Raw genomic sequence first — 72,089 nt, forward strand, 5'->3', positions numbered from 1 at the left:
TCCAAGATATGTGGTCCCATCGCCCTGTCTCACGGACTTGCGGCAAGGGCTAAGAATGCCCGACTGCACCGCGTGGAAAACTTGCGGGTATCCTCCAAATCAACCCGACTTCACATCACTCGCGGGTACCCCTCGGGGCCGACCCGATGTCATCATGGCTCTGTGGTAAGTCAAAGTAACCATGTGTCTGAAATAGCAAGGGGGACTTGAGGAATCACCCTCGATGGATTCCCACTCGATGTAACCATCAAGGTGGACTTGGAGGAATCACCCTCGTTAGTCCACACATGAGGGGTTGCACGACAGAGTCATTATTGGAGTGGTCAAGGAGGAATCACCCTCGATGACCACGACTGAATAGCTACACTACAGGGTTAACATCAGAAGTGCTGATAATGTATCACCCTCGGCACTCGATAGTAACTCTGCAGAGTCGTACAACTAAGGGGGGGGTGATGTGCGGTGTCGGGGTCTAGACGTCGATCACGTTGATCGAGTCGAACATAAAGCGGGGCAACTGGGACAAGGTGGGGGTCACCGATGGATCTCTAACCAACCTATACTAAGCAGTTTAGAATAAACAGGTATATAACAATAGCAGGTACAAAAGCAGGCTATGCATCAGAATAGGAGCAATCAATTAAAGTAGCAAAATCTAATGCAAGCATGAGAGAATGGAATGGGCGATATCGGGATGATCAAAGGAGGGGCTTGCCTGGAAGCTCCGCTGAAAGGAAAGAAGGGTCATCGTCGACGTAGTCGATCACAGCGGCATCATCAGCGGTCTTGGGGTCTACCGGAGGAGAAGAGAGGGAAGAAACAATAAATACAAGGCACACAGATGCATGAGATGGCGATAAGCGGTCCTAGGGGTGTTCTAACATAGTGCTACACAAAACCGGCGAAGGGGGACATCCGGGAATGTTTTCCTGGGGTTAGGCATTTTCGGACAAATGAACTGGAGAGGAAAGGTTCAATGTTCGCTATGCTAGAGACGTGTGGCGGACGAACAGACTACGCAGTCGGATTCGTCTCATCGTTCTGAGTAACTTTCATGTAGAAAACATTTTCATCCGAGTTACGGATTATTTTCTATGATTTTTAAAAGTTTTAACGACTTTCTGGAATTTCTAAAAAATTTGTATTTAAATAAAGTCCGAATTGACCAAGTCAAAATTACTAGTCAAAAAGGGTAGGTGTGACCCACATGTCATTGGCACATAAACTAATTGATGGTTAAATTAAAAATGGGGGAAGTTAAATTAACGTGCACATGTCATCTATACATAGACTACTCCTTCCTACTAATCTAAACTAGCACTAACAGGGTTGGCCCTAACACACACGTACGCACACGCAGAGCGCACTCACACACACACACCACACACACACACACACACACACACACACACACACACACGCTCGACCCTGCCCACAGCCACAGCCGAGGCCAGCGCCGGAGCAGCGACGGCGGCGAGTTGTGGCAGCGGCGGACAGAGGCGCAGTAGCAAGTAGCAGCTAAGAGAAGCAGCTAATGACATCAGGAGTAGCGCAGGCGCAGCGAGCAGCGGTGACAACCAGCAGCGGCAGCGGCAGTGCAGGCGGGTGCGAGCAGCAGCGGGCGGACGGGCGCGCGCAGGGGTGGCCTCGGGGCAGCGAGGGCGCGGTAGGGAACGCAAGCGCTGCCGGAACCAGCGGCAGCAACGACGAGCAGCGGTGGACGCATGAGCGGCACGCAACAGAAGCAGCACGTACACGGGACTGCGGCGCATCCATGGCGACTAAGAGCGTGTTCGGCAGTCATCCAACTCCTCAAAATACGGGAGCCGACGGAGCGCCCTTTTGACGACTCCAGAAAAATAGGCTACGGCGTCGCTCCGCTCCGGTCGCTCCAGGAGCTAAGTCGTGGAACGGAGAGTTGCCGAACAGAGCCTAAGGCAAGCACGGGAGCGGTGGCTAACGGAGCGGATCGAGGGGGCAAAGCAGGGGGGTCGGAGGAGGAGCTCACAAGGGGGGTTCGTGGACATGGTCGAAAGGCGCGGAGGTGGCCGGACGCGTCCCGCTCGTCGACGAGATGCGGCGGCCGTGGCGGAGAAGACCGCGCGATGGCGAGGCAGCAGGTCGTCCGAGCTCGAACCGATAGGCGAGGGCGACAGAGACGACGATGGCGAAGCTCCTGGACGTCTTGACGCGACGAAGGGAGGCCGGTGGCCACGGGATCGACGATGATGACGACGACCGCGGGCTCGGCGTCTTCCAGGTCGTCGAATATGAGCGAGGGAGAGGGGGATTTGGGGACTAGGGTTATTGGGAGAGAGAGGGACAAGGAAGTCTCATTCTCCCTGCTAATAATAGACTGGCTGCTTACAATTTTGTTCTTGATAAATTTTTAAATAAACTTCCTTCTTACAAAGCAAACATGCTCTCTCATGCTGCTAGACTTGAACTAATTCGCTCAGTTTTCTCGGCCATTCCTGTTTATTACATGGCAAATATCTTGTTTTCTAAGAAATTCATTGCTAAACTCACGGCTGTTATAAGAAACTTCTGGTGGACAGGTGTTCGAGAGACTGACTCTAAAAAGAGTCTTTGCCTTAGGGCTTGGAAAGATATTTGTAATTCTAAAACAGAAGGTGGCTTAGGTATTAGGAATCATAAATTAATTAATGAAAGCCTCATTCTCTCAGCTGCTTGGAGGTTAGCTAAAGCCCCTTCTTCTCATCTATAGCTTGTGCTTAAGGCTAAATACTTCCCTGATACTTCAATTTGGAGAGCCACTACAACCCCTCCTAAATCTGCTTTTTGGGCCTCTATTTTGAAAATGTTGCCTAAGCTGACATGTCATGCTTTTTATCAACTCACGAGTGGTAATCTTTCTTTATGAAGCATGCCTTGGTGTAATTTGTGGCATACTATTTATGATTCTCTTATTCCCCAACAAGTTGGTTTTATTTACCCCTCTCTTGTTAGGGAGCTTTGGCTGCCTGGTCAAAAAAGTTGGAATCATGATCTCATATTTTCTCTTTTCCAGCAGCCTCTTGCGTCTCAAATTGTTAACACTGAAATTATTGATGATGATGGTCCGGATTTGCTGTGTTGGGATCTCACCCCAAATGGTATTTGCTGTTCTAAATCTGCTTACAAGCCTTGCCTCCAGGAGCTTCATAATAATCCTAGAAATGCCCCTATGGATATTCCTTTGGATTTGAAAGACTTTCTCAAGCTCATTTGGAAGCAAAAAAGTTTGCTCCCTCGTGTTCAAACTTTTGCTTGGAGACTTCTTCGTAGGGCTTTGCCTACGGGCATGAGAGCTGGCCGCTTCTCTGTTCACATCTCTCCGTCTTGTTGTAGATGCGGACAGCAGGAGGATGAATTTCACCTCTTCTTTCTCTGCGACTTTGCGAGAGCAGCTTGGTTTTCTTCGCCTTGGTTTATTCGAGCGGATGTTCTTACTCAAGGGCACTCTTCTATGCATTCCATTCTCATCTTTCTTATTAATATGAGTCACCCTCATGCTTCTATTCAGAATGTTCTTAATTTTTTATGGTGCCTGTGGAAAGCTCGAAATGATTTTCTTTTTGATAGGAAAAATCATCGTCCTCATCAGGTTAATATTGCTGCTACAACTTTGGACTTTGGGCATTTGTGTAATCTTCACAATCCTTCTTCTGAGCAGCCTCTTTCTACTACTCATCATTCTACTGATATTTTACCTAAGCAGGGCAAAACGCTTAAATCGGATTTGTTAATTTTTGGGACTAAAATTTTCTCTGATGCAGCATTTAGATCGTCCAAAATCCCAGGACTCGCTCGAGGACATGTGGGCACAGGTATAGGTGTTTATATTTCCATGCCTTCGGATCAAGGTGAGATTAGTATTCAGGTTCAAGCTTCGGCCTCTTCAACTTTAACTCCCCTTCAAGCCGAGGCAGTTGCCCTTTCTTGTGCAGCTCACCTTGCCGCTCAGCTTAATATTACTAATCCCACGTTTCTGATGGACTGTCTTTCTCTTGCTACTGCTTCTGCCTCAAGAAATATTTCAGATTCTTCTGCTCATTGGAACATTAGAAAAGAGTTGGCACTTTTCTCAAAGTTACGTCTAATTTAGCTGCTCAAGTGTTTCATGTTTCCAGGGAAATCAATGGTGTCACTCATAATCTGGCTTAGCAGGTTTTCCGATCTGTCAGAGAGACGCAAGTTGCTTGTTTTTCTCATGCTCACTCAAATTCTCCATGTCCAGTGGTGGCCCTTCTTTCAAACTTTCAACTTGCAGGTATTCAATTGCACACGGTGCATTGCTTCTAAGGCAGGTCAAGCATCTCTGGCACATAATGTTGTTGGCAGTTTTCTTGCCCAACGATTCATTCTTTGGGCTGCTTGTTTGGAGGAGATCAGAGTCTTCTTTGTTTTCTTTTTCTCAGATGTTTTCTCCTCTAGTTCTGATCATGTTGCTCATGGCATAGTGCTTCTGGCCACTTTGCCCTACTAGGATCCTTTCTTCAGCTCCCCCTCATAATTTCTGCATCTTTTCTTTCCATCATTGGCAGATCTATGTAACACACTTTGTACAATCTCTTTGAGCTATATGAAATATGTGGCACCTTTTGGTGCCTTTGCTTGTTCAAAAAAAAGGAAGGGCTGCCCTTATCTGCGAGGGGGAACCGCGGATGCTCGACAGTGCGCCATCCGGCCGATGGACGGCGTGCACGCCCTGGCCTCCTTGCCTCTCACGAGAGGTTAGGGAAAGGCCAGCACAAAGGGGCCAGGCCACCCTGTAGTCACTAGAGGCCCGGTGGTACAGTGGGTCAGATCCCCTTTTCCTTTTTCTTTCTCTGGCATTTCTTTCTCGGTTTTGCATTTCTCTTGATAGCAAATGATTTTGTAAAAATGTGAAACTTGCCACATAAATACATTGCAATATTTTGAGGGTGCACAAAAGTTCCAAATCATTTGGAATTGTTTAACTATTTTTTTAGAAAATGAAAAGGTCGGTTAAAATGGCTGCTGGCCACTATTTAATTTCTAGGGGCATTTTAACAACTTAAATAATGTTGGTTTCTTCATATAAAACAGTTAGTGAATATTTGCAATAATATGAACACTTTTGTTTATTTATTTGAATAATTTTTATTTTGACTTTATTTTAAATTTTGAATTTGAACTTGGTTTGGACCAAAGTGAGGTTTAGTAAATTAATAGCGATGACATGGCACCATTAGTGTGTGATTACTATAGATGATCTACTGGGGTGTTATAGTAAATTTGTCCACACACTCGAGGATGATATCTTCACCAATGCGCACATAGTCATTGACAACATCGGCCGAACATCCACATGCAAGCACCTGCACGACCATTGTAATCTTCAATACTGGAGTTTCATTGATTCTCCCACGAAATTCAGTTGAAACCAAGGATCATGCTTCTCCACAACTCTTGCAATGGTGTTGAAGAGATACGGGGCATCTGAAATCTTCACTTTAAGTACTTGGGGGGATATGTTGCATTGAGCGCTAAGTAATACTCCCTAGCGTACATCTCCACAACTGTTTCAATTGTGTTCGAGAGATACTAAAGTAGTGATCTAAAAGGTTGTACATTACTTTACATAGGGAGTACCGCACTACATCAGCATGACCCCTGATCCTATCTCCAAGAATCCCTATGCAACGAATCTAAGAACCATGCCTTAGTCTCCTAAAATCTTCCTCTTGAATGATAGGCCGCTAACTCGACATCATCATCTTCTTATTTTTCCTCCTCTGGCGAAAAATCAGTGAAGTACATCTCCCACGGCCTCTTCATCTACACACTAGATCATTTCACGATCAATTCGAGATCGTACTGGATGAGAAAGAATAAAAATGCAAATATATGGTTTGGGAAATTTATCAAACACCTTGTGGATGGCGGTGGCCGAAGCGACATTGGTCGGTGATAGAGGTTTGGCTAGGACCGAACAAAAAGTTAAGACACCATCGCCTGTGTGTAGTAGGCTACAAAGGTGGTTCTTGGGTATGGAGGTGACTCACGCAGCCAGGATGTATGGTCGACGACGGGGGCTGCGACAATAGTCAAATCGGTCAGTTCCAAAGCCGTCGACTATCGGGGGCTCACAAGTGAGCCTCGTACGCCATCTCTGAGGTCGGAAGGTTTGATTCCCGGAAAAATTGGACATCGACAGGGACAAGCTCCATGACGCGGCGAAAATGATGATTTTGGTGTCAGCAAGTGAGGAGAAGGTGCAGGAGAGGGCAGCAGCTCTACCGGTGGGGCATGGGCTAGTTCTACCATGGGGGCCAGTGGTGGTGGGGCGAGGTGGTCGATGCCAAGAGGGAGGTCGGCCGCTAGCCCAAATTTACTGAGATGTGGTGCTGCTAGAGCAAATATGGGTTAGGTGGCTGGGATATGGGGATTGAAAAGTTAAAGTTTGGGGGAATTGATGTTTTTGGGATGACTTATAATTAGCTTAATTCCCCTGAAATACAAAATTTTGGACTAAATTTGACTTATGGAGATGGGCTATAGATGTCCTAATGCTTCAACAAATCCTCTTTCCCCCAAAAAAATTGGTGATCACCAAAAAAACACCCAAAATTCCCTTTTATAAAGCGGGGGTGCATATTTTCTTATAACCCCATACATGTTGGCGGGAATGAACAAATACGAATCTCACCCCGTCTATGTCATTGATCACCGAGATGCCATGCCCCGCTTGCATCATTGATTGCCGCACCGCCTACGCGCCCCCTGCCCCACTTCAGTGCAAGCCGATCACGTTATACCGCTCGGAGCTCGGTCATTGTCTTTAGTGCACATGAGAGAGGGGGAGAGTAGCCACCGATATGTGGGGCTCATATGCCAAGCTAAGTACTAGTGATGGTATTTTTAGTGATCTGTAAAAGCAAAAAAACATGGAAACCCCAATAAATTTATTGGGGGAGCCCCTATAACCACTCGTAGTGTATGGGCATGGGATCGAGGGGTTGGGGTTCTTCCACATTATGTACCCGACGACTCGCCCCCCACCTCTTCCCTCCAGGCGGTGGTCACGGTGATTTATGATGTGGCTTCCCCCGAGATGATTGAGGCGTCGCTCAAACACCTGTACCATCGTCAGTGGGAGTGGGCGGTCACTCCTGTCTCTAGCACCGAGTTCTCTGTGGTCTTCCTTGACGCTCTCAGCCACGGCTACGCCACTCGCAGTGACCAGATCACCCTTGCCCTCAACAAGCTCGTCCTCGACATCTCTGAGCCGATCCTCGACCCGAAGGCAGTGGCCTTCCTCGACACAACATGGATCCTTATTGCCGGGCTCCCAGACATTGTGAGGTCTGAGCGAGTCATTCATCAGATGTCCCGGATCCCGGGCAAGGTGATCGTGGTTGATGAGCTCTCCCTTCGCACGGAGGAGGAGGTCCGGGTCAAGGTCAAATGCCTCGACTCCCCCAAGCTTCGTGCCACCGTTCGGCTCTTCTTCAACGACCAAGGGTTCGACCTCCGCATTGCCCCAGAGCCGCCCAACCATGCGGGGCGTCCCCGCTTCATCGACGACGGCCCCCTGGTGGCCACCCGGGTCCTTAGGACGACTACCACGGGCGCCACCACCCCCGCCCCGACCGCTTGGATGATGAGGACGGGTCGGAGGACAGCCCCTCCCGCTCTCCCTCGCCGCTCCCCCCGCCTTCTTCCTCGACCCAGAGCGGGTGGCAGGTCGGGCGATCCCTCGCTGTGCTGCCGAAGGGGCTGCTCCTGCCCCCTCCGTCGCCCCACCTGGGAGACTGAGGCGAGCGATACGTCCAGTGTGGGGCTCGTGGTCATCCTGGCTTCCTCTCTGCACTCGCCGGGCGCTCAGCTAGTGCCCTCCCCCTTTGTCCAGCCGGCCGCATCGCCTATCATGGACTCCCCCCTGTCCAGCCGGCCACGTCACTCCCTTGACTCCTCTGCGTCTCGTGACCCTCGCCGACTCCCGCGGCCCTCGACGCGCTGGCATCGTCGCCTCCGCCCATGACTCCCTTGGCGCATCTCGCCAAGGCCCTGTCCCTGCCACCATCCGACCCGCAGGCCACTCCTCTGCTTCATCAGGCGCCACTGGAACAGGCCACCCTGGACGAGGTGCTGGTGGGCGCATCCCCGCCAACCTTGCCCCGCCTTCCCGCCACCCCACCCCCTTGAGGCGGTCGGGTGTGTGGTGGCCACTGCCCTGGCGACTCCTCTTGCGGCCCCTCCCCACCCGCCATGGTCTACGGCCTACGCCAGGCGGGGCCGCTCGACATCGACTCCGGTGATGTCCTCACGGTGCAGCGCCCGCATCAACGCCTCTCGGCCTGCTGGCAGCCTCGCTCTGCCCATTTTCGAGCGGGCAGAGCTCCGGGCCGCGGCACGCAACGTCGAGCCAGGTATCCCGGTCATTCCAGCAAGTTCCTCTACATGTTCATTCTCTGCTTTGGAGTCGATATCATTTGGTCATTTAGCCAAAGTCGCGGCCGACTCCGATATAGGTTTTAGCGGGGAAGTGCCCCCCCCCTAGTATAGATTGCCGCTATCCAAGCGAGGGAAGTCCTTGATGGCCGTTTGGCCAAGGCACGTGTCCGCTTGGCCACACCCTCCTCTGAGGCCAGCGGCCCCCTCCCGACCGCCCATCCGACCCGTCAGGCCACGCTTGCTCCCCAGGAGATCCGTGGCCGAACCCGATCCGGCACCGCCGCTCTTCCCGCGCAAAGCGCCTCCCGTGTCCTGGGGTCAAGCAGACCCTCAATGGCAGCTTAATGCGGACCCTATTCTGGAACATCCGCGGGATCGGCCAGGATGGTCGGCGTCGCCAACTCATCGAGTACATGCGCGAGAAGCGAATAGACATTGTAGCAATCCAAGAGACCATGCGATCTGAGTTCACCTTGTCCAAGCTTGAGCGTCTAAGCACTCACTTGTTTGCCTGGCATTGGCTCCCTTCTAGTGGGATTGACGGGCACTCAGGTGGCATCCTGTTAGGTATCAAGGATGCCACCTTTGAGGTTGATGGTATGGATAGGGGTGAGTTCTTTGTGAGCATGGAGATTTTCGAGAGGGCTCTGAACTTCAAATGGGAGATCATCATAGTCTATGGCCCTGCCGACCACCGCCGATCGGTGGCCTTCCTTGAGGAGCTCAAGAATAAGGTGTCGGCGGCCCGCCCTCCAGTCGTTGTGGGTGGAGACTTCAGCCTCCTCCGGTTTGCGGAGGACAAGAACAACGATCTAGTCAACTTCCCGCGGATGCAGATGTTCAATGATTGCATTGCCGACCTCGGTCTGCGGGAATTAGATAGGATTGGTGCCAGGTTCACTTGGACCAACGCCAGGCTGACCCGACCCGCTCCGTGTTGGATCGAGTCTTGGTCTCTCCTGAGTGGGAGTTGCGGTGCCCCCTTGCTTCCCTCCGCACCATAACTCGTATTAGCTCGGACCACGTTCCCCTGCTTCTATCTTCTCAAGATGAACATCGCCCCACCGCCCCTAGATTCTGATTCGAGACGTTCTGGCTTAACCAGAACGGTTTCATGGAGGCCGTGCACGTACGGTGGCTGGAGGCCCGCCTCGCCCCTCACGGGTCCATATCTGCGGTGGACGATTGACACTTTTGCGCCAAGCGCTCCCGCCAGTTCATGAAGGGATGGGGTGCGAACCTTGGAAGGGATCTTCGGGACTGCAAGAAGGCCCTTCTGGCCTCCATCCAAGCACTGGACCTCCGGGCAGACTCGGTGGGCCTTTCTCCTGATGAGTGGATGCAGCGTTACGACCTTGAGGACCAGCTTATGGTCATCTACACAGACGAGGAGGCCTATTGGCGCCTTCGGGGAACCCAAAAGTGGGTTCTCAAGGGGGACACTAACACCGCCTACTTCCAGGAAATCGCCAATGGTTGTCGGTGGCGTAATACCATCTCCTTCCTGTGGGATGGGGAGACCCTGCTGCAGCGCCCGGACGAGATTTGCTCTCATGTTGACGGCTTCTATAAATCCCTTTTCTCCGCCCCCTTGTGGGGGCTTGGCTCTTGCACCCCACTTCTGGGTGGGCTCGCAGTGCATCTCAGACTCGGAGAATGCGACTCTCACGGCTCCGTTCACTGAGGAGGAAGTCTGGCTAACGATTAAGGGAATGAATCCATCATCCGCCCCGGGTCCTGATGGTTTGCCGGTTAAGTTCTTCCAGACCTTCTGGCCCGCAATAAAGCAAGAGTTCATGGCTCTCTTTGAGGAGTTCTGTGTGGGCTCCATTGACCTCTAGCACCTTAACTACGGGATCATCACTCTGATCCCAAGGTCCCGGGCGCCTCGGACATCCGCCAGTTTTGCCCCATTACGGTGATCAATGTGATCTTCCACATTCTCACAAACGGGTACACCAATAGGGTGGCCCCTTTGGCTGGCCGCATCACTCACCCGGACCAATTCGCCTTTATTCAGGGCCGATATATCTTAGATGGGGTCTTGGTCTTTCACGAAGTCATGCACGAGGTCCAGACCAAAAACATCAAAGCAGTATTCCTGAAGATTGACTTCCATAAGGCGTACAACACAGTTAGCTGGCCCTTCCTTCGGGAAGTGTTGCTCAGAAAAGGGTTTGACGATCGATGGGTCTCCTAGGTTATGCAGATGGTGTCGTTTGGGCGCACCGCGGTGAACATTAATGGGGAAATCAGACCCTATTTCCCCACTGTAAGGGCATATTTATCCCTAAGTGGTTTTGGTGATTGATGACAATGCTTTTGCATACTAATCGTGTGCTTTGAGCATTTCAGATATCAAATGTTTAGGCACAAGACGAGTCGTTGCCCCTCGGAGTCTAGTGAAGACGGAGTTTTCCCTACATTTATTTTCGGTGTATTTGAGTCGTAGGAAAGTCATACTATTAAGAGGGGGTCCGCGTTGGAAAGGTCTGGGTGGAATCATCACGTACACGTCTGTTCCTTTTGCACCGCCTTTCCTTTAGCTCTTTGGAGCAACCACCGTTTATCCATGTCTCTACAAAATGAAGGACTCCTAGTGTTGTTTTGAAAGCACAAGTGCTCCCTAGGTGGTTTTGATAATTGATGACAACATATCTCTTGTTGGACTAACACTTCTATCTAGCATGTTTCAGATAAGTTCAACAATGGAGTGGCATGGACTAAAGGTTGTGGGAACTCCTTCAAGATGCTAAGGACAAGGGATTGGCTAAAGCTTCAAGCTCAAGACTCTTCACTTTTACATTTTAGTGATCCAAGATCACATTGAGTCCATAGGAAAAGCCAATACTATCAAGGAGGGATGAGGTGTTGCTTAATGAGCCTCTTGCTTCATGTGCTCAATGATATGCTCCAAAATCCTCAACTACTTTCCCATATCCACATATGACCTAAACCCTAAGCCAAACTCGGTCCTACCGATTTTTCCTATCCGGTGCCACCGAGTTTCACCTGTCATAAGCCACTGCCAAACCCTAATCAGTTCGGTCTCACCGAGATGGGCTTGCAAACTCTCTGTTACCCATTGCAATATTCTCGGTCCCACCGAGATATGCAATCGGTCCCACCGAGTTTGCTTGACCAAATCTCAGTTTCACTTATTACCCAAATCGGTCCCACCGAGTTTGACTAATCGGTCAAACCGAGTTTTGGATTTACCCTAACCCTAGCACATCGGTCCCACCGAGTTGATCCAGTCGGTCCCACTGAAATCACTAACGGTCACTAGTTTTACATTTTCGGTCCGACCGAGTTTATGATTCGGTCCCACCGAGATTGGAAAATTGTGTAACGGTTGGATTTTGTGTGGAGGCTATATATACCCCTCCACCTCCTTCTCATTCGATGAGAGAGCCATCAGAACACACACATCATTCCAACTCATATGTTCTGAGAGAGAACCACCTACTCATGTGTTGAGACCAAGACATTCCATTCCTACCATATGAATCTTGATCTCTAGCCTTCCCAAGTTGCTTTCCACTCAAATCTTCTTTCCACCAAATCCAAATCCTATGAGAGAGAGTTGAGTGTTGGGGAGACTATCATTTGAAGCACAAGAGCAAGGAGTTCATTACCTACACACCATTTGTTACTTCTTGGAGAGTGGTGTCTCCTAGATTGGCTAGGTGTCACTTGGGAGCCTCCGACAAGATTGTGGAGTTGAACCAAGGAGTTTGTAAGGTCAAAGAGATCGCCTACTTTGTGAAGATCTACTGCTAGTGAGGCAAGTCCTTCGTGGGCGATGGCCATGGTGGGATAGACAAGGTTGCTTCTTCGTGGACCCTTTGTGGGTGGTTGCTTCTTTGTGGACCCTTCGTGGGTGGAGCCCTGTGTGGGCTCGCGCAACCGTTGCCCTTGGGTGGAGCCCTGTGTGGACTCGCGCAACCGTTACCCTTCGTGGGTTGAAGTCTCCATCAACGTGGATGTAGGATAGCACCACCTATCCGAACCACGGGAAAAACATCCGTGTCTCCAATTGCGTTTGATCTCTCCAAACCCTTCCCTTTACATTCTTGCAAGTTGCATGCTTTACATTCCGCTGCTCATATACTCTTTGCACGCTTGCTTGATATGTATTGTGTGTGTTAAAATTGTGCCTAAACTCCACTTAAACCGAAAAGGCTTAAAAATTGCAACTTTAGCACTAAGTGTCTAATCACCCCCCTCTAGACACATCTACTTCTAGATCCTACAAGTGGTATCAGAGCTTTGGTCTCCATTGCCTTGGTTTAATCACCATTGGAGGAAGATGGATGTGTCTACTCTAGGGAGTCTTAGACATAGAGTGCCTATTCTTGATGGAAAGTATTTTCATGAGTGGAAAAATGAGATGCTTGTAATCTTCAATCAATATCATTTGAACAAGTATATTGCTAGCCCTTGTGCACCTCATATTGATCCCTTGCATCCTACCCTAGATGAAGATATTGACATGATTCGCAATCTTAGAACTATTGAGCTCATCACTAGAGGATTGCCCAAAGATTTGATTGCTAGTTTGCCTACTCAAGATTGCGCCTATACTATATGGAAATTTCTTGAGGAATGGTTTCCCAATCATTCCTTGAAAACTTTGGATGAAATTCTCCATAAATCTATTGCCTTGAGTAAGATGAACTCTAGTGATCCTAGTTTTGGCAAATGCCTTCTTGAACTTGCCAATCTTAAGCATGCTAAAGGAGATGTTGGAATCATTAATGATATCATACTCAAAGCTATAAGAATTCATAAAAGTAACCACCTTGATCATTTATCTAATGAATTACCCTCTCTAGGAAATGATGAGTCACAAGATCATGATGGACATGAATATTATGATGATGATGATAGTGACTCTGATCTTGATGATGCAATGAGACATTTTGGTCTTATGGCAAATCTTCGGGGATATGAATCAGGAGGAAAGGAATGGGTTGTTGATAGTGGATGCACTGATCATATGACCGGAGATGAAGAGATGTTTCGTGAGCTTGCTGAAAACAACGGCCCTCGAAAATATGTCACCTTTGGTGATAATTCAAAGGGTAAAGTGGTTGGCCTTGGTAAGGTGGCCATCTCACATGATAGTTCTATTCAAAATGTCATGCTCGTTGAATCCCTTGGCTACAACTTACTTTCAGTATCTAGACTTGCTGATTTCGGTTTGAATGTCCTATTTACTGAGGTAGATTGCCAAGTATTTTGTTGAGACAATCATAAAATGGTCTTTACGGGTATGCGTAGAGGTGATCTTTACATTGTCGATTTCTGAAAAAGGGCACAACCTAAAACTTGCTTTGTTGCTAAATCATCAAAAGGCTGGTTGTGGCATAGACGACTAGGTCATGTTGGCATGAGAAACCTTGACAAGCTTATTAAAGGAAATCATATCCTTGGAGTTAACGATGTCATATTTGATAAGGATAGACTTTGCAGTGCTTGTAAAGCAGGTAAACAGGTTGGAGGAAGACATCCCGTGAAGAACATCATGACCACAAGGAGGCCACTCGAGCTGCTTCACATGGATCTCTTTGGTCCCAATGCCTACAAGAGTCTCGGTGGACATCCTTTTGGTCTAGTTAAAGTTGATGATTTTTCAAGATTTACGTGGGTGTTCTTTCTTAATGACAAGTCGCAGGTCCAGAAGATCTTCAGAAACTTCGCTAGGAAAGCCCAAAATCAGTTTGATGTGAAGATCAAGAAGGTTCGGAGTGACAATGGAACGGAGTTCAAGAACGCAAATGTGGACACCTTTCTTGACGAAGAGGGGATTTCACACGAGTTCTCGGCTACATACACACCTCAACAAAATGGAGTTGTTGAGAGGAAGAACCGGACGCTCATCGAAATGGCAAGAACGATGCTTGATGAATACAAGACGCCAAAGCACTTTTGGGCAGAAGCGGTTGAGACAGCTTGTCACGCAACAAATCGCTTATATCTTCACAAGCTACTCGGCAAGACGGCATACGAGCTCCTCACCGGTAACAAGCCTCAAGTTGGATACTTTCGAGTATTCGGCTCAAAATGCTGCATTCTTGATAAGCATCGTCGTTCAAAGTTTGCTCCTAAATCTCATGAAGGTTTTCTACTTGGTTATGGATCAAACTCTCACACTTACCGTGTCTACAACAATTTCACCCGAAAGGTTGAAGAGACGGTAGATGTGAAGTTTGATGAATCTAATGGCTCGCAAGTAGAGCAATTGCCAATTGATGTAGGAGACAAAGACCCTTCAGAAGCAATTCAAGACTTGTCCATTGGCAAAATTCGTCTAACAGAGGTGAAGGAGAGTACTTCATCCGTCCAAGTGGAAGCTTCTACTTCACAACAAGGTGAACCAAGAATCGACACGGAAGCATCCACAAGTGGGACACACCAAGATGAAGAAAACGAGGAAGTACGTCAAGATGAACATCAACAACCTCCTTCTCCACCACGACAAGAGAACGACGACGTCAACAATGAAGAAGGCCAAGAAGAAGAACAAGATGAAGAATATGTTCAACAAAGACCCAAGCAAAAGCTCTCACGAGTTCGAGCAAGAATTGACAAAGATCATCCCGTCGAGCAAATCCTCAATGATATACAAACCGGGAGAATCACTCGCTCAAAAACTCGTTTAGCTAACTTTTGTGAAAACTATTCATTCACCTCTAGCATTGAACCAATGAAGGTTGAAGAAGCATTAGAAGATCCAGATTGGATAAATGCTATGCATGAAGAGCTACATAATTTTGAGAGAAACCAAGTTTGGACATTGGTTGAGAAGCCTGACAACAACCACAACATCATTGGTACCAAATGGGTGTTTCGCAACTAGCAAGATGAAGATGGACAAGTGATCCGCAACAAAGCACGTCTCATCGCCCAAGGATACACACAAGTCGAAGGTATGGACTATGGTGAGACGTATGCTCCCGTTGCTAGACTTGAGTCCATTCGCATCTTACTTGCCTATGCTAATCACCATAATATCACCTTGTACCAAATGGACATTAAAAGTGCTTTTCTAAATGGAGAAATAGAGGAGGAAGTTTATGTCAAACAACCTCCCGGCTTTGTCAATCCTAAGAAACCAAATCATGTTTACAAACTTCACAAAGCTCTTTATGGTCTTAAACAAGCTCCTAGAGCATGGTATAAATGCTTGACCAAGTTCCTTACTACAAGTGGTTTTGAAATTGGTAAAATTGATTCTAATCTTTTTACTAAAAGGGTTAATGGAGAACTATTTGTATGCCAAATTTATGTTGATGACATCATATTTAGTTCAACTAACCCTCTCTTTAGTGAAAAGTTTGGAAAGCTAATGTCAGAGAAGTTTGAGATGTCTATGATGAGTGAACTCAAATTGTTTCTCGGGTTGCAAATCAAGCAAACTAAGGAAGGTACATTTGTCTCTCAAACAAAGTACACCAAGGACTTATTCAAGAAGTTCAATATGCAAGAATGCAAAGGTATGTCTACACCCATGCCTACTAGTGGACATAATGATTTGACCAAAGATGGTGAACCTGTTGATCAAAAGGTTTGTCGCTCTATGATTGGTTCATTGTTATACCTATGTGCTTCACGGCCCGATATTATGCTAAGTGTGTGCATGTGTGCACGATATCAAGCTGCTCCTAAAGATTGTCATCTTAAGGCTGTGAAAAGGATAGTGAGATATTTAATCCATACACCAAATTTTGGCATTTGGTATCCTAAGAGGTCTTCTTTTGATCTTGTTGGCTATTCCGACTCAGATTATGCCGGAGACAAGGTTGATAGAAAGTCCACTTCGGGTACTTGTCAATTTCTTGGTAGATCTCTTGTGTCTTGGTCTTCCAAGAAACAAAACTCGGTATCCTTATCCACCACCGAAGCGGAATACATTGCCGCTGGTTCATGTTGCGCTCAATTACTTTGGATGACCCAAACTCTTAAAGATTATGGGATTTATGTGAAACATGTTCCACTGCTTTGTGACAATGAAAGTGCTATCAAAATTGGTCATAATCCTATACAACATTCTCGAACTAAGCATATTGAAGTTCGTCATCATTTCATTCGAGATCATGTTGCTAAGGGTGACATCAATCTTAATCATGTTCGCACCGATAAGCAATTAGCAGATATATTCACTAAACCGCTTGATGAGAAAGTGTTTTGCAGGTTGAGAGGAGAATTGAACATCATTGATGCTTCGAACTTGGAATAGAAACTCCATTGGATACATGCAAGACATGAGCTTATAACTAATCCATGATGTATCTCTTATGATAACTATCTTATGTCTTGGATATATTTGCACCTTGCATGTTGTCTAACCCACGTAGGTGCTTGGTTGAATCTAATTCCATGAGATTGCGACTCACTCACATCTTGAGCAATCTCTACAAGACCAAGACTCTACACAATAGTGGTTGAAGACAAGGAAGCACAAAACCATTCAAACATATCCTTTGACAAATTCTATATTAAGCTTCATGATTGTCATTTTTGGATACACAAGTGATCTTCCTTGCAAGAACTAACCCATGTAGGTAGATGAACTCAAACTCCAAGTGGTGCTCCCAACTCTTGATGAACTACATCAACCCTGAGCACCCACACAAGTTCAACTACATGAGCAAGAACCACATCACCACCCAAGGTATGTCATTCCATCTTAGAGAAGCTTTACTCCAAGACATGAGTCAAAGCAACTCAACAAGATGTGAATACAACAAAATGCTTAAACGAAAAATGGTAACCCCATTTTGAGCTTAAACGATGAGTATGACCTATGATCAAGTGTCCTCACTTGACTCCTAAGTCAATATACTCTAACATAGGTGACTATGTCACCGCCCAATTCTAGATGAAGTTCTCTTGTGTCCTTTTCTGAGTTATTGCATTTGTTCCTTGCATATCTGTTTCCTTCTCTCTCACAAAAAAAACAAAAAAAAACTTCATCTAGAAACTTTCACTCTTTTCCTTTTTGTTCTTGTTCTGCATATTTCTGCATCAAATTCCTTGCAAATCCTTCAGCTAATTCATTGCAAATTTTTGTGAGACCTTACTTGACTAGTGAGCTGAGGTGACAAGTGTTTTTCTCTGTGTAAACTCGGTCTCACCGACTTGCAAATTTCGGTCCAACCGAATCTTTTCGGTACCACCGAAATATGCCACTCGGTGCCACCGACTTTGCAATCAGAAAAACAGTTTGCCACTTGTTCTACATTTCTTCTGATCCAGCTCCACTCAATGAATCTTGTTCTCCACAAGCATCACAATTTTATCCTCTGCTTTGTGCTGAATCTCAAGGACCAAACCTATTCGGCGGATTCCAGGAAAAACCTTCTTGGAAATTGATGTCAAAGGGGGAGAGAGAGATCACATCAAAGCTTGTAGGAGAGAGAGATCACATCAAGGGAGAGAAACAGTCTCAAGGACCAAACCTACAAGAGAGAAAATATTAAGGGAGAGAGAGACCTCAAGGGGGAGAGAAAGTCTCAAGGATCCCAGATGTTGTTAAGGGGAGAGATTTCCAGGGAGAGAAAATACTCAAGGATCTCAGATGCTTGATGTTCAAGAGGAGAGATGCCACATGTCTTTTTGGGGGAAAGACATGTTCATATGAACTCATTTGAATTTAGTTCTATTCATAACCTTCAGCTCTGATTTTCTGTTTCCTATCTTCTCCCAATAATCCCATGTAAGATTCAGGGGGAGCAAGACACCTAAGGGAAAAGAAATCAGCCAAATTAATTGCATATCTTTATTCTTGGGGACATGTTGAATCCAAATGTGGTACCTTGTACTCACTCTCTACATGTCATCCCAGTCTTGGTATTCTTGTGGTTTGTTTTGTTTGCTCTGGCTAGTGGACGTACCTGTGTTATCTAACCTTGTTTGTGCAGGTTCATCCATCCTAAGCCAACTCAAGACCACAAGGTAAGTATATGCATCAAAATCATGAGTATGAGGAGTTCTTGCTTATGTACATACTGTTTGCCAGAAGGACTCATGAGCATGAAGGTATTTTCCTTGATAATCTTTTGCTCTGATGCATATGGCCAAGATACATGTAACACATTGCCTACTTTGTCATGATTATGCTCTCACATGCCTCTATATTTCATATTTACATGAGTGCATACATGTAGGGGGAGCCTATGTTTGCTACATGTTCTTCCAAAGCTTTACTTGCTGTTTTGCATATCTTTATCTAAAGCTTTGATGTATGTTGCCATCAATTACCAAAAAGGGGGAGATTGAAAGCACAAGTGCTCCCTAGGTGGTTTTGATAATTGATGACAACATATCTCTTGTTGGACTAACACTTCTATCTAGCATGTTTCAGATAAGTTCAACAATGGAGTGGCATGGACTAAAGGTTGTGGGAACTCCTTCAAGATGCTAAGGACAAGGGATTGGCTAAAGCTTCGAGCTCAAGACTCTTCACTTTTACATTTTAGTGATCCAAGATCACATTGAGTCCATAGGAAAAGCCAATACTATCAAGGAGGGATGAGGTGTTGCTTAATGAGCCTCTTGCTTCATGTGCTCAATGATATGCTCCAAAATCCTCAACTACTTTCCCATATCCACATATGACCTAAACCCTAAGCCAAACTCGGTCCTACCGATTTTTCCTATCCGGCGCCACCGAGTTTCACCTGTCATAAGCCACTGCCAAACCCTAATCAGTTCGGTCTCACCGATGGGATCTCGGTCTCACCGAGATGGGCTTGCAAACTCTCTGTTACCCATTGCAATATTCTTGGTCCCATCGAGATATGCAATCGGTCCCACCGAGTTTGCTTGACCAAATCTCAGTTTCACTTATTACCCAAATCGGTCCCACCGAGTTTGAGTAATCGGTCAAACCGAGTTTTGGATTTACCCTAACCCTAGCACATCGGTCCCACCGAGTTGATCCAGTCGGTCCCACTGAAATCACTAACGGTCACTAGGTTTACATTTTCGGTCCGACCGAGTTTATGATTCGGTCCCACCGAGATTGGAAAATTGTGTAACGGTTGGATTTTGTGTGGAGGATATATATATACCCCTCCATCTCCTTCTCATTCGATGAGAGAGCCATCAGAACACACACATCATTCCAACTCATATGTTCTGAGGGAGAACCACCTACTCATGTGTTGAGACCAAGACATTCCATTCCTACCATATGAATCTTGATCTCTAGCCTTCCCAAGTTGCTTTCCACTCAAATCTTCTTTCCACCAAATCCAAATCCTATGAGAGAGAGTTGAGTGTTGGGGAGACTATCATTTGAAGCACAAGAGCAAGGAGTTCATTACCTACACACCATTTGTTACTTCTTGGAGAGTGGTGTCTCCTAGATTGGCTAGGTGTCACTTGGGAGCCTCCGACAAGATTGTGGAGTTGAACCAAGGAGTTTGTAAGGGCAAGGAGATCGCCTACTTCGTGAAGATCTACCGCTAGTGAGGCAAGTCCTTCGTGGGCGATGGCCATGGTGGGATAGACAAGGTTGCTTCTTCGTGGACCCTTTGTGGGTGGTTGCTTCTTCGTGGAACCTTCGTGGGTGGAGCCCTATGCGGGCTCGCGCAACCGTTGCCCTTGGGTGGAGCCCTGTGTGGACTCGCGCAACCGTTACCCTTCGTGGGTTGAAGTCTCCATCAATGTGGATGTAGGATAGCACCACCTATCCGAACCACAGGAAAAACATCCGTGTCTCCAATTGCGTTTGATCTCTCCAAACCCTTCCCTTTACATTCTTGCAAGTTGCATGCTTTACATTCCGCTGCTCATATACTCTTTGCACGCTTGCTTGATATGTATTGTGTGTGTTAAAATTGTGCCTAAACTCCACTTAAACCGAAAAGGCTTAAAAATTGCAACTTTAGCACTAAGTGTCTAATCACCCCCCTCTAGACACATCTACTTCTAGATCCTACATGTTTGTGTTGTGGCATGCGGTTGTACTGCTCATGGGAGCAGTAGTACCGCAAAGGCCCATGGTAGTACCGGCCAGGGACGTGGTAGTACCGTAGGCCCTTACGGTAGTACCGCTTCGCAGGCGTGGTAGTACCGTGGCCTTAGGCCGGGCACAGCAGCACGAGCGGAAGTAAGGGTGGATGTAATTTTTTACATCCACGCTCTACGCGGTAGTACCGCTCCGGGCTTGCGGTAGTACCGCGTCGGATTTTTGCACAGACCGATTCTCAGCGGAAGTAGCCACGGATGTGTTTTTATTCGTGTGTGTCTTCCCAGCCTAGACAAACCCTGCCTTGCGGTAGTACTGCAAGGGGTAGCGGTAGTACTGCTCCGGTGGTTCTACCACTCTTTGCTTCAACGCATCAGGGTTGGTCTAGCTCCTGCCGCGCATACGGTAGTATGCGGTGCCCCGCGGTAGTACCGCAGGCCCTTGCGGTAGTACCGCATGTCTGGTAAGGTAGTACCGCACGTCGCGGGTGAAGGAAATATGCCCTAGAGGCAATAATAAAGTTATTATTTATTTCCTTATATCATGATAAATGTTTATTATTCATGCTAGAATTGTATTAACCGGAAACATGATACATGTGTGAATACATAGACAAACAGAGTGTCACTAGTATGCCTCTACTTGACTAGCTCGTTTATCAAAGATGGTTATGTTTCCTAACCATAGACATGAGTTGTCATTTGATTAATGGGATAACATCATTAGGAGAATGATGTGATTGACTTGACCCATTCCTTTAGCTTAGCACTTGATCGTTTAGTATGTTGCTATTGCTTTCACTACAAAAAAATACACTTCCGTGATGATACGTGTTTGTCACAGTAGGTCGCTTTTTTGTCATGCATGTACACCCATGACAAATTTATGACAGAATCAAGATAGTCATACATGTGCTGTCGTATAAGTGTTCCATGACATTACCAAAATTATCATCACGGAAGTGTCCACTTCCATGACGATAAATCGCGCGTCACAGAAGTGCTTTCGTCAAGGGTGACCGACACGTGGCATCCACCGTAATGGAACGCCGTTAAGCTATCGGGTCGGGTTTTGGATCCGATAACCCGTTAACAGCCCTGACCAATGGGGATTTTCCACGTGTAAAATCATCATTGGCTAGAGGAAACACGTGTCGGCTCATCGTCAGGACAGATGTCATCCACTCACTGGACAGAAGGCGCCTATGATACGTCGACACGTGGCACGGCCCAACAAGTTTAAATGGGCCGGCCCAACTAAAGGCCCACAAGATTTTGTGGACCATAATGGTCCGGCCCAGCTAAAGGTCCACGAGATTTTGCGGACCATAATGGGCTGGCCCAGCTAAAGGCCCACAAGATTTCGCGGGCCATAATGGGCTGACCCAGGTACAGGCCCACAAGATTTTTGTGTGCCATAATAGGCTGGCCCAGGTAAAGGCCCACAATATTCTTGCGGATCATAATGGGCCGGCCCAGCTAAAGGCCCATGAGATTTCACCGACATTAATGGGCCGGCCCAGCTGTAGGCCCACAAGATTTTGAGGACCCTAGTAGGCAGACCGGTGTCATATTTGAATCGCTTGCCATTTCCAAACCGTAACTCCGATTCCGATGTTCTTTATATCATTTTCAAGAAATTTCATCTCATCTTTCCAGTGGCACACTTGGATTTCCAAGTTAAGGCCAGGTTCATGCATTTCCTGTCATATCTTGCATTTTGCATCCCGCATCGCATCCCGCATAGCATATCATCATTTCATCATATTGCTTGTTCTTGCACGTGGTTGATTGTATCCTTGTTGCTTGTTTGTCTTGTTTGGGTAGAGCCGGGAGACGAGTTCGCTAATGAGGAGACCATTGAGTTTGCTTTTGAGGATCCAGTCAACTCTGACAACTGTGCAGGCAAGATGATCATACCCTCGAAATCACTACTATCTTTGCTATGCTAGTTTGCTCGCTCTTTTGCTATGCCATTGCTACGATGCCTACCACTTTCTTGCAAGCCTCCAAAATTGCCATGTCAAACCTCTAACCCACCATTGTCCTAGCAAACCGTTGATTGGCTATGTTACCGCTTTGCTCAGCCCCTCTTATAGCGTTGCTAGTTGCAGGTGAAGATTGGAGGCCGTTCCTTGTTGGAACATCTTTTATTTACTTGTTGGGATATCACTATATTGCTATGTTATCTTAATGCATCTATATACTTGGTAAAGGGTGCAAGGATCGGCCTCTCGCCTAGTGTTTTGTTCCACTCTTGCCGCCCTAGTTTCCGTCATATCGGTGTTATGTTCCCGGATTTTTGCGTTCCTTATGCGGTTGGGTTATAATGGGAACCCCTTGATAGTTCGCCTTGATTAAAGCTTTTCCAGCAATGCCCAACATTGGTCTTACCATTTTCCACCTAGCCTTTTCTTTCCCTTGGGTTCTGCAGACTCAAGGGTCATCTTATTTTAACCCCCCCGGGCTAGTGCTCCTCTGAGTGTTGGTCCGACCGAGTAGACTGCGGGGTCACCTCGGGGCAACTTGAGGGTTGGTTTTACTCGTAGGATGTCTCATCTGAGTGTGCCCTGAGAAAGAGATATGTGCAGCTCCTATCGGGATTTGTCAGCACATTCGGGCGGTGTTGCTAGTCTTGTTTTAACCTGTCGAAGTGTCTTGAGTTACCGAGATACCGAGTCTGATCGGAACGTCTTGGGAGGAGGTATATTCCTTCGTTGACCGTGAGAGCTTGTCATGGGCTAAGTTGGGACTCCCCTGCAGGGACTGAACTTTCGAAAGCCGTGCCCGCGGTTATGGGCAGATGGGAATTTGTTAATGTCTGGTTGTAGATAACTTGAACCTTAATTAATTAAAATGAATCAACTGAGTGTGTTACCGTGATGGCCTCTTCTCGGCGGAGTCCGGGAAGTGGACACGGTGTTGGAGTAATGTTTGCGCAGGTTGTTCTGTAGTTTCTCGCTCGTGCTTTGCCTCCTCTTCTAGCTCTCTTTTGCGAATAGGTTAGCCACCATACTTGCTAGTCGCTTGCTGCAGCTCCACTCATATTTTACCTTGCCTTACCTATAAGCTCAAATAGTCTTGATCGCGAGGGTGCGAGATTGCTGAGTCCCTGTGGCTCACAGATTACTATTACACCAGATGCAGGGCCTGATGATTCCACTCCAGGAGACGCGTATGATCTCAAGTGGGAGTTCGACGAAGACTCTCAACGATACTATGTTTCCTTTCCCGATGATCAGTAGTGGTGCCCAGTTGGGGGTGATTGGGACCGTGTCGCATGTTGGGTTCTCTTTTATTTTGGCGCCGTAGTCGGGCCATGAGTGTTTGGTTGATGTAATGTTATTTATGTACTTGATTGACGTGGCGAGTGTAAGCCAACTATGTTATCTCCCCTTTTATTATTACATTACATGGGATGTTTGTGAAGATTGCCTAACTTGCGACATATGCCTTCAATGCGATTATGTCTCTAAGTCGTGCCTCGACACGTGGGAGCTATAGTCGCATCGAGGGTGTTACACCGGCCCAGCTGTAGGCCCACAAGATTTTGAGGACCCTAGTAGGCCAGCCCGTTAACTGGCTGCCATGTTTTGGGCCAAATGCCGGCCCATATTTGATACGGTCTATTAATGGCCTGCCATGCTCCGGGCCTAATAGTGGCCCATATGAGATCCGGCCCGTTAAAAGCCTACCATGTTCTGGGCCAAATTACGGTCCAGATCAGGTCCGGCCCTTTAAGAGGTTTTGGGCCTAATTATGGCCCATATCAGATTCGGCCCGTCAACTGGACACTATGCTTTTGGGCCCACTTGCTAAAGGCCCACTTAGTAATTCGGCCCGATATTAGTTTTGGCCTGTTAAGGGCCCGTTTAACATTTCAGCCCTATATTAATTTCAGCCTGTTAAAAGCCCGTCATATAGTTGGGCCTAACTACGGCCCGGTTTGCATCCGGCCTGCTCGCAGCCAATATCTGATTGGGCCAAACAAGGACCGAGACAATTTTTCGGCCTGTTAAAAGCCCGTGATTTGATTCGCACAATCATGGGCCGGGGTTCATTTCGGGCTGCTGCCGGCCCATGAGCTGATCGGCACATTTCAGGCCCAACCTACATCGTGATTGCATGACGGCCCGATTATGTACCGTAATTTTACGGTTTGGCCGGTTTACTGTGAAGACAGGATATATATACAGTAAAATAACTACAGCGTCGTGAATAAGAAAAAACCTATACTATACAATAAAGAAATTATGACATATTACATCCACTAGGCATCAAAGTTCGCCACTATGATAATAAAGCATAAGCAGACAGCAGATTACATACACTGGGCATCAAAGATCGCCACCAGTGCAAATAAACACGCCGACAAAATAATATACAAAACCGACAACACTTCAATGGAGTTCAAGAAAGGTTAGCCCTACTGGGGAGCTGCAGCGCAAGCAGCTGAGCAAGATGATGAGACTGCGCTTGTTCAACACTTATATCTTCCTCACTCTGAAAGATAAACAAGCAGACAGATGATAGGTTTTGCACATAAAAGTATCAATGCTGACAATTCATCACATTTCTTACTGACGAATAAAGTGACACAGTTTAAATTTGCATTAACACAATATGGTATTGTTCAGGTCAAGACATGGCAGGAAATGACATTGTGAAGGAGTTGGCAGCTTCACGACACCACTGGATTACAGATCAAGAACTCATAAGTATCAATGGTTAGTGTGCTGTCAATTTATACCATTTCAGATTGGCAAATAAAGAGATGGTTTAAATAATAGTAGAATGATATGACATTTTTCATAGTTAAGACATTGCAGAATATGACATTGTGCTGTAGTGGGTAGGTTCACCACACCACTGGATTACAGATGAAGAACAGAAGCATACATGCAGTGCAAAATAAGATCACTTGCTCTGTATAGTTTAATTTACATGGTATGAAGAAGGAACTTGGTTGTACAACTGAAAACTTAAATTGAGAAAGGACGAACTTTTGTTTATGAACTACATATAATAAACTTTAACAAGCAATTTAATGCAAACACCAAAAATAAACAGCTGTTGCAGTCATGCCTAACCAAATATATTCAACAAAGTTTGAAGGCTTGAGATGGACAAACTTACATTATTGGTGAAGATAGGCTCTATAAAGGCCTTGTCCATGCTGATGGGGGGCAATTCAAGAAGTTTACCACAGAATCTTCTTCAAAAGCATTGCCTTTATTCTAAATTTTGTTAAGAGTAAATATAGATGTGATAATATACGAAAAAATGGAGAATATTTAAGATAAGATGAAGAGTGATGCTACATAACCAAGTAGCTATAAATGTAAGTGCAGCGATACAGGCAAAAGGTACAGCCAAGAGCAATGCACAGCTAAATTTCTTCAGTACCAACCTTATGGTAAGAGTAAATATGGATCTGATGTGTAGAAAATGGAGGGCAAAGGAAAATAAGTTGCAGAGTGATGGTACATGAACAACTACCTGTCATTATAAGTACACTGATAAAGGATAGCATGTACTTACAAGAACAATGCAGAGCTAAAAACATTGGCATTGGATATATTCTACACTAATGTAACCATTCATACAGATCAGATAATTTGGAGAGAACAATTGATAAGCAAGCTATCATGCATACTGTTGTCACATAATGAACCAGGTATGTATGCAAGTACAGTGATATAGGACAACACATACTAACAAGAGCAAAGCAGCGGGCAGCATATTTGAGATATCCTGTCGTTCTTGTCAAACCGGAATTCTTCTTCGAGCAGATTTCCTGCAAAAAAGATCCGTAAGATATATGCGGAAAAGTAGAAGTTCAAATTGTCATGTGATTTCATAGACAATACCTCATCCTGGGAACGAGACCAGTGCATAACAAGGTTTTTCCATTCAATGTCTTCTAAATTTAGCACAGGAGACTTCACCAGAAATTCGTTTATAGACTTGCCATCAAAGTGTGATTTCCTCAGGTAACACCGATACTGCTGCAATGCTTCCTTGAAAAGCACAAGCAAGCTTTGCTCGTCATGACTATCCAGATTTCCCTCGCCTAGTTACAACAATGTAATGTAAATCATTGATGTGTTCAATCAGCAGAAAATAGGAAAATAATAGCCATGAATAATAGCACTTACACGTAAGTTGGACATGAAGATGTGAAAATGGTGTTTATCTTCACAATAATCTTCCCATGATGGGAATATATGCACGTAGTCCCTAACAACATTGAAAGCAGTGTATTTTAAACTGGGAATAAATGGAATGGGGTTCCAATCTGCAGGAATTGGCCGTCTCTGCAGTTGGGATAGGTCTTCGGCCGGTGGACTTGCTGTACTTTTTGCTGGAGTGGGATTTTTCTGTGGTACAGCTGGTGCTATGGCAAATGAAATTGGTATACATTTTGCTGGAGTGCAGGTCCTGTGTGGTGGGGCTAGTGGTGTGGCCAGTGAAGTATGGGTACAGTCTGCTGGAGTCGGTCCTACGTTTTGTGTCACTGGTTGTACAACCAATATAAGTGGGGTGCTGTCTGATTTCTCCGTCACCACCACGTTTTTCAAGGACTTTGCTGGTGCTCCTTCGGGTTCGGCAATCACCCTCTTTCTTTTTGATGTCCGATGCACAAGAACAACATTTGAGTGGAAAAACATGGTATGATGACAGATGGAATATGTATTGATAATGGATGGACATGGCATCTCGACATATATGATGAGTAAACTAAGCAGATGGCAGTGCAACAAAGTAGAAGAAATGCAAGACAACATATGCAAGATACCCGCAATCAATAAAACATTGCCAAATTAGAACAGGCACCTTGATGGGTGAACAGGATAGGCCATCTGCCTTTGACTCCTCGAGGTTAGAATAGTCATTAGGATGATATTCTGAACAAGAATCAACAGGTGGGGAGCTGAAAGTGCGTTATATCGACTAGAGGGGGTGAATAGGCGATTTTTATGAAAGTCTTCAAAACATAGAAGTTTCGAAGACAAACGATAGAAATAAACCTATTACCATGCAGCGGAAGGTAGACTACACTAGGCAAACCATAGTCAAGTATTTAATAAAGTGAAAGCACAATGACCTGTAGCAGCTAGGTAGTATGGATCAGGTAGGAAGATATTATGAAGCCAATCAGAACAAGCAGTCACTCAGTGAAGACAAAAGATAATGCAATCATACAATGACTTCACAAGGACCATCAGTAAGTAAAGGGAAGGGAAGGATGAAACCAGTGACTCGTTGAAGACAATGATTTGTTAGACCAGTTCCAGTTGCTGTGACAACTGTACGTCTGGTTAGGGCGGCTAGGTATTTAAACTTGAGGACACACAGTCCCGGACACCCAGTCCTGAACACGCAGCTCAGGACACCCAGTCCTCACCGTATTCCCCTTGAGCTAAGGTCACACAGACCTCGCCCAATCACTCTGGTAAGTCTTCAAGGTAGACTCCCAAACCTTCACAGACTTCGTTCACCGGCGATCCACAATGACTCTTGGATGCTCAAAACGCGACGCCTAACCGGCTGGAGGATTCACAGTCCTCAAGTGTAATAAGTCTTCAGATCACACAGACAGGAAGACTTAAGTGATGCCTAACACTCTTTGGCTCTGGGGTGGTTAGGGCTTTATCCTCCCAAGGAATTCTCTCTCAAAGGCTTCGAGGTGGGTTGCTCTCAAATGACAAAAGCCGTACTCTAACTCTGAGCAGCCAACCGTTTATGGTTATAGGGGGTGGGCTATTTATAGCCACTAGGCAACCCGACCTGATTTGTCCGAAATGACCCTGGGTCACTAAGGAACTGACACGTGTTTCAACGGTCAGATTTCAAACACACACGGCAACTTTACTTGGGCTACAAGCAAAGCTGACTTGTCCGACTCTGGACAAGATTCGCTCTCATAGTCTTCACTCGAAGACATAGGTTTTGGTTAAGCATCACTTCAGTCATTCTGACTGGTTCTCTTGGACCCCACTTAACAGTACGGTGGTTCCTATGACTCAACAAAGAAGAAAAAGAACTACGGAAGATCTAAGTCTTCGAGCTCCATAGGCTTCATGCGATGTCTTCTCTTGTCATAGTCTTCAATGTGAATATCTTCACATACCACCTTTGACTTCAATGTCTTCATATATTTTTAGGGTCATCTCTGGTAGGAAAACCAAATCAATGAGGGACTTCTACCTGTTTTATCCTGCAATTCTCACAAACACATTAGTCCCTCAACTAGGTTTGCCGTCGATACTCCAAAACCAACTAGGGGTGGCACTAGATGCACTTTCAGGAGCGTATGAGTTTCATTGCATCCAGAATGGCACTCAATGCCTTGGTGCCAATGTTGTAAGTCATTGCAGTGTTTAGCTTCAAGAGTGGACTGCTGCTAGTGCGACACAAAGCAGCTACACAGATCATAGTGTAGATGTAACGGGAAAACCTTAAGCATCCGAGTAAAATCAGCAAAGTGGAACTTGCTGGAATATATGTGCTAGTATTGCCGGTACGACTAGAAAGGCTTTGGATACCATCTCTCTTCAAGTGAAGGTGTGGTACTGTTAATATCAATGTAACTCTCAAAGGCGACACAGCTCCTCGCATTTCCTTACTATTCTTATAGGATTCAAGTGGGCCGGCCACTACAAATCCTATTGCTATGTTTACAAGATCCTACGAATCAAAGAGGCTCAAAGTGTCCATCACAACCGACCGTATAGACCTCTACACTGCAAATGTCCCTGCTCATCTTCAGTGCAAGGAACATACTGTACTACTATCATACTCCCTCCGTTCCAAAATATAAGTCTTGGTAGAGATTTCCACTATGGATCACATACAGATGCATCCAGGTACATTTTAGAGTGTAGATTCACTCATTTTGCTCCATGTGTAGTCCGTGGTGGAATCTATACAAAGATTTGTATTTAGGAACGGAGAGAGTACATATTAAAGAAGAATGGAAGAGGAACATGGTAAAGAAGAGCAAGCAGATTTTGGATAATAAAATGTTGGTTGCACAGTGCCCACACATGATGAACCAGAGCGCATTAAGGATGCAACTCCTAGTTGTCTCTCGACCATTTCAGGCGGTTGGATGAAGATCCTACTTCTCCTAACCCTTCTTCTTCCTCGTCTCTGATTCTTCCCATACAGAACACCGCACGGGCCACCGGCCGGACCACCGGCCCCCACCGCCTGTGTTCCTCCGCCACCCCCCCCCCACCCCCCCCCCGCGTCGAGTTTTCTTCGTTCGGCGAGGCCCCACAACCACCCAAGCCCCTTCGATCGCACCGCCGAACTCCGGCGAGCTCTAAAAAATCGACTGGCCCAATTTTGAAATTTAGTCTACTGTGATTTAACTAGTGTGGAATATAAAAGGGGAAAACCATAAGCATTGCGAGTATGGTGTTGAGCGTGCCATGGAGGATCTGAAGGTGCAAACCGGATAAAGGCAACTTCGCAACCAAGACAAGAAATCAGAGTAAAGCAGTGGTGATCTATTTTCTTGCTGCGATAAATAAGTTGAGCAGATACGAAAGAGTACCGCCTCTGGTGCGGCGCCGTGTAGGCATCTGCTGAGAATTTGACGGTGCTGCGGTAGCGATGGCTATCGGTGGCGTGGAAGCAGATCTAGGAGGGTAGACAGTGGCGGCGGGGCACGGTGGACGAGACGGTCGTAGGAGCGACGCTGGCAAGGTGGACGACGGTCGGGATGAAGCGAGAGGACGGGATGCAAGGATCCCGGTCCGAAGCCGTGGATGAGAGAGGTCGATCTCTTGTAATGGACGGCGGCGTCGGGGTATCAGTTCCGGCATGGTGGAGGAGGACGGTGGTGGATGGGGTGGCGGACGGAGGAGGGTGGGGTGGAGAGGGTGTTTTGGCGCCCACGGAGTACGAATGGGGAAAAGGGAGGTAGAGAGGAAGGGGGAACCATGTATTCAGGGCGCGCTTGTCTCAAATACGAGGAAATTTACAAACTTAGCCCCCATTTCAAATTTCTACTACATCACAGCAACACTAGTCGGTTGGGGATAGGACGGCAATCTCGCATACACGGAATATTTGCCGATGAGAGTTTGTTTTTGGCGCCCACCGTGTATGAATATGAATCGGGGAGGGAGTCGATTTCGGCCGAGGACACACTGTGTTTTGACGCCCACCGTGTATGAATCCAGGTGAGAGGCGGTTATGTCACGTTTGGGTGAAATTACAAACCTACCCCTATCGAAACCTATAGAATCCAGCATATAGGCTTTGCGTGGCAGGGATAGGCAGTAGTGATTTCCATCTCGCAGATTTTGGTTTCGGGCGGTTACTGCGACTTTCCCCGCTTCGTTCAAATTTTGCAGAGTGCACGTTTACCGTGCCAACTCAATTCGAATCCCGTTTGTATTCAAATTTTTTTCCAGGCGGGATCCATTTTCAATTGGAATTACATTCTATATACATCATTTTTTATATATATACTTTCAAAATCACAACAAAGAATTCTACTCCTTTATATGTATAATATGATTTACGAATACAACAATCTCGAAATCTTAAGGTTGATTCGAAAAAAATTAACCAAATTATGTTCTACTAAAATGTATGGATCAGTAATATCTACATATTAAATAACATAGATGTGCATGAATTCATATGAGTATGCTTATTTGATAGATCAATTTTGGTTCGAGTATGGATTACATGTATCATCATTCTCTCTCGAATTCAAATATTTGAATCCCTTTTTTGTTCACTCCTTTCACGCCCATCTCTCTCGCATGCATGCTCCTTCAGGTAGCTATCACTCTCTTTTCTCCAGCTCACCCGCATGCTCACTTCATGTTGCTCCTATCCTCGCAAACATGGTCTCTCGACGTCTCCCTTGAGAAGTGTCACACTCTCCCTATCATTATAAATTACACGGTTTTCATTATCTCTCACGTCTCTACTGTTCTCTGGTATCACTCGGTACCTAAGCTTTCTTTTTCACCGCCAAACACACAGTCTCCACTCATCTTTCACTTTGTCTTTCTCTCTATGGGATTCTCTCACACACCCTATATGTCTCTACATATGACTCATACCACTAAAATTACTCTCTCTATCTCTCCTGTAGACACAACATTTGTTGCGGTCTCCTTTTCGTCTCCATCCCAGATTGACACTATTCATTTGTTTACCGATCAGACAACCCCGACTACCGTCTCCTCTCTCCCTCTCACACAGACACATACGCACAACTCCTACCACTAAAATGTGAATGGAAAATGAGATTTTGTTATACCCAAAAAAAGGACTGGAGGGAGTGATTGCTCTGACACGGACGCAACCTCTCATAGCGCAGGCATTGAACCGGCGCGCCGGCCAAGAGGGTCGCACTCGCTGCAGGCCCAGCTGAGCACGCCTCCTCGCCGCGTGCAACCAGCTTAAGACTGCCCCGCCCGCCTTCATTGAATCCGCGCGTGTGCCGGCAACACGTCCTTCTGCGAGCCGGCAGGCATTTTAGAACACAAAAAATGACTACAATATAATTAATTTACGCATGGTCTTGACTTGTTGTGCTCGCACTGGTAGCAGGAACTAGTAGAGGATTTTCTTTATTTATAACTCTCCTCACATTTTTTTGGCTTTGAAGTGAATCATGGTTGTGGACATTATGTATGAATGTGCAGATATCTGTGAACATGAGTTTGATGTGGAAGTTGAACTTGGAATGTCGGGCTTGCGCGTGAACTATACCATGTCCAATGCTTCGTCTGTTATTGTTTGGAAAGTAATTGCTGTTATTACATGACCCGAAAAAAAAAACATTTTGTGCCAGATCAGTAGATGCACGAACATCACAACAGGCATGCTGACTGGATAAACATTTGAACCTAGCTATTATGAAGGAAATTTTGTATTGACAACAGTTTTAGATAGCAGGAGACGCCTAGCCTGCTCTGCCTCTGCTAGCTTATTTCTGGCTTCTTCCATCTCTTCTTTGGCTTGGGTGAAGAAAGCATCTGATTTCTCTTTTCGCTTCTTCAGGAACTCAGCTACATTCTCAAGGGCTGCTGCACGCTTTCTTTCAGCCTTTACTAATGCCACAAGGACACGAACAGCTGACGACTCCACCTGGCTTGTGTGTAATCCAGCATCATCTGGGAATTTGCACCTTGTGTCTAATCCAGCATCATTAGGGAACTGGCACCTTGTGTGTAATCCAGCCTCATTTTGGAAACATGATCTCGAGGTTGACCATACTTCCCTCCTCGCAGGAACTGCATCCTGACATGAAGTTACTTCTTTTTTAGATCAATACTCAGAGCAACCTAGATACATTTAGTAGAAGCCAGATAAACAAAACTCGGAGAAGTGAATTCAAAAGGAATAAATAAATAAAAACAGATTACAAGGTGAGAACACCCACTTCCTACATCAAGCTAAAAACGAAAGCATTAGGATGATTAAGACTCTTCTTATTACACATCGAAGAACATCACGCTTAAGAGAAACAGAAACTACAACATATACACATCAAAGAACACGAGGCTACACGAAAGTAATTGAAAGGGTGTTACTTACCAAAGCTCGTTTTACAGGTTCGGTGCAGCTCCTCTTTAACTTGCCATGCTCCTTGAAGATGTCCCGAATATCCCGTGTTTGATCTTCATTGCTCCTCTGCATGTTCGCACTCGTGGTTTTAAAATCTCAACATGGCAAGAAAAATATACTACTAGTAATACTCACGCATCTTGTGGGCAACATTAAAGCACTCGTCTGCCATGTTAGAGCATCTCCAACAAGATAACCTACTCATACAAATGCATCTTGATGCGTGCAATGCATGGGCATTTTGCTAGTTCTAAAAACCTTTCCATCATTTGCCACACTACTGGTTGCAGATGAAAAACCTACCCAAGCACAGCGCGATACAGGAGCGACGCACAATTACAAGCTGATATTCTGTTGGATAATGGAGGCTATAACCAATTACTTTTACGGGAACAATAGCACCCAGGAAATTTGAAGGGTAGGTATGAACAAAATTGGAACTGCACATGTACTGCTAAGTGATTCAATACACACATTACCAATCGAGGAGGAGAAGGATGGTCGCGGCGGCCTCTGTTAGTCATGGTAGGCAACGGGAGTCAGTTCATTGTCCATGACGGTGGTACTTCTGCGCTTGGCGTCGGCTTCCGGGAAGCAGATACGAGACTGTGGAAGACGATGCCGGGGAAGAGGCTCCGTGTACGACGACGACGGTGCACCGGCTCTAGTGCGGCGTACGAGGTCGTCGATTAGGCAGATGCGCTACGGTGGACGAGTGCGCCGATGTAAAGGGGAGGAGCACAAAGGCTGCAGTGACGTGGAGAAGTCTATTTTGCGGTGGGGATAGAAATTGGGGAGTATTCAGGTGTACTACTCTGGGTCCCGGGGTGGGGTTGGCTGGATAGGGTGAACCTGAAGTTATGAAAACAGCCCCCTACCAAGCGTCATCTATAGGCCTGTTCGGAAGGCTATGATGGTAACTTCCCACTGCTCGAATCACGGTCGCGGGAGATTTTCCCGCCGACCTCAAAATTTTGTGACACTAGACTCCCCGTGTGGCGTGTTGAGTGATTCGGCTAAGCAACTAGCGAGTAGTAGTAGTAAACTCTGCATATTAGGTTTGACCGAAGTCAAACTTCCTAAAGTTTGACCAAGTTTATAGAAAAATATAAACATTTACCATAACAAATATGTATGATGTGAAAGTACATTCAATAATGAATCTAATGGTATTTATTTGTTATTGTATATGTTAATATTTTTTGTTATAAGCTTTCTGAGAGTTTACAAAACTTGACTTTGACCAATGCTAATACGCGAACTTAAATAAAAACGGAGGGAGTACACATTTGTTTTCTTAGTTTGTAGTGAACTAATCATTTGTTGAAATTGTGAAATAAATATATTAGGCTATTGACTTCGAATGTAATGGTCTATACAATTCAATAGTTACAATCATTATCGAATCCCAAGATGTATACAAGGTCTATAGTACTTCACAACATGCTCAAACTCACATAATCCCAGTTAAATGAGAATCTAAATGCATTTCATAGTTATTACTTTGTAGGATGCAACAAGAACAACCATAACTCTATATCAGCCATTATAGAAGCAACATTTTGACATATCCCAATGTGTGATTGAAATGTGCAGAGAGAGCTTTTGAAGATGGAGCAGATAGGGCGGGAAAGATTGTATGTATGTGGACGAGAGAGTAGGAGACAAACCTAACGAGACAAAGAGAGAGATAGAGAGAGAAAGAGAGAGGAAGAAGTTAGGTCTGTGAGAAAGATGCATACATGTAATATACATGAGATGCGTGTGCATCTGGATTCTATATACGTGGAAGGAGAAGAGACAACATGTTTGATGAGAGAGCAGGAAAAACATGGACGAGAGGGGAAGGATCTCGTGGGTTGAGGGATTGACAATTTTGTGTGGGGGAGAGAGGGATTGGTAATTCTGTGCGGGAGAGAGAGAGGGTGGGGGAGGAGTCAGTCAGCCGTCGTCACATCACCCTGCTTCCAAATGACCCCGCATTCTCTAGCGCAGTGTGGTCGCCATCTTCGATCTGCTTGTTGCCCTCTTTGAAGATTGAGGTGGTGTGCATGTTGGGGTGCAAAGAAGCACAAGCGAGAGTGGTTGCCGTATAACCTTGGATGGGGATGAATTGTGTGCTCGGGGGAGTGTGTGTGTGTTGTTCTGCGTGTGTCTCTCTCTCTCTTTGTGTGTGTGTGTGTGCGTGTGTGTGTATGTGTCAGATATTGAGAGAAAACAAACCTAAGGAGATAAATGGGTATTCAGGAAGAGACTGTGCGGGCCTTGAGGTGGGCAGGGGTCGGGTGAGGGTGTCAAAATGTGTGCGTTGATGCATGTGTTGCATGCGGCCGTGCGAGGGACGGACGAATCGAGAGAGATGGTTGTTGTGTTACGGATGCTCCTCTCTCTGTCTCTCTCTCTCTCCCTCTCTCTCTCTCTCTCACACACAAGTAAACTAGAAGACTGTTCTCTCATGTATACACAACATATCGGCATCTGTCTATGTCTCACTCATGCACGATCATTTGCACATTCACACCTCTCTATGTCTATATCACACGCACACCGTCTCCACATTGCCCTTCTGCCACAACACACGTATGGACACATACACACGTTCTCTCTCAGTCACACACACAAAATCAGTATTAAAAAAAACTAGGGCGCACCTAAAACGTCCAAATCCAAATAAACACGAACTGGAGCTAAATTCAAATATATGGAAATATTGTAGCGTCAAGAACTTTCACAGGAAAAAAAGTTGAGTAATATTCGAGGATTGTTTTCACACACAAAAAAAAGGTTCGGTGGATGTCCTTCAAGCGCGACACGGTGACGCACCGTTCGATCGACCGCGCGGCCGCGGTTCATGCGCTTGCACAGGATTCTGTATCCTGGCCGTGGTACTAAGGCTGGTCACAATGGGCAAGAACATAAGCTAGTAACTAATAAAAGCGCTGCCTAAGTCTAATGTTTACGTGTACTAGTACGGTTTTCTTTTAAGTTTGACCAACCTTATATATAAAACTAAAGTAAGCTCCCACACGCGCACTCATCAATATGCCGCCGCCGTTGCGCATGCCGGCGCCTGCCTGCTCCGGCCAACAATTTCTCGCCCATCACCACCGTGTCGCCGCCATCCCTGTGCCATGAAGCTGAAGGCTCGCCCGCTCACGTCGTCTGCAGTCCCTCCTCGCGATGCCGCCGCGCTGCCAAGCACGCGAGCAGCTGGTGGAGCCGCGTCTATGCACACATCGTACAAAGAGGAGGACGAGCTCGTGCTCCAGCACGCCGGCAAGGAGGAACTAGCGTGTCATTGTTGTCTCCGCCCGCACGGAGGAGGCGCGCATGGTGGCTGTCGCGGCGGAAGCCGGTAGCGCGCGCGTCGAGCCCGCAAACCGGGTGCGGACGCGGAATCTACCTTCGAGACCTTGAATGCCACATGGATCCTGCAATCTGAAGGAGCAATTTGGGTCAGTCGACTCATGTGAGTCGTTTGATGCAACATGGATGGCTAGAAGGGCTTCTTCCACCTCTTCTGTTGTCTTCTTCCTTCGCTCCGTCGAACTTCTTTCACAAATCGACTGACCCAAATTATACTACTAGTACGAAAGTATTAAGTACAGTAGGAACACGAAGATACGAGCAGTAGTACCAACTGCAAGAAGAATAGTACTAAGACATAGTACTAGTACTACTGTACGTACTAAAGAGTTCAAATAACGAGAAAGAACATAAACATAGGGGCTGTTTGGTTCCTAGCCACACATTGCCACACTTTGTCACACCTAACCTTAGGCAAGTTTGACCAAGTTAGGTAGGTGTTTGGTTCTAGCCACATTTGAGACAAGGAATTTTTTATGAGCAGTGAACCCCACATGTCATAGACACAAAAAGTGTGGCAAGATTCCCTTAGGCAAGCCAATTGGCTAACAATTTGAGAAACTCAAGTAAGGCAAGTGTGACAAATGTGGCAAAAATCATGTGGCAACATATGGCAAAGATAGTCACAATCCAAACAGCCCCATAGTTCTGCTGGGGCCTCAGCACAACACACCCTTGAAAATAAACTAATAAGCAACTAGTCCGCTTGACACTGCAGTAGAACCAGCATGAGCGACGGCACTGCCACCTACTTGGAGTCCGAGTCCACATCCTCGACTTCGTCCTCGTCCCTCTTCCTCTTCCTCTTCGCCGATGCTTCTTTGCTTGAACCGGACACTGGGATCTGCTTCTTCATCCAACCCTTGTAGATATTTAAACAAAGGTAGGCATCCATTGCTGCGTACAGGATGTGATCTTCATCTAATGTCTTCGACTCCCATGCATGATGAAACTCGTGATGAGGTTTCTTCAGTTTAGCGTACAAAGGATCAATCATGGCTGCTGCCAGGGTCAGCATTGAAGGTTGAGAGGAGGACACCAGGCTTGCCTTCTGGAGATCGAAGGGCTGGCCTACAACGAGACCTATCCGACGCAGGACATCACTGTCGTTCTTAAAGCCTACAGTAACGAATTTCACTCTTTTGTCCTTGAGGAAGTTCTTAAAATCCTGGCACTCAACGTCGGCATGGCATATGTAGTAGACCAAGCAAATGTTATGTACACAAACCTGGATCACGGCGGGCTTCTTCCTCTCTTCGTCCTTTAGATCCTTCTCTCGTCCCAGGACTGTGGTGTACTCAACATCTAGCCCAGCGACCCACTCATCCGTTGAACTGTTGAACATGCGTAGGAAGCAAGCAAGCCATGCTTTCACCATCTCGGATCCACGTGTGTAGATGACGATGAACTGATTGCCGGTGATGGCTCTAACCTGGTACTCAGCGGTGACCATGGAGATTTGGGAGGCCATGGATTTTGGAGGAGGGTTAGGAGAAGTTGAACTGTTGTACCCCGCAAAAAAAACTGGGAGCAAACTAATGTGAAAGGACGGGACGACTGGGAGCGAACTGTTGTAAGGTAGAAGACGGGGACGAGTAGGGCGTGCGAACGGCGTGGGGTTGCTGCCTTGCCCGGTGGATAAACGGCTGCAAGCCCCCAAAGAGTTCTCGAGAACTATGCGGGACCCACTAGATGTCATGTCTACTAGACCCATATCGTAGGCCTGACGGTATAGCTTCTGCCTGTTCGCATGCCATGCCGGCGCGTGGATGTAACTTCACTTAATTCCATCAAACATCGCGCCTCCCACGACCTTCGCCTCCCTCGCGCAGTCGTGCCCTTTGAGACTTCGATTGGCTATAAATGAGCAATTTTTTGCCTTTTTTTAGACAAGCAATTTTTTTGGCCTACTCCGCATGCATGATACTCCATCTGGTCCTTTTTACTCCCGTCAACCGTTTGCAAAGTGTTTGACCAAATTTATACTTTTTTGAACACCACCTTATATTAATTAACCAGCCACACCAGTACACTCATTCGATACAATATTCACCACACAGGGCGGTACGTTATTTACAAGAATACCATCTAATCTATTGTCAAAGCTATACTTAGCGATTAAGTGTGCCACCTTATTGGCCGAACGGCTAATCTTTGACAATTGAAGATTGTTGATCAACTTCGAGATGCTCAACGCTTTCATCTTCAGGTCCGCATAGCAGACCTGTCAATGCTTTGACAGGCATCAATGAAATCCCACGACCAAATTTATACTAAAAATATCAATATCTACAATACTCCCAAAACACTTAGGCGCGGTGCATTAACTTCTACCTCGTTTCTTGTTTCTTGACATATCAACCAATAGGAGATGTGGGTGTGCATGCTTTTAATGACTTGAGACTACCAAACACGACATGCAGTGGTTAGTTCATTGCATGCAATGCTATTAATTAGCAAATAAACATTAAGATCTCTCATTTTCCCCTCCTCCTTGGTCACAGTGCACAAATCTAAGATGACTTGCTCACCTAGACGGAGGGAGTATAAGAACTATGTTTTATAATGAGTGTAAAAATATTGATTTGACATTGTGAATGTTGACACATTGTGGAATAGTTTTTGAAGTCTGCAAAAGTACTCAACTAGTGCTGTTGTTCTCCACAAAAAAATGTGTTTACCAATGCATGCATGAACTCTAGTTACTCTAACCCCCCTCTCTTCTTTAATTCTTTGGCACATCAGCATGTTTGCTATTCCCGTGTGCATGATACCAGCTAAGATACCACCATTATGGACAGCCTTAATCATCGCATGTGATAATTTAGTGCACCTTGAAATATGAACATGTGTGGGGCGTGTTTGTTTTTAATGACTTGAGACTATACCTAGCCCGTCATGCAAGATGACTTATTATGCACCGTTCCCCATACCTGCAGGAAGCCCGTTCATCTCCAAATTTTTTCCTCTCCATGTGTGGAAACAATATACCTGCCAAACTCTCCTTCTCCCTCCGGCGGTCCCACCACTCCACCCCGTGTGAAAAAATCTGCATGCATGACTCTCCTCCCCCACGCTCGTCCAATCCGTTGTGACCAGCAATATTTCCACCCCTTCGCTCCCCCGTAATTTACTCCAACAAATATGCCCATGTAGCTGTTACTTAACTGCAGGTGCATTCGGTCACTGACATATGGGCCCAACAGGGGTCTGGCCCACATGCCAGTGACGCAACTGGACCGCCAGTTAAGTCAGTGCAGCTCAGTCCATATCTTACGTAGGTGTGTCATTGCTCGCTATAAATATTGCGCCTCCCACGACATCGCTATCTCCTCCCCCTCACGTTCACGTCCATCGCTATCTCCTCCCCCTCCCTCTCACGTCGACCACCATGGCATCGCCCCTCCCAAGCCCTAGGAGCCCCTCGCTGCACTGCGCGGACGGTCACGCATCGCCGTTCTGTTCCTCACCGCCACTAGTCGAGGAGGACGCATCGGTGTTCCGTTCCTCGCCGCTATGCGACGCGTCGCCGTTTTCTTCCTCGCCGCCACTAGTCAAGGAGGACGCGTTGGCGTTCCGCTCCTCGTCGCGACGCGTCTAGGTGGACGCATCGGCGTTCCCAATCTCGCCAGCACGCGCGCCGGAGGACGCGTCGGCTCCCCGCTACGAGGAGAACGCCGCGCCGCCCGCCGAGCCCCCCAGCCTTTAGGAGCTTTGGAAAGAAATGGATGTCGCCTTGTGGGAGGCTTTGCCTCCAGCAGAGCGCGCCAAAATAGAGGCAGAGAAGAAGGCCGAGGAAGAGAAGCGCACCGCGGAACAAGCTGCCTGGGAGGCCTATGTCGCGTCCAAGAGAGTCAGGCAATTGGCTCTTTGGCAGAAGGCTCATGCGAGGGCCGTGAGGGTGGCGGAGGACGCCCGTGCCGACGCCCTGAGTGCAGTTGGGCCCAAGCGCCTCATCTACGCTTGGCGGTACATGGACCGGGTGCACGCTTCCAGCGAGGAGGAGTACCTGTTTGCGCCGGATCACCACACCGGTGAGATCGCGCTCGCCCGCCGGCAAGCCGGCAATCAGCACCTCATGAGTTGCGAGACTGAGGAAGAGGCGTTGTCTCGGCGCGCTGGGAAATGGCCGCGCACCAAGGCACTCGTGGCGCGCCGCAAGCGCTCCTGCGAGCGCCGTGGCTTTTAGGAGGAGTATAATTTTTGTTTCGTAAGGCGATCTCATTAGTTTTGGGACGCAAATGATAAATCCTGAATGTTCAGGAATTTTTAGCGTCCTTAATTAAGTATGTAAAAGGGAAAGTTTGGAAACCTTGTGTATTCGTACGCATTTTGCAAGTACGTGCATATAGCACAAACTTTACTATATACTATCGCAGGAAAAGAATTCTATGCGACCAGGTCTCACGCGAGACCCATCCTGATGGATGACACGTGGCATTCACAAATCACAAAGCATCCCCCACCCCCCACTTAAAAGCCACGTGTCATCCATCAGGACGGGTCTCACCTGCTAACCGTGAGACCTGGTCTCATATACGAGTAATTTTTTTCCACTATCGCACTACACGTCTCTCTCGATATATGCTTGCAGACTGTGCTAATCCCTCCGTCCAGGTCAATAAGTCATCTTCGGTTGTGCACCGTGACCAAGAAGGAGGGAAGACTTATACACCTAGACAGAGGGAGTACTAACATTACAATGCGGTTTTTGTAAAAGTAGAAAAACAACACTAGTCAAGCTTGTGAAACGATTCAATGCAAAACAAATGCAAAAATGCTCGTTTGATTGTTTACTTTTAGCTTCCTTCTCTGTGGTTATTTCTCTATCGTACTTTGTACGGAGTATCTCACTGGTTGGAAAGGCATGCAAATTCCCAAACTGCTTCCTACACCCTGTATCTCACTGGTTGCCGGCGTTAACGTTGTCGCCCATGTCGTCGAGGATGATGTTGAGGTCGGGGAAGAAGTCGTCATTCGCAACTAATCATGTGGACTAGCATAGTAGTAGGATACAGAGTAGAAACATGAATTTTACCACGATTTCGAACAGGAAGGACAGAAACACATACGGTGCAACGGGAGCTGCACCGTTGGCGTTGAGGTTGTCGCCCATGTCCAAACACCATGTAGACACGGTCTTTGAGCACGGTTCATAGTCGTTCCACGCTCGGGCATTGAAGTTTGTAACTATTTTAGACTAGAATATACTACTCCTCTGGTGCTAGTAGTAGAGCAGAGTCCTACTCTACTACTCTACTCAAGCAAGTTAGGGCATAGCATTGTAGGGAGTACCAGTACTGTGATCACTCAAGCAAGTTGTCTGGCATCGACATGACCCTACGCTGCTGGTATGTGTCTCGTAAGTCAAGTGGCGTGATGTAGTCATCATCACCTGTCCACTTCCCTTAGCACATATTCGCTTCTCCATCTTTGTCCGCACATAATCTCGTCCAATCTTCCATCCTCGCTAAGGCGCCTCCCCCCCTCGTCCGAAACCCAAGCACTAACAATGGCAGAACCGAGCAGCGTCCGCCGAAAGAGTGGCTGGAATTATCTCCCCACAGAGGTAATCAAGATCATTGTTTCGCGTGTGGACAATCTCAGTACCATGCCGCTCGCCGCGTGCTCGTCGGGGCTATACCGTTTACCCAAAGCCCTCAGGCCAGAGCTTTTTAAGCCAGCTCCTTGCTTTCTGATGCCGCCTGATCTTCAGAAACAGCGTGTCACGCAGCATAATGATCGTAGGGTGGCGAGCATCAACCCCCTTGACTGCGATCTGATCCCTGTCAGCCTCAACTACATTAACGGTATGTACTGGGTCGGCATGAACCAGTCTTGGATGGTGCTCGTCGACGGTCGCGGCAGCTGGATGCTCGTGGAGGTCTACACCCGGCAATTGATCCCCCTTCCTTCGATTAACACTGCATTGCTTTGGCACTGCGGCCCAGAATACTCGGAATCTTACAGTAGCCAACATGATACCAAGTTTGATTTGCTCAAGGTTGTAATCTGCCAAGTGCCCACAAGATCTGTGAATTATAAAGACTTCAGGCTAATTGCGTTCTTCAACCACGGTCTCGCCTATCTGACAGATCACTTCGATAAGTGGATAAATCTACACGTCCATTGCAGGATCATACATCCTCCATGGTTCTCTGATGCCATTGAACACAAGGGCTTCATTTACGCTATCGACTCCTTCTATGGCTGGACGTATTGCTGGCCTACTCCAGTCATCGCTACAAACGGCTGTTACAGCAGTATGTTACTTTCCTATGATATCATGATGGCTTGCTTATATTACTGTCAACATTTGCTGAAAAAATATTCATGCTCATAACATGATGTTCTTAAGATTGACTAAACCAAGAGCCCTTTTTTATTTGACTCCAACTTGATATGATGTTGTAGGCCGCCTGGTGTTCCTACCCTTCCTAATCCCAGAACCTTTCAAAGAAAAGCGGCATGGCAGTTGCAGGTGGTTCCTGGCTCGATCAGACGACGGTGAAAGATTGATGATCGTTCGCACATACCGTATGTGTTGTTTCGCGGAATACAATCACAGTCACTACAAGGTCTTTGAGCAGGATCCCAGCTTCTTTGGGCCTTCAGGAATTTTTGACTGGAGGCTGGTAAGTAGCCTTGGTACATGCTCTCTGTTTGTCGGACTGGATTATCCGATTAACCAGGAGATAACCGACGGCAAGGATCATGATGGCAACGCGGTTTCGTTCATCAGGCAAAACTGTGTGTACACAGCGTACCATGCGTCTCTGCATGCACCATACCCTGATATGTGCCGCCACGCTCTGCAGCCCAAAGTAGGAGAGAGGGTCACAAGTATCAGACTTCGACCTGCTGGCTGGAGTTTCCTCCGTCAGGCACCCATCTGGTTCAAGCCGTCAGCCAATCTCCACAGCTTAATAAATAGTAACGTCTAACTGAGCCAGTTAGTTAGATGCGTACACTTGGTGTAGTAGGATCTTTATTTAGTTTGATGCATACACTTGGTTCTTTTTTGGTAGCCCTTTTGTAATGATGGTTGATGTTTGATTTGGAAGAGAGAGCTGCGTCTTCACTCTTCTGGCCTGCATACTGCTTCTGTTGCACCCCCAGCCCTGGTTGCTGCTGCTGCTGTTTTCAATGTACAATCAGTAGTATATTTCGTCTGTTGGTTGAATAAATGTGTTGTTAGAACGACAAACACAATGTTTTGGAAGTCGTTGCACGGTTCGATCCTTTAGTGCCCCGTACCGTACGTAGCGCATACTATTTATCGTACGGAACACATTTTTTTTGAAACTCAGAACACATTTTCCACTTGTTGATAACGTGCAGCCCACTGATGAAGGCCCAATAGAGAAGCCCATAATTAACTGGAAGGGAGGCTCTGACATGAATCCAGCCCAGGTACATGCTCATGGTCCCCTAAACATAAATGAGTAAATAAATAAATAAATAAAGCTAAATGCTCATGCACCAGTTCTTTGGGAAAATAGGTAGCCCAGTATTTCTTTTTGAAGGATACCCAAGCTAGGCCTATTTGTTTTCTCTGAATTACTGGGATGCAAATCTTTCAAGACGAGGAGGGATGCATTCCGGCCTGGCTTAAGAGTATGGTCAATGTCTGTTAAAAGTAATATCAAAAGGGGTTGAAAATTCCAAAAAAATTATAGCAAATGGGATATAAGTTTCTTTTTTTGTTTTTGTTCTTCACTGATATCTTATACGTATTTCATTGGGTTTAACATGACATAGTACTAATTTATTTTTAAATTTTTTTAGTATGGCTATTAATTTTTGGATTAAGAATATTTCGTTCCCCAGCAAAAATTTGAGACTTTTCAAAATTTCCCACATATTTAGTTAATTTTTTGACCCTGGTACTGACCAGAAAATGGCCAGCAATTCTAAAAATGAAAAACGGCCTGCAATAAATTCCATATGAATTAGAAAATGAGTAAAAATTATAAAAATAATAGCAAATGGGTTGTACACGCCACAGATTTCGACGCTGACTTGTTTACGCAAGGCTTTGTCAGTGAACACACGATTCTAGCAGCAGTTAGTGTTGGATGCCCATCCAACGGCCGACGTGCTTCTTCAATCTGTGATCTTCCTGCTCCAGCCGCCTAAACTAGCGCCGACGGGACTGCCTGCTCCCTCCTCTTGTGGCCCGCTGTGATGCCGCGCAGGATTCCCTGGCCCACCCTACTCCCTCCGCTGGCCTGGCCGCACGCAATCAACTGCCTCCTTATTACGAGAAAAAAAATGATTCCTCCCACTGACATCTGGGGCGCACCGGTTGGGAGGCCGACCTGTGGGCCTACTAAGTTGACGCATACGCAGGGCTTGTCAACTTAGTCAACAAACAATTCTAGCAGCAGTAACCGTTGGATTTGAATCGAACGGTCCTGCTGCTTCTTCAATCGCTGCTCTTCTTGCACCAGCCGCCCAAACCAGCACCGGGGAGACCACCTGCTCCTGCCTCGAGTGGCCGGCTGTGCTGCCAATGAGGCCTCATCGCCCCCTACTACTGCCACCGCTAGCCAGGCCCTGCGGCGACGGCAACCTCACACCGCAGCTGAACCAGTGAACCCTCGTACTCCTCTTCGCGTGGGCATCCACTGCCGCGTCTTCCCCGGCTCCGCGCCGTCCCCTTCCTAGGCCTCGCCGTCGTCCACCGCCTTGGTGCTCTCGGCGCGGCGTGGTCAACATGGTCAACGACATTCCATCAGAAGAGTACTGTACGTGGAGAGGCTGACAGCTGGGTCCATGGCCACAGCCCAGTTTTTTTGTGATTTGCCAAGTAAGTCGCTTTGTCAGGCCTGTTGGGCTGCAAATCTTTCAAGACGAGGAGAGCTTTCATTCGGCTGGCGGAGAAAATGGCCCATCAGTAATGAGAAATGGGCTGTACGTTTTTAAAACACATCAAACCGGCAATTAGTTTCATATATCTTTTCTTCATTTCGAGATTTGGATTTACATTAATTTTTATGCATGGAGAATTTGTTGGATTTTATATTGATATACATTTATTTTTTAAATCAGTTTGAATATGAGTCGAAATTTCGGGATTAAAAACAGTTCGGACCACACCGAAATATGCAAAATTTCGTATAATTTTTTAACCGTGGCCACAATATGGGCTGTAATGCTAACAAAAAGAATATGGGCTCCAAAAAAACCTTAATAATTAGCAAATGGGCTGTAAATTATTAGAAATAATGGCAGATGGGTTGTATGCTGTTTTCCACAGATTTGAGGCTTTCCTAAAAAAGGTTGATGCACAAGCAGTGACTGTTGGATGGCCATCCAACGGCAGTCGTGCTTCTTCAATCTCTGCTCTTCCTGCTCCAGCCGCTCAAACAGGCGCCGGCGGGACTGCCTGCTCCCTCCTCCCCGCGGCCGGCTTTGCTGCCGTGCAGGCCTCACCGCCCCACCGTACTCCCATAGCTGGCCTAGCCATCCCTCTACTCACCCACACCTGCTGTTATTCTCCAGCGACGGTAGACGAACCAGTAAACCCTCGTACAGTCGTACTCCCCTCCGCATGGGAAACAACTGCCGAGTCTTCCCTGCCTCCGTGTCGTTCCCTTCCTAGGCCTCGCCGTCGTCCACCGCCCTGGTGCTCTCGTCGCGGCCTGGTCAACGTGGTCAACGACCGACATGCATCTGAAGTGGACTATACGTGGAGAGGCCGACAGCTGGGTCCACGGCCGCATGCAAGGAAATGCCTCCTTATTACGTGCAAAATAATGATTCCTCCCCTGACATCAGGGACCCACCGAAAGGGCCTCTGTATTTCGCGAAAAAAACATTACCGCCGCTGACAGCTCGGACCCACCAGCTATATCTTCGCACGCAAGGAAGTGCCTCCTTATTACGCTAAAAAAATGAATACCCCCTGCTAGCTGGGACCCACCTTGGTGGGAGGCTGACTTGTGGGCCTACTAAGTTGACGGGACGTAGGGCTTTGTCAACTTAGTCGATATGCATGATTCTAGCTCCAGTGACCGTACGATGTCCATCCAACGGCCATAGTGCTTCTTCAACCTCTGGTCTTCTTGCTCCAGCCGCCCAAACCAGCGCCGGTCGTGCCTCGTGCTCCTGCCTCCCGTGGCCGGCTGCGATGCGGCGGAGGCCTCACCGCCCCCTACTACTCCCACCGCTGGCCAGGCCATCCCTCTACTCACCCACACCCCCTGTTATTCTGCAGCGATGGCAGCCTCACACCGCAGCGAACCAGTGAACCCTCGTACTCCTCTACGTGTGGGCATCCACTACCGCGTCTTCCCAGGCTCCGCGTCGTCCCCTTCCTAGGCCTCGCCGTCGTCCACCGCCCTGGTGCTCTCGGCGCGGCGTGGTCAACGTGGTCAAGGAACAGCTTCCATCGAACGTGGACAGTACATGGAGAGGCTGACAGCTGGGTCCACGGCCGCAGCAAGGAAGTGCCTCCTTATTACGTGCAAAATAATTATTCCTCCACCTGACAGCGAGACCCACTGGATGGGCCATCGTATTTCGCGAAAAAAACGTTTCCCCCTGACTGTTGGGACCCACCAGCTACATCTTCGCACGCAAGGAAGTGCGTTCGGGCAAAAAAACGATTCGCCCCCTGACTGCTAGGACCGACCAGCTACATCTTTGCAGGCAAGGAAGTGCCTGATAGTCGGGACTCACCTGGTCGAAGCATACGTAGCATTGTCATTCTGGTCGCGAACGTGTACGTACATACTGGTTGATGTAGAGGCGCGCACGTGTCATAGTAGAGACGCGCACGTGTCATAGTAGAGGCACGCACGTGTCGTAATAGAGGTGCGCACGTAGCATTTACATGTACGTACAGCGGCCAGGGTGCAAGAAAGAAAATACGGCCACGTATGTGTACATACGGGCGGGGTCTCGAACACCTACTCGCGCATACGTACGGCGAGGGCTCCTGTACATGGCTGGGTCGGAACGGGGAAACAGCGTCGTCGTCGTGTTCATGGGGAGGCAACGGAATGCGTCGTGTTCATGGGGAGCGTCGTGTTCATCGGGAGGGCTTGGACGGAACAGGCGATGGAAATGAGGCTTGGCGTACCGCAGAACGGAGGAAACGACCTTGTGTTCGACCGGCCACGTTCGAAACGGGATCCTGTTCGTCGGGAGGGGTCTGGCATACCACAAAACGGAGGAAACGGACCTCCTACGGTCGAAACGGGGGTCCTGTTGATTGGGAGGGGTGTGGCATACCGCAAAACGGAGGAAACGGACTTGTGTTGGAGCGCTACAGTCGAAACGGGGGTCCTGTTCATCGGGAGGGGTGTGGCGTACCGCAAAACGGGACTCCACGAGATACTGTTCATCTCCACCGTCGACCTCCTCCAGCCTCCATGGGCTCCTGTTCATCCAGCCTCCACGGGCTCCTGTTCATCCAGCCTCCACCGCGCGCTACTCCACCGGCTACTGCTCAACCACCCCTCCACCGTCTACTGTTCATCCAGCCCTACACACCACGGGGTCATGCTCAACCACCCCTCCACAGGCACCCCTCCATCGTCTACTGTTGATCCAGCCCTCCACACCACGGGGTCCTATTCAACCACCCCTCCACCGTCTACTGTTCATCCAGCCCTCCACCACACCACGGAGTCATGTTCATCCAGAGGCAACGCCACCGCTCACTGTTCAACCAAACCCCCCCGCCCGCAACGCTCACTGTTCCTCCCATCGATCGGCTTCAGTTAGCAGCAGTAGCGAAGGAATCGCTCGATTGGGTTCAATTAATAGCCATCGATCGATCGCTCGGGTTCAGTAACGCGTAGCCTGCAGTGCAATCTCTCGGGTTCAGTTAGAGCCCAACGCCTCGCTCGGGTTCAGTTAGAGCCAACGCCTCGCACACACACGTGTATGTGTACGAGAGAAACGCGCATCGCTCGGCCCCCGACCTCCCACCCTAACCAGGAACTCCCCGAAATATTCCTCCCCCTCGCTTCTACCACGGTTTTTTCCGTCATGGACGGCCCAAAGAATGTCATGCAGCTGCGTCTCCGGCCCGCCCAGGATAAAAAGCCCATTTTCTGTCATGATTTTTTGTCATAGAAGTAGGAGCCCACCACATCTATGATGATACCGGGTTTTGTCACAATTATCGTCATAGAAGTGTCATATGTATGACAGAAAAAAAATTCGTTCGGCCCAAAATGTCACGGATGTGTCTTTTTTTTGTAGTGTTTCTTCATGACTTATACATGTTTCTATGACTATGAGATTATGCAACTCCCGTTTACCGGAGGAACACTTTGTGTGCTACCAAACGTCACAACGTAACTGGGTGATTATAAAGGTGCTCTAGAGGTGTCTCCGAAGGTACTTGTTGAGTTGGTGTATTTCGAGATTAAGATTTGTCTCTCCGATTGTCGGAGAGGTATCTCTGGGCCCACTCGGTAATGCACATCACTATAAGCCTTGCAAGCATTGTAACTAATGAGTTAGTTGCGGGATGATGTATTACGGAACGAGTAAAGATACTTGTCGGTAACGAGATTGAACTAGGTATTGAGATACCGATGATCGAATCTCGGGCAAGTAACATACCGATGACAAAGGGAACAACGTATGTTGTATGCGGTTTGACCGATAAAGATCTTCATAGAATATGTAGGAACCAATATGAGCATCCAGGTTCCGCTATTGGTTATTGACCGGAGACGTGTCTCGGTCATGTCTACATAGTTCTCGAACCCGTAGGGTTCGCACGCTTAAAGTTCGGTGACGCTCGGTATTATGAGTTTTTGTGTTTTGATGTACCGAAGGTAGTTCGGAGTCCCGGATATGATCACGGACATGACGAGGAGTTATGAGTTTTTGTGTTTTGATGTACCGAAGGTAGTTTGGAGTCCCGGATATGATCACGGACATGACGAGGAGTCTCGAAATGGTCGAGACGTAAAGATCTATATATTGGACGACTATATTTGGATACCGGAATGGTTCCAGGTGAGATCGGGAATATACCGGAGCACCGGGAGGTTATCGGAACCCCCGGGAGGTATATGGGCCTTATTGGGCTTTAGTGGAAAGGAGGGGAAAGGATAAAGGGAGGTGCCCCCCAATCCCAATCCGAATTGGGAGGGCCCCCCCCCTTTCCTTCCTCCCTCCTTCCTCTTCCTTCCCTCTCCTACTCCAAGTTGGAAAGGGGGAATCCTACTCCCAGTGGGAGTAGGACTCTCCTTGCCGCTTCTCTCCCTGGACGGCCGCCTCCTCCCCCTTGCTCCTTTATATACGTGGGCAGGGGGCACCCCATAGACACAACAATTGATCATTGATCTCTTAGCCATGTGCAGTGCCCCCCTCCACCATAATCCACCTCGATCATATCGTAGCGGTGCTTAGGCGAAGCCCTGCGTCGGTAGCATCATCATCACCGTCACCACGCCGTCGTGCTAACAAAACTCTCCTGTGAAGCTTTGCCGGATCGGAGCACGCGGGACGTCATCGAGTTGAATGTGTGCAGAACTCGGAGGTGTCGTGTGTTCTGTACTTTGATCGGTCGGATCGTGAAGACGTACGACTACATCAACCGCGTTGTGCTAATGCTTCCTCATTCGGTATACGAGGGTACATAGACACACTCTTCCCTCTCATTGCTATGCATCACCATGATCCTGTGTGTGCGTAAGAATTTTTTTGAAATTACTATGTTCCCCAACAGCGGGCTGAGTAAGTGGATAGCGGTTGGATTTTTCCTTTCACTATATAAGGGGAGTCTTCTTCTCCAATTTGACTACCTCTTCCATCCCTAAGCTCTACTGATGCTCTAAGCTCCATTTTCACCTGATCTCTCTCGCTGGCCAATCAAACTTGTTGATTTTCTAGGGATTGGTTGAAGTGGCCCCGATCTACACTTCCACCAAGAGAAATTTGATTCCCCCACTAATCCCTTGCGGATCTTGTTACTCTTGGGTGTTTGAGCACCCTAGATGGTTGAGGTCACCGCAGAGCCATATTCCATTATGGTGAAGATTCGTGGTGTCGTTGGGAGCCTCCAATTAAGTTGTGGAGATTGCCCTAACCTTGGTTGTAAAGGTCCGGTTGCCGCCTCCAAGGGCACCAATAGTGTAATCACGACATCTCGCATTGTGTGAGGGCGTGAGGAGAATATGGTGTCCCTAGTGGCTTCTTGGGGAGCATTGTGCCTCCACACCGCTCCAACAGAGACATACTTCCTCTCAAAGGGAAGGAAATTCGGTAACACATCCTCGTCTTCACCGACTCCACTCTTGGTTATCTCGTACCTTTACTTGTGCAAGCTTATATTGTGTTGCATCCCTTGCTTGCGTGTGTGCTTGTTATTGTTGCATCATATAGGTTGCTCACCTAGTTGCATATCTAGACAACCTACTTTGATGCAAAGTTTAAATTGTTAAAGAAAAGCTAAAAATTGTTAGTTGCCTATTCACCCCCCTCTAGTCAACTATATCGATCCTTTCAATTGGTATCAGAGCGTCGTCTCTTTTTAAGGACTTTTTTGTCCGAAAAGTATGGTTGACACCGTAGATGGTGGGGAGGAGCACTCCGGTGTGAATCTGTTCTCGTCTACGGCCGATGGGGGAACCGCAGTCTCTCATGAGGAGTTCAATGTGGCCTTGGACACATTGAAAACCTCCATGACGACCGAGGTTGAAAGCATGTATAACAAATTCTTAGAAGTCCTTAAACTTTCCACCACACCAATGAAAGTGGGTGATCCCGCTAACAAGGTGATGGATGCTAACTCCGACAAGGGGGAAGCTTCTAGTGACAAAGTTCCTTCATTTATTGGTAGAAATGGTAGTTCCATCTTTGCCCATGTTGAACCCCCTCTTACTTATGGAGGACCGGTTCCCTCCACTCATTTAAATCATGCGGGTTCTCCTCCTAAGATTGTGAAAAATGAGGATTTTGACTCTTGGGTCTATCGCTTTAAACTTCATTCAAATCATGTCAATACTAATCTTTGGAGAATCATTTAGCAAGGTTTCTATCCGCATGACCCAAGCAACTTCACCCCTAGAGAAGCCGCGGATAATCAATTCAACGAGAATGCTCTCTTCATCATCCAAGATGCAATTCCATCCAAAGATATTGCACATCTCCGACCTTTCACAGTGGCAAGGAAGCATGGCACCATGTTGTTTCCCTTTACAAGGGAAGCACAAGAATTCAAAGCTCCAACTATGAAGTGGTGCAAGATGAAGCCGATGAGTTTGCAATGAATGAAGATGAAGAACCTCGTGAGCTTTACCGGAGATTAACCACTCTCGTGGTCTCACTCCGAGATCATGGGAGCAAGGATACAGATGACAATTGGATCAAGCGCAAGTTCCTCAAGGCCATGATGCCTTACCACAAGGCCATGTCCTCCGTCATCCGTCAAAGGCCGGAATTCCTCACCTTGTCCTCAAGTGAAGTGTTGGATGAGTTTGTGGCAATGAGGATCTTGGACAAGACCACCGACAATGCGGGGTTGCATTCTCAAAGAGCAAAGAAGCCCAACCTTGCCTTGAAGGCCAAGGCTAGTGTGGAACAAGATAATGAAGAGGAAGAAGAGGAGAGCAACCCCGAAGATACAAAATATGCTTATCATGAGCACATGTCTCTTGCTTCAAGGCAATTTTGGAGCAAGAAGAACACAAGGCCCAACTTCAACAAGAACAACTCAAGTGGCGCAAAGGGCAAGCAACGTGTGAGGACTTGCTATAATTGTGGCAATGTGAGCCACTTTGTTGTGGAGTGCCCATATGAGAATAGGGAAGACAATGGTGGCAAGCTCATCCGAAAAGACAAGGCCAAGTCCTTCCCCAACAAGAGCAACTTCACCAAGAAGACTCCTCCCAAGGGGTTGGTGGCATAAGAAGAGTACAATGAGGATGATGATGATGAAGAAGAAAGTGAGTCAGTTGCTATGGCCTCCGTTGCCATTGCGACGACTCCACGGGTGTCCCTCTTCGACTCACCCAATGAGAACATCACCGCCAAATGCCTCATGGCTAAAGCCACCAACAAGGTAACCCCCAACATCAAAACTACCATCATTACTAATCCTTCTTTGACGGATTGCATTGATGAAAGTGAGGGGTCTAATGAGGAGGAAAATGAATTTGAGTCTTTTATGTGTAAGCTCAGGGTAAATCCAAGAAGCACTTTGTTGCTCTCTTGGAACAACTTGGTGAAGCCAATGACATGATCAAGGCTCACGAAGAAACCATCTCTAAGATGGAGGGGCATAGTCGGGACTATGCCGATGAGATATCGGATCTCTCTAATGCACTTGAGGAAGAGCGCGGTCATCGTTTGGCTCTTGAGGAGTCACACAACGATAACCATGCTAAATTGAAGAAAGATCTTGATCATGCCCTTGTTGCATCTCGTGTGCTAAATTCCGAGAAGGCCAAACTTGGGGTTGACCTTGTTAGACTCAAGGAGGAGTTTGATATACTTGAAAAGGCTCACAAGGCCTTGAATAGTACTCATGCAAGCCTTAAGGAGTCTCATGATCAACTCCAAGTGAAGCTAACCAAGGAAAAAGCCACCTTTCCTCATATGGTCTTAATTGATAATGCAAATGCTACTAACCCTTGTTGTGAGCATGTGCATCTTGTGGAGGAGAATGCAAAGTTGAAGGAGAAACTTGAGAAAGGCCTTGTGTCTTGCATACAAGGTGAGAAGAACCTCAACGACCTTTTGAGCAATCAAAAGGAAGTTGTGGCCAAGGAGGGAATTGGGTTCACACCCAAGTCTAAGAACAAGAAGAAAAATGACAAGGCCAAACGACCTCCTCCTCTCAAGCAAACTTCTGTGAAGGAGGGAGAGGGTGATTCCAAGGAGAAGAAGAACAATGCGAAGGGTGGCGGTGTCAAGAAGGGCAATGCCACCCCTTCCACCAAATCCGGTGACTTTAACCCTTCTTATGTGTTGTGTCGTGCTAGTGATGGGCATATTTATGCTAAATTTGTTGGTTCTCCTTATGAGTACATTGAATGGTCTATTTGGGTTCCTAAGACCCTTGTTACTAATATCAAAGGACCCATTACAAAATGGGTACCTAAAACCAAGCATTGATCTCTTGTAGGTGTTTCCTTCCGGTGGGGGATCATGGTTGCTCGATAGTGGAGCCACTAATCATATGACCGGAAGCAAGGACTTGGTGGTGGGCGTGCACAAGATTCCATCTATGCCCACCAATGTCGAGTGGAGTGATGCCTCGTCTTCTAAGGTATTGGGACCTGGCAAGGTCGTCATTTCTCATGATCTCATGATCGAGAAAGTCATGCTTGTTGAGTCCCTTGCATACAATTTTCTTTTCGTTCGTCAACTTGCACTCATGGGCTTTGCCACTTTCTTTCATATTGATACGTGGCCCTCTTGTGGAGAAAGACTCTTAAAGTAGCCTTTGTTGGGCATGTCGAGAACGGTCTCTATGTGATTAACTTTTCGGAGCCACCCACTAAGACCGCGACATGCCTAATGGCTAAAGTTGACGTGGGATGGCTTTGGCATTGCCGTTTAGCCCGTGTCAATATGAGATCTTTACAAAGTCTTCTCAAGGGGGACCACGTCCGTGGACTAACAAATGTTAATTTTTCCAAAGATCTGCTTGCAGTGCTTGTGTTGAAGGAAAGCTACATGAGAAGGCTCACCCTCCCACGACTATCATCTACTCGAAGAGGCCCTTGGAGATCCTTCACTTGGATCTCTTTGGACCTCCATCCTTTGATAGTATTGGGGGTAGAAAGTATTGCTTGGTGATTGTGGATGATTATTCAAGATGCACTTGGGTATATTTCTTCAAGAGGAAGAGTGAGACCCAACAAACCATCATCGACTTTGCAAATGAAGCTCAACGCCAAGATAATGCAAAGATCTTGACGATAAGAAGTGACAATGGCACCGAGTTCAAGAACCACACCTTGGATGAGTTTCTTAGTGATGAGGGGATCAAGCATCAATATTCCGCACCTTACACCCCTCAACAAAATGGTGTAGCGGAGAGGAAGAACCAGACATTGATGGATGCATCAAGGACCATGATGGCGGAGTTCAAGTCTCCATACAACTTTTGGGCCGAAGCCATCAACACCACGTGTCATGCATCCAATCGGCTCTATCTCTGCAAAGGCTTGAACAAAACCCCATATGAGATACTCACTGGTAACAAGCCCAACCTCAGTACTTTCGGGTGTTCGGGTGTAAGTGTTTCATTCTCAAGAACGGTGTTCGTTTGTGTAAATTTGAGGCTAGAGCTCATGAGGGCATATTTGTTGGTTATGATACAAACTCTCATGCTTACCGTGTCCTCAATAAGTCCACGAGACTTATTGAGGAGACGTGTAACATGGAGTTTGATGATAATAACGGCTCCCATGTGGAGCAAAGTGGTACTTGTGATGTAGGTGATGAAATTCCTCCCCAAGCCATAAGAAGAATGGGTGTTGGTTTTATCCTACCCATTGAGGAACCCCTTGTGGCTGAAGGAGAAGGACAATGTTCCATTCAAGTGGAACCATTACCAACCCAAGACCCACAGGCTTCCGAAGAACAAAGTGAAGGCCCTCAACCTCATGAACAAGATCAAGGGCAAGATCAACCTCAAGATGGTGTTGAACCACCAAGTGATGCCCCGAGGTCAAGTTCTTGCCTCCGAGCAAGTTCAAGATCAAGAGCAAGCTCAAGATCAAGAACAAGCTCAAGATGACACTCAAGATGATCAAGTTACCGCTCCTCAACTCACTCCTGAGGAGGAATTGGAGCGTTGTGCCACCAAGATTGCATCCAAGCTCACTACCAAGGGTCATCTCATGACGAATGTGCTTGGAAGCATTCGAAAGGGGGTAAGCACTCGTAGACAATTAGCAAACTATTGTGAACATCATGCGTTTGTTTCTTGTGTTGAACCCCAAAAGGTCTATGAGGTGCTCGAGGATCCGGATTGGCTTAATGTCATGCATGAATAACTCAACAACTTCGAGCACAACAAGGTGTGGAGATTGGTGCCAAGGCCAACGGGGAATCATAATGTCATTGGAACCAAGTGGATATTCAAGAACAAGCAAGACGCTCATGGGATTATCGTTCGCAACAAGGCTACTCCCAAGTCGAGGGTATTGACTACGGTGAAACCTTTGCTCCTGTTGCTCGCCTTGAATCCATTCGTTTGTTGATTGCTTATGCTTCTCATCATAACTTTAAGTTACAACAAATGGATGTGAAGAGTCCTTTTCTTAATGGTCCTATTAATGAGTTGGTGTATGTCAAACAACCCCCCGGGTTTGAGGATCCCTATTTCCCCGATCATGTGTACCAACTCGATAAGGCACTCTATGGCCTTAAACAAGCCGCACGTGCGTGGTATGACCACCTTACCAAGTTGTTGCAAGATCGTAGGTTTGAAATTGGGAAAATCGACCCCACTCTTTTTTCTAAGAATGTCAAAGGGGAGTTATTTGTGTGCCAACTATATGTTGATGATATTATCTTTGGCTCCCCTAACAAAGCTTTCAATGAGGAGTTTTCTGCTCTCATGACCTCTAAGTTTAAGATGTCCATGATGGGAGAGTTGAAGTTCTCTCTCGGGTTCGAAGTCAAGCAAAGAAGAGAAGGAACCTTCATCAACCAAGCCAAATACACTCAAGACATGCTCAAGAGATTCAAGCTAAGTGATGTCAAGCCGGCTTCCACACCAATGCCCGTCAAATGCCAACTTGACATAGATCCCAATGGTAAAGCGGTGGATCAAAAGGTATATCGCTCCATGATTGGCTCCTTGCTTTACCCTTGTGCATCTAGACTGGATATCATGTTGAGTGTGGGAATTTGTGCATGGCTTCAAGCCACACCTAAGGAAAGCCACTTTTTGGTGGTCAAGCGGGTCTTTCGATATTTGGCTCATACCCCAAACTTTGGCTTATGGTACCCAAGAGGATCAAACTTCAACCTTGTAGGCTATTTGGACTCTGATTGGGCGGGAGACAAAGTGGATAGGAAGTCAACTTCCGGATGGTGCAAATTCCTTGGTTGCTATTTGGTGAGTTGGTCTTCTAAGAAGCAAAGTTGTGTGTGTCTCTCGTCCACCGAAGCGGAGTATGTGGCCTCCGGTAGTTGTTCTGCATAACTTCTATGGATGAGGCAAACTTTAAAGGTCTACGGTGTCATTTGTGACAAAGTGCCTCTTTGGTGTGACAATGAAAGTGCCATCAAGATTTCTCTCAACCCGGTGCAACATTTCAAGACGAAGCATATTGAGACTCGGTATCACTTCGTCTGGGATCATATTAGGCGAGGGGAGATCGAGCTCAACTATGTCAACACTCATGATAACCTTGTAGATATCTTGACGAAGCCCTTGGATGAAGCAAGATTTCGCAAGTTAAGGCATGAGCTAAATATCATTGATTCGAGCAATGTGGCTTGGACCCTTGCACACCACACCATACTCATCTTGATATCTTGTTTAGGTGTAGGCATGGACATAGGGGGAGTGTTGTTCTCCCAGTGAACTCTCCCTCCCCTATTATGCATAAATTGATCAACTCTTTCACATTAGCCATTTTTATGGTACTTGTGCTTCAAAGACGAGTTTTGGTCATGGGCCCAAGGATAATTCTTCGCGGTGCCATACCAATTGACTCAAACATAGGTGGCTTCGGCCACCGCCCTCTCCTCTAGAGAGGTTTTGGTTAGTGTTTGTTCCTTTTTTGCCTTTTTCCTTCTTGTTGAGCCGTGTTTGTGTTTGAGTTGCCCTGTGTGTGTGCGTCTGCGTGTCCGGTCACTTGAAGGCTGTTGTGCAAAGGTTGTGTTTTTCCTCTTTGTCAAAACATGCACTTTCTTGGGTCTACGGTACTACCATGGATAGCCACGATACTACCGCAGGAGATGAGCATGGTACTACTGCAACCAACACGGCAGTAATTTTTACTGCCACTGGAGGAGTGGTACTACCGCCCTGCGTGCGGTACTTCCGCCCGGGCGGTACTACTGCGATGACCTGCGGTACTACCGCGCCGTTGCAAGCGGGTGGGGGTCAAGAGCGGGCAGGGGGAGTTCCAACTCCCCCATACCCATTCAATTCGGTTTCCCCACTTCGTCTCTCTCTCCTTCCCAAGAACGGCGCATGAGGACCTCACCGTATCTCCGTCTCTGGCCGCTCTCCTCGCATTCCGACCGGTGGGATCGTTCCCCACCCCGCCCTCTTGTCATGGAACAAGGTTTCTCCCCAAATCCCTCTCTCTTTGCCTCGTTGTTTTGTCTTTAGGTTTTGGGGAGATGCATGTTGTTCTTGAGATTTTAGGCCAAATTGTTGCAAGAGTAGGATGTAGGAGAGTTGTAGTGCAGTAGAGATGCTATTTGGTATGTTGCCACACGGTATTTTTGATCAACCGTAGTACCGCCCCAATGTTGCGGATGTGCCTAGATCTGTTCGTGTCGGGTCTGATTCCGAGCAGTACCATCGCACCTCCCGTATAGTACTACCGCTCTAGCTGCATCCGCCTCATGCGATACTACCACTCCTCTAGAGCGGTACTACCGCTCGGGGCGCGGAAGTAAATTTTTACTTCCGCTCTAGGCGCAGTACTACCATCCCATCCCGGCGCGGTACTACCGTGACTAGAGCAGCAGTAAAATTTTACTTCTGCTTAGTGGTGCGGTACTACCGTTGACTTTGAAAATTCCTTGTGACAACTACCCAATCTTATTTCTACGTGTTTCGTTTGTTTTTGTTGTGGTCTTTGCATTGATCCTTCTTGTTTCTCTCGTGTGTTCTTGTGTTGTATGTCATAGGTGGTGGCTTCAATGTCCATCGTTCGAATCCCAGCCGTGACACGGGCTCGAAGCGCTTGCGCAACCCAGAGAAGGCTCTAGAGGGCTCCAGTGCCCCCCCCCCAATGCAGGACCAAGTCAACCGCCACCAAGACCAAGGAGCCATCAATGGGCATGGATGAAATTCCTCTAGCCAGTTCATCACTCGCAGGAGGATCAGCCCCTATGTGAAGCCCCGTGAGAATTTCAGAGGGAATGAGTTGTTTTGGACCAAGCAACATAATCTTATCTTCCTGGATGTGATCAAGGCCAAGCAGAACATCTACGTCGATGTGCACTGGATTGACATGGTTCATATGAGGAAGGATAATCACCAGGAATATTTTGGTGAGGCTTTGGACCTGGTGGAGCAATTTGGCATTGAGGACTTGCTCACGTTTCACTTGGACTATGACCCAGAGATTGTGGCTCAGTTCTTTGCGTCGGTCCACTTTCATCCTGATGAGGAACGAACCATGATGTGGATGACCAATGGGCAGAGGATGACTGCTAAGTGGAAGGAGTTCATGGCGCTGCCGCATGTTCGTGATGAGGGTCTCAATACGCCGTTGTTGTCTGCCCTCATGCCAACCCCGAGTCGGCTAGCAAGGACAAGCTTCAACCGTACCTTGTTGAGAAGAAGCTTGGCTCTGACAAGAAGACCTGGATGCTAAATCCATTCCTTGACATCATGCACCGGATCTTCTGCAACTCCCTTTTTCCACGCATTGGGGACAAGGATAAGGTGCATGCTTATCTTGAGGACATGATGCTCATCTGTGAGAAGGCGTGTCTCCATCAGATGGAACCACTTGATGTCTCACATATTAGGTGGTGTGAGATGTAGTTTGTCATGCTCAACCGTAAGGTGCCCATCTATGGGCCTTACCTGCATCTCTTGATCTCAAAGACTTGGGAGCAGCTCTATCCCAATAAGAGTTGGATGCCCCCAACTGGATTCATCATGAGCCTATCAAGCTACGCATCAAGAGCAAGTGGGCTAACACCACTACTCGGGCAGAGGCAGAGGCTGCTAGGATGGATGTGGATGAGGATGAGCTCGAGGAGGAGGAGGCGGATGAGGACAGTTCTGATGGATACTCTCCTCCATCGTCTGAGCCCACTTGGGCTAAGAAGCTAAAGAACAAGATGAAGGCTCTATTCTGCATGCAGGCCAAGGGACAGTACAAGTCCCATGTTTCTCAGAAGGAGAGTCGCCGGCGCGACAAGAGGATCCTGAGGACGTTCGGCGAGCACGTGTTGAGCGGGTCCGAGAGGGTCATCACTCCTGAGGTTGCCTGGATGGCGAAGCAGGGTTACCAGTGGACTGAGTCAGAGCAGGAGACCATTCCCGCTGCCGAGACCGACGAGGAGCGTGATGAGTGATCACTTCAGCTGAGCTACCACCTGTGTCATAGGTGTCCTCTCTGCCTTTTTGGTGTCTCGATCCCGAAGGGGGAGAGAGTGTAGGATTTGCGAGTCTTGTGTCGTGTCATGTCTTGTTTCGCTTTGTCGCTTTGCTTTCGTTTTGTTGAACCTCGTTTGCTTTGGTTTGGTTTGTGCTCGTGAGACCAGGTTCTCTATCATATGGTGTAAGACATATGCACTCTAGCGTATTTTATTGTATTTCATGCTTAGTAGCCCGTGATCCTATGCTATCTTGTGCCCTTTAATTTATGCTCATATTTATTACCTTGCCTCCTTGCTTAGTCTTAGTTATATTGTTGCAAGATATGCCTCGTCTATAAAATATAGGGGGTGTTGATCCTAGTATGTGTGTCGTGCAGTCCAAAGCATTTCTCTAGAAAGCACTGATACGTCTCCAACGTATCTATAATTTTTGATTGCTCCATGCTATATTATCTACTGTTTTGGGCAATATTGGGCTTTATTATACACTTTTATATTATTTTTGGGACTAACCTATTAACCGGAGGCCCAGCCCAGATTTGCTGTTTTATGCCTATTTCAGTGTTTCGAAGAAAAGGAATATCAAACGGAGTCGAAACGGAATGAAATCAACTGGAGAAGTTATTTTTGGAAGGAAACCTACCGGATAGACTTGGACCCTACGTCAGAAGATGAAGGAGGTGCTCACGAGGGTAGGGGGGCGCCCACCCCCCTGGGGCGCCCCCCTGCCTCGTGGCCCCCCCTTCGGTCCACCGACGTACTCCTTTCACCCATATATACCCACGTATCCTAAAACTTCCAGAACAAACAATAGATCGGGAGTTCCGCCGCCAGAAGCCTCCATAGCCTCCGAAAACCAATCTAGACCCGTTCCGGCACCCTACCGGAGGGGGCAATCCTTCTTCGGTGGCCATCTTCATCATCCCGGTGCTCTCCATGACGAGGAGGGAGTAGTTCTCCCTCGGGGCTGAGGGTATGTACCAGTAGCTATGTGTTTGATCTCTCTCTCTCTCTCTCGTGTTCTTGATTTGGCACGATCTTGATGTATCGCGAGCTTTGCTATTGTAGTTGGATCTTATGTTTCTCCTCCCCCTCTTCTCTCTTGTAATGAATTGAGTTTTCCCCTTGAAGTAATCCTATCGGATTGAGTCTTTAAAGACTTGAGAACACTTGATGTATGTCTTGTCGTGGATATCTGTGGTGACAATGGGATATCACGTGATACACTTGATGTATGTTTTGGTGATCAACTTGCGGGTTCCGCCCATGAACCTATGCATAGGGGTTGGCACACGTTTTCGTCGTGAGTCTCCGGTAGAAACTTTGGGGCACTCTTTGAGGTCCTTTGTGTTGGTTGAATAGATGAATCTGAGATTGTGTGATGCATATCGTATAATCATACCCACGGATACTTGAGGTGACATTGGAGTATCTAGGTGACATTAGGGTTTTGGTTGATTTGTGTCTTAAGGTGTTATTCTAGTACGAACTCTAGGGCTGTTTGTGACACTTATAGGAATAGCCCAACGGATTGATTGGAAAGAATAACTTTGAGGTGGTTTCATACCCTACCATAATCTCTTCGTTCGTTCTCCGCTATTAGTGACTTTGGAGTGACTCTTTGTTGCATGTTGAGGGATAGTTTTATGATCCAATTATGTTAGTATTGTTGAGGGAATTTACACTAGTGAAAGTATGAACCCTAGGCCTTATTTCCACACATTGCAATACCGTTTACGCTCACTTTTATCACTTGTTACCTTGCTGTTTTTATAATTTCAGATTACAAATACCTTTATCTACCATCCATATACCGCTTGTATCACCATCTCTTTGCTGAACTAGTGCACCTATACAATTTACCATTGTATTGGGTGTGTTGGGGCACAAGAGACTCTTTGTTATTTGGTTGCAAGGTTGCTTGAGAGAGACCATCTTCATCCTACGCCTCCTACGGATTGATAAACCTTAGGTCATCCACTTGAGGGAAATTTGCTACTGTCCTACAAACCTCTACACTTGGAGGCCCAACAACGTCTACAAGAAGAAGGTTGTGTAGTAGACATCAAGCACACATCTAGGGGGAGCCAGTCTATATTTTATAGATGTTGGGTTTGCCTATGTTTCATTTTATTTTCCTATGTGCAAATCCCGTATTGTCATCAATCCACCAAAAAGGGGGAGATTGTAAGGGCACATTTACCCTTAAGTGGTTTTGGTGATTATTGACAATGCTTTTGCAGACTAATCGTGCGCTTTGAGCATTTCATATATCTCATGTTTAGGCACAAGACGATTCGTTGCCCCTCGGAGTCTAGTGAAGACGGAGTTTTCCGCGTTTCTTTTCGGTGGATTTGAGTCGTAGGGAAGTCGTACTATTAAGAGGGGGTCCGTGTTGGAAAGGTTTGGGTGGAATCATCACGTACACGTCTATTCCTTTTGCACCACCATTCCTTTGGCTCTTTGGAGCAACCACCGTTTATCCGTGTCTCTGCAAAATGAAGGACTCCTAGTGTTATTTGTGTTGTGGCATACGGTAGTACTGCTCATGGGAGTAGTAGTACCGCAGAGGCCCACGATAGTACCGGCCAGGGACGTGGTAGTACTGCAGGCCCTTGCGGTAGTACCGCTCCACGGGTGCGGTAGTATCGTGGCCTCAGGCCGGGCACAGCAGCACTAGCGAAAGTAGGGGCGGATGTAATTTTTACATTCGTGCCCTACACGGTAGGACCGCTCCGGGCTTGCGGTAGTACCACGTCGGATTTTGGCACAGATCGATTCTCAGCGGAAGTAGCCACGAATGTATTTTTATTCGTCCGTGCCTTCCCAGCCTAGACAAACCCTGCCTTGCGGTAGTACCGCAAGGGGGAGCGGTAGTACCGCTCCGGCGGTTCTACCGCTCTTTGCTTCAACGCATCAAGGCTGGTCTAGCTCATGTCGCACATACGGTAGTACCACAGGCCCTTGCGGTAGTACCGCAGGCCCTTGCGGTAGTACCGCATGTCTGGTGCGGTAGTACCGCATGTCGCGGGCTGAGTATGTGGATAACGGTTGGATTTGTCCTTTCACTATATAAGGGGAGTCTTCTTCTCCGAGTTGACTACCTCTTCCATCCCTAAGCTCCATTGATGCTCTAAGCTCCATTTTCGCCTGATCTCTCTCCCTAGCCAATCAAACTTGTTGATTTTCTAGGGATTGGTTGAGAAGGCCCCAATCTACACTTGCACAAGAGAAATTTGATTCCCCCACTAATCCCTTGCGGATCTTGTTACTCTTGAGTGTTTGAGCACCCTAGATGTTTGAGGTCACCGCTGAGCCATATTCCATTGTGGTGAAGCTTCATGGTGTTGTTGGGAGCCTCCAATTAAGTTGTGGAGATTGCCCCAACCTTGTTTTTAAAGGTCCAGTTGCCGCCTCCAAGGGCACCAATAGTGGAACCACGACATCTCGCATTGTGTGAGGGCGTGAGGAGAATACGGTGGCCCTAGTGGCTTCTTGGGGAGCATTGTGCCTCCACACCGCTCCAACGGAGACGTACTTCCTCTCAAAGGGAAGGAACTTCGGTAACACATCCTCGTCTTCACCGGCTCCACTCTTGGTTATCTCGTACCTTTACTTGTGCAAGCTTTTATTGTGTTGCATCCATTGCTTGCTTGTGTGCTTGTTGTTGTTGCATCATATAGGTTGCTCACCTAGTTGCATATCTAGACAACCTACTTTGTTGCAAAGTTTAAATTGTTAAAGAAAAGCTAAAAATTGTTAGTTGCCTATTCACCCCCCATCTAGTCAACTATATCAATCCTTTCACCCACTTTATGTGGGGTTAGACAAGGGGACCCCTTCTCCCCTTTCCCGTTCAACATGGTGGTCGATGCCCTGGCCGCTATCCTGGATAAGGCCAAGGCCACCGGCCACATCCTAGGCATCGTCCCACATTTGGTGGAGGGGTGATACGTCTCCAACGTATCTATAATTTTTGATTGCTCCATGCTATATTATCTTCTGTTTTGAACATTATTGGGCTTTATTATTCACTTTTATATTATTTTTGGGACTAACCTATTAACCGGAGGCCTAGCCCAAAATTGTTGTTTTTTGCCTATTTCAGAGTTTCGTAGAAAAAGAATATCAAACGGAGTCCAAACGGAATGAAACCTTCGGGAACGTGATTTTTGGAACGAACAAGATCCAGGAGACTTGGACCCTACGTCAAGCAACCAACAGGGAAGCCACGAAGTAGGGGGGCGCGCCTCCCCCCCCCCCCCATGCACGCCCTCCACCCTCGTGGGCCCCCTGTTGCTCCACCGACGTACTCCTTCCTCCTATATATACCTACGTACCCCCAAACGATCAGATACGGAGCCAAAACCCTAACTCCACCGCCGTAACTTTCTGTATCCACGAGATCCCATCTTGGGGCCTGTTCCGAAGCTCCGCCGGAGGGGGCATCGATCACGGAGGGCTTCTACATCAACACCATAGCCTCTCCAATGAAGTGTGAGTAGTTTACCTCAGACCTTCGGGTCCATAGTTATTAGCTAGATGGCTTCTTCTCTCTTTTTGGATCTCAATACAATGTTCTCCCCCTCTCTTGTGGAGATCTATTCGATGTAATCTTCTTTTGCGGTGTGTTTGTTGAGACCGATGAATTGTGGGTTTATGGTCAAGTTTATCTATGAACAATATTTGAATCTTCTCTGAATTCTTTTATGTATGATTGGTTATCATTGCAAGTCTCTTCGAATTATCAGTTTGGTTTGGCCTACTATATTGATCTTTCTTGCAATGGGAGAAGTGCTTAGCTTTGGGTTCAATCTTGTGGTGTCCTTTCCCAGTGACAGTAGGGGCAGCAAGGCACGTATTGTATTGTTGCCATCGAGGATAACAAGATGGTTTTGTTTATCATATTGCATGAATTTATCCCTCTACATCATGTCATCTTGCTTAAGGCGTTACTCTGTTCTTATGAACTTAATACTCTAGATGCATGTTGGATAGCGGTCGATGTGTGGAGTAATAGTAGTAGATGCAGGCAGGAGTCGGTCTACTTGTCTCGGACGTGATGCCTATATACATGATCATACCTAGATATTCTCATAACTATGCTTAATTCTATCAATTGCTCAATAGTAATTTGTTTACCCACCGTAAAATACTTATGCTCTTGAGAGAAGCCAGTAGTGAAACCTATGGCCCTCGGGTCTATCTTCATCATATTAATCTTCCAACACTTAGTTATTTCCTTTGCTTTTTACTTTGCTTTTATTTTACTTTGCATATTTATCATAAAAATACCAAAAATATTATCTTATCATATCTATCACATCTCACTCTCGTAAGTGACCGTGTAGGGATTGACAACCCCTTATCGCATTGGTTGCGAGGATTTATTTGTTTTGTGTAGGTGCGAGGGACTCGCGCGTAGCCTCCTACTGGATTGATACCTTGGTTCTCAAAAACTGAGGGAAATACTTATGCTACTTTGCTGCATCACCCTTTCCTCTTCAAGGGAAAACCAACGCAGTGCTCAAGAGGTAGCAAGAAGGATTTCTGGCGCCGTTGCCGGGGAGGTCTACGCAAAAGTAAACATACCAAGTACCCATCACAAACCCTTATCTCCCGCATTACATTATTTGCCATTTGCCTCTCGTTTTCCTCTCCCCCACTTCACCCTTGCCGTTTTATTCGCCCTCTCTCTCTATCCTCCCTCTCTTTTCCGTTCGCCTCTTTTTCGTTTGCTTGTCGTTATGGCTAGTCCCTTTTCTTCTCCGTTGTCTCCCGAGAATGAAGTTCTAAATTTTAAGCAAAGGGAGGGAGAAAATCTAAAAGACGCTTGGTATAGAATTTGCAATGCTCAAAATAGATCTACTAGGAAGCAATCTACTTCCGTTCTTCTTTGCAACTTTTATGTAGGCGCTACTCCTTGGTACAGATATATCCTTGATACCATTACCGGAGGGAACTTCTTGGGTAGCCATACTTTTGATTCTTATAATGCTATGATAGATTTGTTTGGCTCACCACCTCTTTTGGTTAATGGAACTATGTTAACTTTGGAGCATGTAATCCAAAGACTTGAAATTATTGAAAATAAGGTTGCTACTGTAGAGTTAATTGAAAATTTGGATAAAGAGATCCACAACCGAATCACTCAATATGGATCTAAAGTAGGAGTCACTTTGAAAAATATTAAAGAAAAGGAACCTATAGTTAATGAGAAAATAAATCAGGATTCCACTAGAATCGATAAACTTGAGGATATTATTACCAACTTGGGAACCGCTTTTTCTTCTACAAAGAATACTCCAAGTCCTCCCACTAAAATTGCCAAGTTTATGTATGTTCCTAAAAGTAAGGGTGAATCCTCTAGTAAGGAAACTGTGGATCTCAAATCTATAAGTATTCATCCCAATCTTTTTGCTATCATTAAGGAACCATTTGTTACAAATGACTTTTTCGATCTTGTGCCTAAAAGTTTGATAATCAATAAAAAGAAAGAAATTCCTAAGGATGGTAGATGCCCCATTGAAGAATTGCCTACCAAAGATGGTAATACCTAGATCAATCCTTGTTTTTATGCCTAGCTAGGGGCTTTAAACGATAGCGCTTGTTGGGAGGCAACCCAATTTTATTTTTATTCCTTGATTTTTGCTCCTGTTTATTAATAAATAATTTATCTAGCCTCTGTTTTGGTTGTGTTTTTGTGTTTAATTAGTGTTTGTGCCAAGTAGAACCGTTGTGAAGACTTGGGGAAAGTCTTGTTAATCTTGCTGTAAAAAACAGAAACTTTAGCGCTCACGAGAACTGCTGCTATTTTTATTTGGAAAGTGCTATTCAGTTAATTATTTTTTTAGATGATTAATAGATAAACTCCTCACGTCCATAAATTTATTTTAGAATTTTTGGGGTTCCATATTTTGCGCTAGCTACAGATTACTATAGACTGTTCTGTTTTTGACAGATTCTGTTTTTCGTGTGTTGTTTGCTTATTTTGATGAATCTATGGCTAGTAAAATAGTTTATAAATCATAGATAAGTTGGAACACAGTAGGTTTAACACCAATATAAATAAATAATGAGTTCATTACAGTACCTTGAAGTGGTGTTTTGTTTTCTTTCGCTAACGGAGCTCACAAGATTTTCTACTTTAAGTTTTGTGTTGTGAAGTTTTCAAGTTTTGGGTAAAGATTTGATGGATTATGGAACAAGGAGTGGCAAGAGCCTAAGCTTGGGTATTCCCATAGCACCCCCAAGATAATCTAAGTACACCTAAAAGCCAAAGCTTGGGGATGCCCCGGAAGGCATCCCCTCTTTCGTCTACTTCTATCGGTAACTTTACTTGGAGCTATATTTTTATTCACCACATGATATGTGTTTTGCTTGGATCATCTTTTATGATTTGTATCTTTATTTGTTAGTTTTCCACAATCATATTTTCTGTACACACCTTTTGAGAGAGACACACATGATTCGGAAATTACTATAATACTCTATGTGCTTCACTTATATCTTTTGAGTTATATAGTTTTGCTCTAGTACTTCACTTATATCTTTTAGAGCACGGTGGTGGATTTGTTTTATAGAAACTATTGATCTCTCATGCTTCACTTAGATTATTTTGAGAGTCTTAAATAGCATGATAATTTGCTTAAATAATCCTAATATGCTAGGTATACAAGATTAGTAAAAACTTTCTTATGAGTGTGTTGAATACTAAGAGAATTTGATGCTTGATGATTGTTTTGAGATATAAATATGGTGATATTAGAGTCATGCTAGTTGAGTAGTTGTGAATTTGAGAGATACTTGTGTTAAAGTTTGTGATTCCCATAGCATGCACGTATGGTGAACCGTTATGTGATGAAGTTGGACCATAATTTATTTATTGATTGTCTTCCTTATGAGTGGCAGTCGGGGACGAGCGATGGTCTTTTCCTACCAATATATCCCCCTAGGAGAATGCGCGTAATACTTTGCTTTGATAACTTGTAGATTTTTGCAATAAGTATATGAGTTCTTTATGACTAATGTTGAGTCCATGGATTATACGCACTTTTCTTCCTTCCACCATTGCTAGCCTCTCTAATACCGCGCACTTTTCGCCGGTATCATACACCCACCATATACCTTCCTCAAAACAGCCACCATACCTACCTATCATGGCATTTCCATAGCCATTCCGAGATATATTGCCATGCAACTTACCACCGTTCCGATTATTATGACACGCTCCATCATTGTCATATTGCTTTGCATGATCATGTAGTTGACATCGTATTTGTGGCAAAGCCACCGTTCATAATTCTTTCATACATGTCACTCTTGATTCATTGCATATCCCGGTACACCGCCGGAAGCATTCACATAGAGTCATATTTTGTTCTAAGTATTGAGTTGTAATTGTTGAGTTGTAAGTAAATAAAAGTGTGATGATCATCATTATTAGAGCATTGTCCCAAGTAAGGAAAGGATGATGGAGACTATGATTCCCCCACAAGTCAGGATGAGACTCCAGACTGAAAAAAAGAGAAAAAAAAGAGGCCATAAGAAAAGAGAAAAGGCCCAAATAAAAAAATGAGAGAAAAAGAGAGAAGGGCCAATGCTACTATCCTTTTACCACACTTGTGCTTCAAAGTAGCACCATGATCTTCATGATAGAGTCTCCTATGTTGTCACTTTCATATACTAGTGGGAATTTTACATTATAGAACTTGGCTTGTATATTCCAATGATGGGATTCCTCAAAATGCCTTAGGTCTTCGTGAGCAAGCGACTTGGATGCACACCCACTTAGTTTCTTTTGTTGAGCTTTCATACACTTATAGCTCTAGTGCATCCGTTGCATGGCAATCCCTACTCCCTCACATTGATATCTATTGATGGGCATCTCCATAGCCCGTTGATACGCCTAGTTGATGTGAGACTATCTTCTCCCTTTTTGTCTTCTCCACAACTACCTTTCTATTCCACATATAGTGCTATGTCCATGGCTCACGCTCATGTATTGCATGAAGATTGAAAAAGTTTGAGAATGTCAGAAGTATGAAAAAATTGCTTGGATCGTCATCGGGGTTGTGCATGATTTAAATACTTTGTGTGGTGAAGATAGAGCATAGCCAGACTATATGATTTTGTAGGGATAACTTTCTTTGGCCATGTTATTTTGAGAAGACATAATTGCTTAGTTAGTATGCTTGAAGTTTTATTATTTTTTATGTCAATATTAAACTTTTGTCTTGAATCTTTCGGATCTGAATATTCATACCACAATTAAGAAGAATTACATTGAAATTATGCCTAGTAGCATTCCACATCAAAAATTCTGTTTTTATCATTTACCTACTCGAGGACGAGCAGGAATTAAGCTTGGGGATGCTTGATACATCTCCAACGTATCTATAATTTTTGATTGCTCCATGCTATATTATCTTCTGTTTTGGACATTACTGGGCTTTATTATTCACTTTTATATTATTTTTGGGACTAACCTATTAACCAGAGGCCCAGCCCAGAATTGCTGTTTTTTTGCCTATTTCAGAGTTTCGCAGAAAAAGAATATCAAACAGAGTTCAAACGGAATGAAACCTTCGGGAACGTGATTTTTGGAACGAACAAGATCCAGGAGACTTGGACCCTACATCAAGCAACCAACAGGGAAGCCACGAGGTAGGGGGCGCGCCTACCCCCCCCCCCAAGCGCGCCCTCCACCCTCGTGGGCCCCCTGTTGCTCCAACGACGTACTTCTTCCTCCTATATATACCTACGTACCCCCAAACGATCAGATACGAAACCAAAAGCCTAATTCCACCATCGTAACTTTCTGTATCCATGAGATCCCATCTTGGGCCCTGTTTCGGAGCTTCGCCGGAGGGGGCATCAATCACGGAGGGCTTCTACATCAACACCATAGCCTCTCCGATGAAGTGTGAGTAGTTTACCTCAGACCTTCGGGTCCATATTTATTAGCTAGATGGCTTCTTCTCTCTTTTTGGATCTCAATACAATGTTCTCCCCCTCTCTTGTGGAGATCTATTCGATGTAATCTTCTTTTGCGGTGTGTTTGTTGAGACCAATGAATTGTGGTTTTATGATCAAGTTTATCTATGAACAATATTAGAATCTTCTTTGAATTCTTTTATGTATGATTGGTTATCTTTGCAAGTCTCTTCGAATTATTAGTTTGGTTTGGCCTACTAGATTGATCTTTCTTGCAATGGGAGAAGTTCTTATCTTTGGGTTCAATCTTGCAGTGTCCTTTCCCAGTGACAGTAGGGGCAGCAAGGCACGTATTGTATTGTTGCCATTGAGGATAACAATATGTTTTTTTATCATATTGCATGAATTTATCCCTCTACATCATGTCATCTTGCTTAAGGCGTTACTCTGTTCTTATGAACTTAATACTCTAGATGCATGCTGGATAGCGGTCGATGTGTGGAGTAATAGTAGTAGATGCAGGCAGGAGTCGGTCTACTTGTCTCGGACGTGATGCCTATATACATGATCATACCTAGATATTCTCATAACTATGCTCAATTCTGTCAATTGCTCAACAGTAATTTGTTCACCCACCGTAAAATACTTATGCTCTTGAGAGAAACCACTAGTGAAACCTATGGCTCTTTGGAGCAACCACCATTTCTCCGTGTCTCTGCAAAATGAAGGACTCCTAGTGTTGTTTGTGTTGTGGCATGCGGTAGTACTGCTCATGGGAGCAGTAGTACCACAGAGGCCCACGGTAGTACTGGCCAGGGACGTGGTAGTACTGCAGGCCCTTGCGGTAGTACCGCTCAGGCCGGGCATAGCAGCACGAGTGAAAGTAGGGGCGGATGTAATTTTTACATCCGCGCCGTACACGGTAGGACCGCTCCGGGCTTGCAGTAGTACCACGTCGGATTTTTGCACAGATTGATTCTCAGCGGAAGTTGCCACGAATGTATTTTTATTCGTCCGTGCCTTCCCAGCCTAGACAAACCCTGCCTTGCGGTAGTACCGCAAGGGGGAGCGGTAGTACCGCTCCGGCGGTTCTACCGCTCTTTGCTTCAACGCATCAAGGTTGGTCTAGCTCATGTCGCGCATACGGTAGTACCGCGGTTCCCCGTGGTAGTACCGCGGGCCCTTGCAGTAGTACTCCATGTCTAGTGCGGTAGTACCGCATGTCGCGGGCTGAGTAAGTGGGTAACAGTTGGATTTGTCCTTTCACTATATAAGGGGAGTCTTCTTCTCCGAGTTGACTACTTCTTCCATCCCTAAGCTCCATTGATGCTCTAAGCTCCATTTTCGCCCGATCTCTCTCCCTATCCAATCAAACTTGTTGATTTTCTAGGGATTGGTTGAGAAGGCCCCAATCTACAATTCCACAAGAGAAATTTGATTCCCCCACTAATCCCTTGCAGATCTTGTTACTCTTGAGTGTTTGAGCACCCTAGATGGTTGAGGTCACCGCTGAGCCATATTCCATTGTGGCGAAGCTTCATGGTGTCGTTGGGAGCCTCTAATTAAGTTGTGGAGATTGCCCCAACCTTGTTTGTAAAGGTCAGGTTGCCGCCTCCAAGGGCACGGAACCACGGCATCTCGCATTTGTGTGAGGGCGTGAGGAGAATACGGTGGCCCTAGTGGCTTCTTGGGGAGCATTGTGCCTCCACATCGCTCCAACGGAGACGTACTTCCTCTCAAAGGGAAGGAACTTCGGTAACACATCCTCGTCTTCACCGGCTCCACTCTTGGTTATCTCGTACCTTTACTTGTGCAAGCTTATATTGTGTTGCATCCCTTGCTTGCCTGTGTGCTTGTTGTTGTTGCATCATATAGGTTGCTCACCTAGTTGCATATCTAGACAACCTACTTTGATGCAAAGTTTAAATTGTTAAAGAAAAGCTAAAAATTGTTAGTTGCATATTCACCCCCCCCCCCTCTAGTCAACTATATCGATCCTCTCACCCACTTTATGTGGGGTTAGACAAGGGGACCCCTTCTCCCCTTTCCTGTTCAACATGGTGGTCGATGCCCTGGCCGCTATCCTCGATAAGGCCAAGGCCACCGGCCACATCCTAGGCATCGTCCCACATTTGGTGGAGGGGTGATACGTCTCCAACGTATCTATAATTTTTGATTGCTCCATGCTATATTATCTTCTGTTTTGGACATTATTGGGCTTTATTATTCACTTTTATATTATTTTTGGGACTAACCTATTAACCGGAGGCCCAGCCCAGAATTGCTATTTTTTTCCTATTTCAGAGTTTCGCAGAAAAAGAATATCAAACGGAGTCCAAGCGGAATGAAACCTTCGGGAACGTGATTTTTGGAACGAACAAGATCCAGGAGACTTGGACCCTACGTCAAGCAACCAACAGGGAAGCCACGAGGTAGGGGGCGCGCCTACCCCCCCCCCCAAGCGCGCCCTCCACCCTCGTGGGCCCCCTGTTGCTCCAACGACGTACTTCTTCCTCCTATATATACCTACGTACCCCCAA

This window comes from Triticum urartu, chromosome 7 (genome assembly GCF_003073215.2).
Source record: "Triticum urartu cultivar G1812 chromosome 7, Tu2.1, whole genome shotgun sequence".
NCBI lineage: Eukaryota > Viridiplantae > Streptophyta > Magnoliopsida > Poales > Poaceae > Triticum > Triticum urartu.